At 35.6% G+C, this 60,948-nt stretch overlaps 5 protein-coding genes across 11 annotated transcripts; 2 read left to right on the top strand and 3 right to left on the bottom strand.

Moving 5' to 3' along the window:
* Positions 1–3,614: 3,614 nt before the first annotated feature.
* LOC144561882 (uncharacterized) lies at positions 3,615–7,460 on the bottom strand. Its single transcript, XM_078310981.1, has 5 exons — positions 7,440–7,460; positions 6,542–7,355; positions 6,298–6,459; positions 4,036–4,256; positions 3,615–3,884 (listed from the first exon to the last, which is right to left on the bottom strand). The coding sequence occupies exons 1-5, from the start codon at positions 7,458–7,460 to the stop codon at positions 3,615–3,617; spliced, it is 1,488 nt and encodes a 495-aa protein (XP_078167107.1).
* Positions 7,461–7,517: 57 nt separating this feature from the next.
* On the bottom strand, positions 7,518–8,579 carry LOC144561879 (uncharacterized). The gene has a single exon (XM_078310978.1). The coding sequence runs from the start codon at positions 8,577–8,579 to the stop codon at positions 7,518–7,520; it is 1,062 nt and encodes a 353-aa protein (XP_078167104.1).
* A 1,558-nt stretch (positions 8,580–10,137) lies between these two features.
* On the top strand, positions 10,138–15,921 carry LOC144562267 (homeobox-leucine zipper protein ROC5-like). 5 transcript variants are annotated; one of them, XM_078311458.1, is made up of 11 exons: positions 10,138–10,368; positions 10,471–10,682; positions 10,769–10,886; positions 10,974–11,636; positions 11,791–11,892; positions 11,983–12,198; positions 13,233–13,356; positions 13,541–13,909; positions 14,424–14,822; positions 14,945–15,339; positions 15,520–15,921. In XM_078311458.1, the coding sequence occupies exons 1-8, from the start codon at positions 10,273–10,275 to the stop codon at positions 13,666–13,668; spliced, it is 1,659 nt and encodes a 552-aa protein (XP_078167584.1). In that variant the 5' UTR covers positions 10,138–10,272; the 3' UTR covers positions 13,669–13,909; positions 14,424–14,822; positions 14,945–15,339; positions 15,520–15,921. The 5 variants fall into 5 exon arrangements, with proteins under 5 accessions (XP_078167584.1, XP_078167585.1, XP_078167582.1 ...); XM_078311459.1 differs by lacking the exon at positions 13,233–13,356; XM_078311456.1 differs by having other exon boundaries at positions 10,184–10,368; positions 11,791–12,198; positions 14,570–14,822.
* A 3,801-nt stretch (positions 15,922–19,722) lies between these two features.
* LOC144561824 (protein PHYLLO, chloroplastic-like) lies at positions 19,723–32,651 on the bottom strand. 3 transcript variants are annotated; one of them, XM_078310922.1, is made up of 33 exons: positions 32,358–32,651; positions 31,593–31,673; positions 31,356–31,505; positions 31,053–31,263; positions 30,328–30,452; positions 29,810–29,890; positions 29,138–29,373; positions 28,637–29,055; positions 28,423–28,537; positions 28,080–28,196; positions 27,865–27,966; positions 27,707–27,769; positions 27,467–27,535; positions 27,248–27,352; positions 26,915–27,109; positions 26,622–26,720; positions 25,830–26,381; positions 25,413–25,637; positions 25,032–25,340; positions 24,859–24,926; positions 24,626–24,784; positions 24,298–24,423; positions 24,059–24,184; positions 23,786–23,900; positions 23,342–23,497; positions 22,739–22,993; positions 22,306–22,473; positions 21,873–22,016; positions 21,240–21,704; positions 20,731–21,015; positions 20,495–20,652; positions 20,288–20,395; positions 19,723–20,182 (listed from the first exon to the last, which is right to left on the bottom strand). In XM_078310922.1, the coding sequence occupies exons 7-33, from the start codon at positions 29,300–29,302 to the stop codon at positions 19,966–19,968; spliced, it is 5,085 nt and encodes a 1,694-aa protein (XP_078167048.1). In that variant the 5' UTR covers positions 29,303–29,373; positions 29,810–29,890; positions 30,328–30,452; positions 31,053–31,263; positions 31,356–31,505; positions 31,593–31,673; positions 32,358–32,651; the 3' UTR covers positions 19,723–19,965. The 3 variants fall into 3 exon arrangements, with proteins under 3 accessions (XP_078167048.1, XP_078167050.1, XP_078167049.1); XM_078310924.1 differs by lacking the exons at positions 29,138–29,373; positions 29,810–29,890; positions 30,328–30,452; ... (2 more) ...; positions 31,593–31,673; positions 32,358–32,651 and having other exon boundaries at positions 24,283–24,423; positions 27,690–27,769; positions 28,637–29,028; XM_078310923.1 differs by lacking the exons at positions 29,138–29,373; positions 29,810–29,890; positions 30,328–30,452; ... (2 more) ...; positions 31,593–31,673; positions 32,358–32,651 and having other exon boundaries at positions 24,283–24,423; positions 28,423–28,509; positions 28,637–28,774.
* Positions 32,652–38,248: 5,597 nt separating this feature from the next.
* Positions 38,249–45,842, top strand: LOC144561877 (protein FAR1-RELATED SEQUENCE 5-like). The gene is made up of 5 exons (XM_078310975.1): positions 38,249–40,117; positions 43,823–44,409; positions 44,747–44,913; positions 45,380–45,446; positions 45,534–45,842. The coding sequence occupies exons 1-5, from the start codon at positions 38,437–38,439 to the stop codon at positions 45,573–45,575; spliced, it is 2,544 nt and encodes an 847-aa protein (XP_078167101.1). The 5' UTR covers positions 38,249–38,436; the 3' UTR covers positions 45,576–45,842.
* Positions 45,843–60,948: the final 15,106 nt, after the last annotated feature.

Genomic DNA, 60,948 nt, shown 5'->3' with positions numbered 1-60,948 from the left:
CTTCATAGTTGGTTCTTTTAATTCCTTTGCACATGCTCTATATGCTCGATGATGGAATCTACTATACAAAAATTTTGGAGGCTCGTTTACCTTGTGTTGGTTTTTCTTTGAGCATGATTGGTGAAGCAAACTTTTCTTTTTGAGATGTGAGCTGTCATTAATAGCTATTTTTACCCTTCAAGTTACTTCCCTACCAGTAATGGGAAGAAGAAAACAAAAATGTGAAAAGAATTCAATTCTTTTTTTTTTTTATTCCGATCACCAAAATTCAATTGAAATTCATCTCTATTGAACTCTATTGAATTGAAATGAATTGAACTCTATTGAGTGGGGTTTTCGATCAGACCCTAAAACAATGGCTGGTATATTTAGCTTAATTTAGTATATTGTAGCATGTCTAAATTTTTTTTTAATGTAGGATGGCGGCTAGGGGACGGGGACGGCCTAGGAGAATACCACCACCCGACCCTGATCTTGAGCCAATTCCCGATAACAGCACGGAACATTTCAGTCCTCTATTATGGATGACTCACGCAGAGCACCGAGTTTCACTGGCATCTATTGAGGTACTTGATTACTTTTTTAAGTTAAAATTTTGTAGAGTTGTCGTATTTTCAGTTTTTTATGTTATTTACTTCTTTCAACACAGAGTGAGGAGATTGTAGAGGCTAGGAGTCGGCATCCTAGTATACAGTACTACTCGTTGATGGACCAGTATCTGCAAAATTTGGGACTGCATCATTTGGTCGACATTATGGAGACGGAGACTAAGGCCATTAATGTGTCCCTCTTGGCAGGACTAGTGGAGCGATGGCGCCCTGAGACTCAGACGTTCCACCTACCGTTCGGAGAGATGACAGTGACTCTCCAGGACGTTAGTGTCCTATGGGGTCTGCCCATCCAGGGTGAGCCCGTTGGTGGCATATCTGACCCCCTGAGCAGGATGACGACATGATCAATGACAGACTCGCAGAGCTGTTGGGAGCTGAAGGAGATATACGGGATTATAATGGGAAGTCGAGATACGCTATCAAGAAGACAAAGCTGCGAGCTCTGTTTGCGGGAGGTCTGGATCGGCATGCCACGGAGCTCGAGATTCAGAGGTACTAAAAAAACTATTAGGAAATAAATTTAAATTGTACTATAATTAATGCCGAAAAATGAGTTGCCTTCTAATTTTAATATTACAGATATACACGGGCCTTCCTGATGGACCTATTTGGTTCTATTATGTTCTCTGATTCGGGCGGTGATACTATCCCGCTGATGTATCTGGAGCTGGTGCGGGGCCTTGAGCCGGATAGAAAGTACAACTGGGGTGGGGCAGTCCTGGCACATCGTTACTTCAACTTGTACCAGAGTTGTCAGGTCAGTAAGTGCTTCTTGTCTTATTTTAAATTTTTGAACATCTATGTGATGGCTAATATTCTTCAAATTACAGAAGAAACAGAAGGTTATGTACGGGCCAGTAATTCTACTGCAGCACTGGGCATGGTCACGGCTACCGGTGGGGGTACCTGTGCTAAATGAATCGCCAGAATGGGGAGTTCCCACGAATGAAGACTGTCATGCATTTGGCAAGAAATTTTATGGACATCACCAGTACAAGAACCAGCCTCACGGAAAACCAGTAGGTATCAGGCTGGTCCGAGGACAGATTCAGAGCCTGGGTGACACGCAGGTGACCTGGACTCCATACCAGGAGCTATACAGTGAGGGGAGGCTGCCGCAGACTGTAGCAGATGATTCGGCGATGTGGCTATACATGGGTCCACTGGTGTGCTTCTGGATAGTGGAGTTCCACTATCCGGACCGGGTGCTCCGTCAGTTTGGATATCCTCCACTCATCCCCACAGATCCAGACGTCCCGAGATCTGAGATCAGGAGGCTACACGGGTAAGTTATGTTATTCTATTATTTAGTAGCGGACATTGGTTATTGACTTAAAATTGCAACTAACATATTAATTACAGGATGACGCACGGCAATCACCCCGGCAGAGATTGGAGTACGTTTTACGAAATACACTACGGAATGGCCAGAGATATGATTGCCAACTTGTGGCATATGCCGGAGGATGGGGTGCAGTTCCAGGGAGATCCTCTATTGAGATACGAGGCTTGGTACGTACGTGTCTGCATGGCCTCGGTTTATCTAGAGGGAGATTACGGCAATTTTCTTCGCGGGAAGATATTCTCAGATGATGGTTATACCCCCACTGGCCGGAAAGGTGCTCGTCAGGTAATGCATAATTTTGAGAAATATGAACTTTTTTGCATAATTTTTACTAAATCTAACCTTGTTTTTTTTTTAGCTGCTGGTAGTGCTTAAAGGTGCCGCGCGTTCAATCATCTGTCTTGGAAAAGCAGGCTACAGAGCAGTCGGGCATGCCATGTTGAACTTGGTTGCCCCCTGTATTGAGGACATGGGCCACGAGCCAAAGCTAGTCACTATGCTATGAGACGCGGGAGAGAATATTGATTGGCGCAAAATACGGTCGGACGAGCCTGATGCGCCACCTGTGCTGAATAGTGAGATGCCACCGACCCCCACAGAGCAGCCAGGGTGGGACTATCATCATTTCGTACTTACTATGACCGGTTGGCACGCCTACCGTGACGAGCATGGATGTCCAGTTCTTCCCCCGGTATATGATTCTTTATTTTATTTATTTCTTTATTTTAGGTAAAGATTAAGTAAAAATTTACTATGTTATTGGTATCCTTGTAGGGTCCTGCATACATGCCGCCGCCACCTGAGCAGCACGAGTCTCCAGAGATCCAGCCTGAGCAGGATGATGAGAGGTTCACTTTCATCCTTTCAGATTTACCTCCAGCTGATCAGTGGGATACAGCCACCTCTCCGGGTCAGCCGTATCCACCGATGGCTCATGATTGGGAGGCATCTGGGAGCGGGACTCAGACTGACTGTGCATCTCAGTTTGTAGAGTCTCTGTTCCATACCCCACCGCCACCGCCAGCTACCTACGCGGCCGAGCCCACAGATCCATGGAGTGTAGCACTCACGATGAGCGCACAGGCCGAGCCCAAGGAGGAGGTTACACCAGCTCGTAGAGCGCAAGATGGAGAACTACAGTGGCAAGACTGGCGTCAAAGGAATTTCAGTAGGGAAAATAGGGGTCAACCACCTCACCGGTTTAGCCCTTCAGAGTATATTTGAGATAGATCTTATTTGCAGTTATTGTTTTAGTTTAGATTAGTTTTATTATGTTTTATTATGTTTCGTTATGTTTCGTTATGTTTTATTATGATTTGCAGTTTAGTTTTACTGTTTTGGTATTTACTTTAAAACATAATACAATAATACGACAAGTACACAATAAAATTAAACTTCTAACTTAACAGTACACAATAATACGACAAGTACACAACAAATACAATAATATGACAAGTACACAACAAATACAATAATATGACAAGTACACAATAAAATTAAGTTCATACAAACTTAAGTTCATACAATAATACAACAAGTACACAATAATACGACAAGTACACAACAAATACAATAATACGACAAGTACACAATAATACGACAAGTACACAACAAATAAAATAATACGACAAGTACACAATACTACTATTCCTTGAAGGTTAAATTTTTTTTTCTTTCATCTTTGAAGGTACATGAGTCTTAGTCTTGGTCTGAGCCTTAGGCGGCGTCGCTACATTAATTTCTTCTTTCTTTGATCCATAACCGTAGGGGTTTTCTACAAAATCATCATCAGATATGTCATTCCGGTTAAAAAATTCATCTATCCGCACACATCTCGGACAGTCACTTCTAAGCTTTCCGCAAAAGCAACATGTGGGGTTTTTATTTTCCTCGCTCTTTCCTCGAGTATTGCTGTCCATCCTTCTCGTCTACAATTTACAAAATAATAATTAGAAAAAAACCGTTCATACATATACAAATAAATTTAATACAAACCTCAAAATAAAAATTGTTTACAATACTTTGAAAAAGCACTGAAGTTAATTTCTACGACTTCGAAGAAATTGGAATCCCAGTAACCGTCCAGATCCCCATGATGATGTGCTCCTTCTGGCTGGTTGCACTGCTTCTTCTTGCTGGTATGCTGTACCAGATGGTCCTGCGCCAGATGTGCTCCTTCTTCCAGCTTGAGATGAGCTCCTTCTTCGGTGGGTAGTACCTGAAGGCCATTGCATCCCAACCGCCTCTCCTCCTGACAGTCTTTCTCCCATTGCCTCCATAAACTGTTAGTTTGTAATAATCTAGAAGTCAATAATACGATAAATTATCATAAAGCTTTGTTCATGAATTGAATGTTTATTTATATATCATTTTGTTGCCTTGAGTATTATTGAATTTATGGATCATTTCGAGTTCATGACTGAAATTGTGAAACTCCATAATATAGATGATATATACTCTTAAAAGGTCACTGACCAAGGTAATTAGCAGGAACACTAATTACCGCGATAAGGTTAGTATGTGGATTAAAAGATGGTTATCGTTCCCACTGAGAAATATGTATGTGTGATTGTTATCCACCGCTGTCCGTAAAAAGCAGTCATAACGGTAGCTTTTCCATATGTATAGCTTAGCTGAGGAAGTGATAGTTTACCGAGAATACTATTTGTCCCTCGTATCTCTATACGAGCTATAGCATCACTGGGCCCCTTGGTAGAGTTAGATTATCTGCTAGCGGTATAATTACAAGAGTAATTATATTTGATAATCTGCTCAAGATCAAGAAAAGATTCAGTTAGCAAGGATGACACACATCTACCTTGAAACTGATCTGATAGCTATGAGACAGAAGAACAGACACAAGTAAATTGTTTACTGGATCGTGATATTGTACAGTACAGCATCATCTGTGTAATTGGATGGTCATGATGTGTTGCCAGATGCCACCCATGATTATAGAAGTTAAAACAGTTTTAACTCTATTTACCAACATAACACAGATCCTATTGGGTCACACCATATAGGAGTTAATCGGAGAATCTTATTATGATTGATTATAAATTGGTTATGATCAATAGTAAGATGGTTATAATTAATTATACGTGTTATAATTAAATTATAAATGTTATGTAAAAATAACAAGCAAAAACATTGGTTAATTTATAAACGTGTGTGACACGTTGTATAAAAGTTAACCGGTTAATTTATAAATGTGCAGGACACGTTGTATAAATTACCGAAACAACAAACCGCAAGAAAAATATATATATAATTGTTCAGAATAATTATACGAATATTATTTGTGTTCGGGCCGAGGGCATTCGGGTCTTTTCAGATTCGTCTTATCCGCATGACATGTCATCGATCCTATCCAGATGACACGTCATCGATACCGAAACAAACAACCGCAGAAAAATATATATAATTGTTCAGAATAATTATACAAACATTATTTGTGTTCGGGCCGAGGGCATTCGGGTCTTTTCAGATTCGTGTTTATCCGCATGACATGTCATCGATCCTATCCAGATGACACGTCATCGATCTTATCCACATGACATGTCATCCTTATCCATTCAATGGCATATATTGTAAATAGGCATAAGTTGAGGGGTATTTCGGTCTTTTGCGAACCTCCTCAAAAGCCTATAAATAGAGGGGTGCATGTAGAGAGAAAAATAACTAATTCATTCGTACCGGTTTCGTGTCGAAACGGATCGATATTTTCTCTCTTTCTCGGTTTCTCTCACAAATAGTGTTTCGGTTGAGAAAAGAAAGTTATACGTACTTGACGTATAATCTTGCGGGTTGTTGTGGAGTATATTTACGGGATCGATGAATAGTGTTTTACCGAATTTAGCGGTATGTCAGTTTTGCATATTGATGAAACTGAGCAACCGAAAATTCGTGTTTACGGGTTTTCGTCTTTTTCCCCGTGAATAGTGTTTTTGCAGAATTCCGCGGTTTACGGTATTTCTGACAGAAGAAACAAACCGCTCTCTGGTTAGTCCTGGTGGATAACCGATAGAGGTATCACACGTGTGATACTCCGAGTCGATTCCTTCCCTGGTGAGGCTCTACTCGCTCGGTCTGCATTCCAACTGTGATTTGGAAACAAGGTATAAATATGTTACATTAATATATTTAATTGGTAAGTAGATTAAAGTTTTAGAAATCAATCATGGAGTAGATCTGTAAAAGGATTAAATTGGGTTTTGATGCCAAAGGAATACTGAAGGTGGACCGCCTTGGAAAGTTTCCTGACATACCCCGTTTAATCCTGAGCTTAAGTTGGCCGTAGAAATTTTTGTTCTACGGTCATTCCGCACCTTAAGCCTAAACGGTTTCCGGTTAGCACCGCGTGAAACCCCAACATAAACATCATAGTTGCATTTTCACGGTCAGCTGTACGGCTTCTGGCTGTGCTTCGCCGCGTCCCTCGCGATCCGCTTGACTCTGCCATGACTCGCTCGTTTTCTGCTGCATTTGCTGCGTTGTGAGCATCTGCATCCCACATATGTTACTTACTAACATGTACAATATTGGAATGAAATGTAACCATTTTTCAAGGTTGAATGTTACATACCTCGACTCTGCCTATCAGTAGTGGAACGGCGAGGACGGTGCCCCTGTCGCCTACCTTGCATTTCATCCATGGTCATTACACAACGGATGTGTTTTCTCCTACCACGCCGTATCCAATCTTTGTTTGGCTCAATTTTTGGGGTAGTGGTCGTAGGCCAATCTTCAGGATTGCCATAAGGAACAAATACAGCATTCCAAGTACTCAAAAGGTAGTCCACCCTATACCGGTGGTCAACAAATAGGTCGGGTGACCAGTTTTTTTGGCGACAGACAGCTAACACATGAGCGCACGGAATTCCAGTTAATTGGATACCCCTGCATGTACATTCCACTTTTCTCTCTGGCCCGAATGTCACGATATACTGGAACCTTCTGTGAAGCATGGACATAGTTTCATCCTGCGTTTGGACTACTGGAACATATTCATTTGGGCCCGTGACTTCGTACTTACCTTCGCCGTGCGAGTATGCGATGACATCCATTCCTATAGCTTTCTCCCACCGTTTGGCGAGCTTAACATGTACCCGATCGGAAAAAGGCTTTCCTGCATTGTTTTGCTCCGTCGCTGCCTGTCGCCGCTGAACAAACCAGTTGTTGCACTTATAGAATGTCTCCTCCACAAGTGCAGCCACGGGCAACATTCGGCTATCCTTGAAGACAACGTTCAGGGACTCGGAGCCGTTTGTTGTCATGATACCAAATCGGTATCCTCCATCACATGTCTGGAAGATTTTATCAAAATTTGATTGCTCCATGACATCATTAGGACGTACTTTGCCCACTCTCCTCAAAAAAGCATTACACCTAGGATTTTGCTGCAATAGAACAAAGTAAAATTAGACAAAATGCATCTGAAATAAAAGAAAATGAACAACATAATTAGACAATATTAGACATACCATGGCGAAATCTTCAAACATCTCTTTCAGCCTTCTTGGCTTCTTCTTCTTGGCTCCTTGTTTGAACCTAGTTTCGTACTATTTGTCCTTCCCACAAGCCTGAACCAGATTGTCGGCAACATGCTGGATACAATATATGTGCACAAAATTATCCCGGTCCCATCCGTATTCAGGTTTCAATGCAGCTTTGATACCCTTGTGTTGGTCTGATATAACACATACGAATCTATTAACACCAATCACATTATTTCTAAGCCATTGCAAGAAAAAACCCCAATTATCTTCATTCTCCTTGTGCACAATTGCAAATGCTAGAGGCATCAATTGGTTCCCGGCATCATAGCCACAAGCCATCAAAAGCCTGCCCTCATACCGCCCAGAAAGGAAGGCTGCATCTATACTGATCACCGGTCTCAAGTAATTAAATGCGGTGATGCATGGTCCGTAAGCCCATGCCACGGCCACGAATTCCACAACACCTTGCTTGACCAGTCCTGTATTCTTATCGAAGCTCGGCTTCGTCAGAAAATCATGCCTCGAGCCGGGATTCTTATCACATATCCCGATAAGCAATAGTTTCATAAAGTTGTACGACTCTTCCCAACTCCCAAATTGACGGGCAACTGCTATCTCACGACCTCTCCAAAATTTGTTGTACTTTGGGGTTATACTGCCAAACCTAACCCTCACACAGTGTGCCACACTCCGGATGCTCATAGTGGGGTCTTCCTTAATGTTGCTCTCGATGATATCTGCGATTATTGATGCCGTCAGTTGTGCATGGTCGGTCCTGGTGTACTCAGACGTGCAAGTGTGAGGTGTGTCTTGCTCGGTTATCATCCATGTATCTCCTGCATTTGTTGCTTTTGCCTTCAGTTTGAAACGACAACCCGAAGTGCTGCATCTAATTTCCAGCCGGGATGTGTCACTTCTCTTCGTATATGTCTCCTTGTTCTTGTCAACATGGTACTCTCTGATCTTTTTGGTAAGTTGTTTTTTGTTAGGAAAGTATTGGCCTTTTGCGAGCTCACTCCTGTATTCAATCCGACGACCGTAGTAAGAAACGTCTGCTTCTTGAAAAGCAGATGTGTCATTGAAGTTCACAAACGGGTGAGTCTCAGAACGGCCACTTAACGACATATTCTCTCTATTTTGTCTCACACTGGGCTGTGTGTATTCTTCTTCATCTTCTTCATCTCCTTCATCATTAATGTCCCAGTCTCCTTCCCCCCATTCATCCCCAGTTTGCAGATTTTCCTCCGGTACCTCGTTCATAAATTCAAATTCTGACTCGTTTGGATCTTCATGTACTGGTGCCGGTCTGGGGTCAGGACTTGGTTCAGGCTCAGGTAAGGATGAAGGACCTCCATGCATGGATATAGGTGAGATAAAAGGTGGAGATTGTACTCGTGGTGGGACAAAAGGTGGAGATTGAGGTGAATTATGGTATATTTCTGCTTCCGGTTCTGCTACTGGCATTGAGATAAAAGGAGTGTGTGGTTCATAATTTGGTTGATCATTTTCTGCAACCGAAGCTTGGCCTGAACTCCCAGCCACTGACTCTCCGCGAATTCTGCATGCAAAAACTTCCAATAATCCACCGGACCGCACAACCTGCGCGATCAGGCCTCTCAATGCCCCGTCATCACCCAATGCGATTCTGACATACCTTCCTGCATGGACCATTCGGGCTTGAATCTGTAATTCCCAACGATTCCTATTGTAGCCGCTCACTTCATAAATAAGCGATTGCAACTGCTCAAATGAGAAATTTTCATCAACCCAATACGTATTTACTGGAGGTTTGGAGTAACGTGCCCCATTCTGGTCAAAAATGAATTTCCCTCCAAAATGTATTGAAATTGCAATAGGCATGGCCAATAAACTACATTCGGAGAAGGAAATATTTTGTAAGTTTACTGATTTCAAATGAACAGTAAATACGTATATGCACAGTAATGAATAGTAAATGAACAGTAAATACGTATATGAACAGTAAAAACGTATGTGCACAGGAAATGAACAGTAAATACGTATATGAAAAGTACATGAACAGTAAATACGTATGTGCACGGTATATGAACAGTAAATACGTATATGCACAGTAAATGAACAGTAATGAATAGTAACGAACAGTAAATACGTATGTGCACAGTAAATGAACAGTAAATACGTATATGCACAGTAAATGAATAGTAAATGATTAGTAAACGAACAGTAAATACGTATGTGCACAGTAAATGAACAGTAAATACGTACATCCACAGTAAATAACCAGTAAACAACAATACGTAAAAAAACCTGATTTAGCAGCTGAACAGTTCTTCTCTTCCTCCTCCCTCTTCTTCTCCTTTCCTCTCTTCTTCTCCTCTCTTTCCTCTTTCTCCTTCTGCCTCTTTCTGTCTAAGAGTCTATTTATAACAAAAAAATGCGCCAAAAAAAAAAAAAAAATTTAAAGGTTGGAGCGCAGATAATTTCTGCGCTTCCAAACAATAATTCCGGGCCGCGCATTTGCTTTAAGATCCGTGCAGCGGATCTGTAATTACAAGGTCAGAGCGCAGATATTATCTACGGGCGGGAATAAAAATTCCAGAGCGCAAATATTTTCTGCGGGGGGGGGGTATTTTTAAAATTTCGGTTGAAACCTGGACATTTTTATTTAATTTATTTATTAGTTGGGTATTTTTAAAAAAATCGGCACCTTGGATATATAATGCATGGCGGTAGAGTAGAGGTACTGAGTGAAATTCTATCCTCCATTCATTTTTAAGAGAGGGGAGCCTTTTTTTCTCTCTCTCTCCGCTGCTCCTGCTCCGCTTTGGAGGGGTTCAGGATGAGTACTTTTGGAAGCCTATTCGACGGCGCCATGCTCCCTTACGGTGGCGGTGGCAAACCTCTCTTCACCTCTCCTGCCCTTTCTCTCGCCTTGGTAACTAACTCTAAATCTATTCAATCTATTCAATCTCTTCCCTTCCTTCCGTGCCCTTTTTATTCATTTCTTTATCCTCTTTGTTTTTGTTTTTTGGTTTAGCAAACAAACATGGAGGCGCAGAGAGATGGAAATGGTACTGCTGTTCCCGGAGTAGTAGCAACTAAAGAATTAGATGAGATCGACAGTAGATCCGGAAGTGATCACTTGGACGGCTTGTCTGCTGATGACCTTGAACCCCCTTCTGGAAACCCTCGCAAAAGGAAGAAGAGATACCACCGCCACACTCCCCATCAGATCCAAGAACTTGAAGCGTAACTCTACTTTACTTTACCTCTTCAATCAATCATCCTTTTCCTTCTTATTTATTAATTCCATTCCATTCTCTCACTGAATTCAGATTGTTCAAGGAGTGCCCTCATCCTGACGAGAAGCAGCGTGCCGAACTCAGCAAACGCCTTTGCTTAGAGAACCGTCAGGTCAAGTTCTGGTTCCAGAATCGCCGTACTCAGATGAAGGTAAATCAACCATTACATTTAATCTTCATACATTCACTGATTACTGATTCAATGAATGAATTATTATTAATTAATTTCAACGAACAGACACAGATGGAGCGGCATGAAAATACTCTACTGAGGCAAGACAATGACAAGTTGCGTGCTGAGAACATGTCGATCAGAGAAGCAATGAGAAATCCTTTATGCAATCACTGCGGTGGGCCCGCTATGCTCGGCGAGATCTCTCTAGAAGAGCAACATCTAAGAATGGAGAATGCAAGGTTAAAAGAAGTGCTTACTCGTGTCTGTGCCTTAGCTGGTAAACTACTTGGCAAACCTATTTCTTCAATGTCCGGTGCACCTCTTGCCCTCCCCATGCCAAACTCTTCTTTGGATCTAGCTGTCGGTACAAATGGCTTTGCAACGTCTCTACCAGCTTTGAATGATTACCCGAACAATGCGTCTAGTCCTCTTGGTACTGTTATTACCCCAGCTAGAGGTGGTGTTGATAAGTCATTGGAGAGATCTATGCTTTTGGAACTAGCACTTGCGGCTACTGACGAGTTGGTCAAGATGGCACAAATGGAGGAGCCATTGTGGATCCCTTGCTTGGAAGGCGGCAAGGAAACACTTAACTATGAGGAGTATCTACGCGGTTTCAACAGATGTATTGGAGTTAAACCGGTTGGGTTCATGTCTGAGGCTACAAGGGAGACAGGTGTTGTGATCATTAATAGCATGGCGCTTGTTGAGACGCTCATGGACTCGGTGCGTTAATTGTTCTCTCTCATCACATTATATTATATTCTTAATTTCTAGCTACTTGTATATAAGTTTCAGTGTTGAACTTGTGATTGATCAATGCTTAGATTAATTTTTACTTACAAGTAATTAACATGCATATGATTAATTTGAAGTGTAGGCTCGATGGTCTGAAATGTTCTCTTGCGTGATTGCAAGTGCTACAACTACTGAAGTTCTTTCTAGCGGCATGGGAGGGAGCAGAAATGGTGCATTGCAACTTGCAAGTTATTTACTTGTTTTGAGACACACATATATAGCTACATTTGATCATATTTGTTCACACTTTTGTTTTGCAATTAATTTATGTCAGATGCGTGCTGAATTACAAGTGCTATCTCCATTAGTTCCAATTCGGGATGTAAACTTTCTGCGGTTCTGCAAGCAATTAGCAGAGGGATGCTGGGCTATTGTAGATGCTTCTATTGATGGAATCAGAGAGAATTCATCGGCATTAGCCGACAATATGAAATGCCGTAGGCTTCCTTCTGGCTGTTTGGTGCAAGACTTGCCAAATGGCTATTGCAAGGTATTCATTCACTTACACCACTCTCTTCCCACTAACTAAGACTGTGAAACTCTATTTTATTGGCTAGTTATTTATGTTGTTAATTAGTTTATTATAATGATTACCATGCAACGTAATGGTGCACGTACATAAGTCAAAGGCTAAACCACTGTTTTCTAACAAGTTAATTACGGGTCACGAGGCCACGATCCTGTCAGAATCACATGGTCTCATCTATTCATAGAGAGAAGAGATATGTTATGCATTTTTCTATGATTTGTGTAGATCCATACATATTCCAAAGTGTTTTTTAATTGCTTTGTTTAATTGGAAAATGGGTATTAGATGCTTCTTCTACTCTCCCCTAGGGAGTTAGCTACTTGTCTATACCACTTAATTAATTTGTCTAAAAATTCGTTGAGATCTGCATACCTCACCTTCCCCACTTGCATTTGTTTAGCATTTTTTTTGAAAAACTGATTGAAGTTGTCCCAAATACACATTAACTTGGTCTAATCTTTTGCCTGTTATGCAAAGATAATTTACAATATTTACACTATAGTAAGTACTTGTCCCTTGCATAATCAATAGTCTAACCCACCATGTGGTAAATAATTTTGGCTGGTTGTAACGAATTCGTATCCTCTGAGATATCTCAAACTTTGCGTGACTTTATGGAAAATCCCAACTGTTTAAATACGTTCTGCACGAATTTCAAAGCACACATAATACTGACCCCCCTACATCACTCCTGAATAGGCACCGGACACGTCGGTCACACAAAAGTTGAGATATCTCATAGGATACGCACTCGGTTGTAACTGGTTATGATGTGCTGGGGCACAAGGTATCTACTACAGTGGACCAGCAGGAACTCTGTACAACTTAATGTATGGTATAGTCTATCTAGCCTGTATTGTGTTTGGTACAGCCCTACAGGTTACAGGGGGGGAGAACACTAAAAACACTGGAAAGGAGCAGAGGCATGTGAGTGCATTAATGAGCTAACAGACGACTTGTTTTTTTTTTTTTTTGCATTTGTATTGGTGTAACAGGTCACGTGGGTTGAGCATGCAGAGTATGAGGAAGCGGCTGTGCACCAGCTTTACCGCCCCATACTCCGCTCTGGTCTTGCCCTTGGTGCGCACCGCTGGCTCGCCACACTCCAGCGCCAGTCCAGTATAAAACTGCGTTAAAAATAATTGAATTACCTAAAAGTTAAAGGCAGACAATTTCTTTCATTGCACTTGTATACATATAGCATAAAATGTAATGTTAGTGCAGTTTTGTTCTGAAGAAAAGAGAAGAAAAACTGACTGAAATGAAGAATGTAAATGAAATAATTTAAGTAATGATTTTGTAGCAATCACTGCAAGTGGAAGGAGAAGCATGCTGAAACTGGCGCAGAGAATGACAGACAACTTGTGCGGGAGTGTGTGCATCATCGGCACACAAATGGAGCAAGTTAGTGGGGGCCGGCAACGTGGGTGAGGATGTGAAGGTGATGACACGTCAGAGCATGGATGAGCCTGGGGAGCCACCTGGCGTTGTGCTCAGTGCCGCCACGTCAGTTTGGGTTCCAGTGGCACCGCAACGCCTGTTTGATTTCTTGCGTGATGAGCGTCTGCGTAGCGAGTGGGATATTCTTTCAAATGGTGGGCCAATGCAGGAGATGGCACATATTGCTAAGGGGCAGCATCACGGCAACTCCGTTTCCCTTCTTCGTGCTAGTGTGAGTTGCATTTTTCTCTTCATTTAAAAAAAAATACTTATTTTTACATGCATGTGTTGATTGATTAGTTGTGAATTTCAGAAATTGCTTTTGTGTTTACTTACATGCACACTACAGTTAAGGTAACATTACCACATGACATGATGAGACTAGACTATTTTTGGAGGTGTATATGTATCCAGTATCCACTGTAAAGGAAGAGAGTATTGATTGCGCCTTAATATTAGTTCAGAGGCCATAATGGTGCAATATATAAAAGAGAAGAGTTGTACTCCTTGAATAAAGTGCTCATAATTTCTTTTGTGGGTGTCCAACCCGTGTAGCTGTCCCACGGCACATAGTGACATAGTGACATAGTGACATAGTGTACAGTGTACATAGAGAGATGGATGAGAAATTGATAATAAATAGGACAAAAGGAGACAAAATAGGAATAGTGCAAACGTACTGCATTACCAATTTAAGTTTGCACATTGTACCGTTACCAATTTAAAGTAAATATTGTGATTTGAAGTTCGGAGACTATTCAAGTTCCATCCACAAATGACGAAAATGACCTTGAAGAAGATAAAGCCATTTATGATGACAAAGCCATTACCGAAATCACATGCCCCGACAAAGTGGTTATAAGCGAGAACATAATTAAGGATGTTTGCATAGATGAAGGTGCAAAAGTTTCTCCAATTAAAATTGAAGAAAATGAGATGATTACCTCAAGTATAACAGAAGAAGGCGAGGAGATTGCTTTGAAGACCGTGCAGGATCATAGTTCGGTACCAGATGAAAAGGAGGTTGTAATTGGAGAGATTTTAATGAAAAAACTATAAGCTTGAAAGAACTTTTCTTTTCTGAAGATAAAAAATCAGCTGACCTTCACCTCAAAAAAATCGATGAAAAGAAATCAGCTGTTCAGGTATAATTTTTTTTAAAATAAAAGACAAGTAATAATATAACAACAAATCAATCACTTTCATTTAATTAGTCTGTTTTTTGTTTACTAATTGTTTTGTTTAAAATTCATCATTACAAATACAGAGTATAGAGAAGCATTCCCCTGAAGCAACAGTGACGACCGGGTCTGATGCCAGTGAACCCGTTAAGAGCAGCAAAGTTGATGTCTCTTCTGATGAAATTACTGAAGAACATCCCGCTTCACCGCCTGTGCTGTCAGGCACTGAAATGAATGGTACAGAAGAGATGTTGGACACATCGAGATCCATGCCATCATGCCACGCAGAAGCAGAGAATGGCCATAATTTTGATGGACCAAAGATCACCTCTCGCACGTCATTTTCCCAGCATTGCGGGGAATTGAACATACCGCAAATGGAGTTACCGGGTAATAACTCGGCACGTATAGCTTATTCTGGTAGCCTATCCATTCGTTCTGATAGTAGTACAACAAGTGCTCGGTCTTTTGCCTTCCCCATGTAAGAATTTTATTTCTTTGTACATATAAAATAATATAAGGGCATTTCGGTATATATTCCTGCAAAATATCAACCATGATACCAGTAAGAAAACAAGGAAAATATATACTGATTTCAGTATCTTTTTCAATTGTTGTTTTGATGTTATTATGCTGAATTTGCATGCTAAATAATGCGCAGAATGCAGAATGAGTGGAACAGCAGTCCGATAAAAATGGCAAAGGCCGACCAAAGGAGATACAGGAAGCACCGTGGATGGAGATCAAGTTTATTTTGTTGCAGTTTTTGAAATAAATTCAGCTGCTTATGAGAGATCATATATATTCAATACGTATGTTCAAAATGCTATGTTGAAATATGTCTAGAATTATTTTTTGTTTTTTTGTTCCAATATCCTGCTATGTTATTTGGTGCAAGGGCAGGTTAGAGAGAGAGAGAGGTTATGTTAGCTAAAGGTAAATAGTTGTTTTGCATTTTTATTTGTTTGTGCAAGGGTTGTAGAGAAAAATGATATGGAGCTGTTTCATTTTATGTATAATGGACTGACTGGATTTTGTTTGTTTAATACAAATTGTTCATGTACATTCAAATCAGTGAGATTCCTGTAGTTTAAATGGGCCTAATTTATTGGGCCCAAAATCAAATTAAAAGGACTAAATAAATCCAGCCCACTTGTAATAAGATGAAGCATAACTAATTCCACTAGCTATCCATCTAAACCACATTTACTTACATGAAAAATAAAAATGAACTTGTTAGATCCACTGGCTAGAAGTAGAACTAAAGAAACTTTCAACATTATTTACAAAATATTATAGGATGAGAGAGCAAGTGAGGTCTAACGACTAACAGTTACTAAATTAGGGATCAAAAATTCAAAACTAGGGTTTGTGTTATTATCTCTAATTAATTGTGAATTGGCCGTCGGCGTTGCCCGCTCGGTTTGTAGTCCTTGTTGATTAGAGTGAATATTTCTGTGGCTGAATCTTGTGGTAGTTTTGCGTGAATCGGAAGAACAGTTGGTCGGGAAAAATTCGGGTTTGCACCATGATTTCTTGACAACTTTTCCATGCCTTCATATTTTACATTGCTCATTTCTCTCAACCATCTTCTTCCTGTGATGCTGCCGCCGCCATATGTGATCTCGTACTGAGGTTTCTGTAAAATAAAATAAAATAAAATCATACAATCATATTTTTCTATCTTCTATTGAACTTGGAAATGCATTTTTAAGCAATGTTTGAATCCAGAAAAAGTCTAATTAGAAAGCATTGGAGATGTAACTTACCAATTTGTTGTCAGTATCTTCATTACTGTTGGCTGGAAGATTGACTGCTGCATATAAAAGAAAGAAAATTAATATAACAGAACAGAACAGAACAACTAAAGAGTAATCAATAAATAACTTCAATAAATTAGTAGGGAATTACCAGGATTGAGCAGAGCAAGAGACGAATCCAGAAAAACAAGTAGAGAGAGGGAAAATAGTAAGGTAGTAGAGTAAATTTCCATGACATCAACTTTTGTGAAATAAATAATAAAAAGGAAAGGGGTTCAGTTTAGTTTAGGGTTTAAAGGTTTTAGATACCTCTCCTTTTGCCTTTTAAGGAATGAGAAAGAGAAATTAAGGTGGCTAGAAGGAGAAGGGTTTGGTCTTTATGAGTTGGTTAATTGGTTTGGTACAAAAATAATGAAATAATAAAAAATAAAAGGAACAGAGCTTCTTGTTGTTATTCTGTTACAAATTATTAAATTAATAGTCAGTCAAAGGTCAAAGGTGCAAAAATCAGAAACTAAAAATGGTAATTTTGTTTTGTCTCTGTGTCTCTGTCCCCCTTTCACTGGAATTCGGCTTCTCTAATGTAACCCTATTTTTTAGTATCGATCCGAACCGTCTGATCTGCTCACACAAATGTTAAAGGTTCATTGTACGGTTCGGATGCAAACTCATATTTTGAGTTACTTTAGGGGATCCGAGCCCCCTTCATCGGCTCTCGTTGGGATTGAAGTTATATTATTTTTATTTTACTGGCCAATATTTCCATGCAACTCCTGAATTTCTTTATATAATTAATTAGGTGAGCTCATCACTCGACAGTTCTCATTGAACGCGTAGTACTTCCAGAATATGATTATTTTTTTAAGGAGTGAGGCCATAGTACTACGCATAATGTGGATTAGTAAAGAAAATTCAAATAATATAAATTTTGATCTCCAAACACATTTTAATACTCAGATTATATTTAGTTGTTTGAATGAGTATCTGTATTTTTAAAAATAGAGATAAGGATATAGACACTGGCGGATCCACATATAAATTGGGGTAGGCAAGTATTTACTTCTAAATTTGAATTTTTTATTTCGATCCAATACTAATTGTTCAATGTACCTACTTTGGTTCGATGTAGTGCATACCCCTGATCCAAGTTAGTTCAATTCTTGAACCGATTCCTTTTGAGTTTTGGTCAATTTTGTGTATTTCATTTTTTCGGATCTGCTATACTCTATTTCGTAAATAGAATGAAAGAGAACAATAAATGTCTGACAGTGGGACCTATTATTACAATTCTAAGGAGATGGGTAAGCCGAACTTTTTGTGTCTTTTATTATTTATTACTTATATTTTGGTTAAATTTTTATCTAAGTTTTGTCTTTGATTTGCTAATTGGCTAAGAACAGTCCCACTCTGAATTGTACTAAACAAATTTTTAATTAACATAGGAAAAATATTTCAACGTTGTGTCAATCGATTTTATGATTATAACAGATTTTATAATAAACATAGTTTAGAGATTGAGTTGCAATTGTGTACCCAATAAGGTTTGAACCCGATTAGTGCCCTACCCTGACAGAAATTTTGGATGTAGAGATATGAGTGAGGTATGGCAACAATATTAAGGGTGGATCCAGGATTTTCGTCAGGGGGGCAAAATAATATCAAATCGGGTTTAAATAGCTAATCGAGTTTAAATCTATTAACTAATTGGTTACTCGATAAAAAAATAATGCTTTAACTTATACTTTCCATTATTTTGACTTGTAATTTATGATGCTCTAATTTGTACTTCTAATTACCAATCAAATTTGAACAAATTTATTTGAATTTTAACCCTAAAACCCGAATTACAAATCGAGCATCTAGAGGGGGGCAAAATTGGTTAGGACCGATAGATCTCTACTAAAACTCAAAATCCAGAAGAAGATGATGACAGTTGTAGGTCCAACCCTGAACAATATGACAAGTTGGAGATCAAGCCTCTAACTATTTAATATCCATAAAAAATTCTTTAATCTCAATTTTGAACCTACAACCTTCCTCGCACACCTCCCACACACACAGAGTATTATCTTTGCCAATATATAAAAAGTCACTGCTTTGAATAATTTAGAATTTTTAGATCATACGATTTTCTACACATCTAAATTTTTTTTGTAAAAGATGTGAAATTTTTTCTCTCAAGTTTTAAAAGTGAGATATCAGCGTGCTTTTAGAAACCCGGAGTAGAGGGTAAAATAGAAAAAAAAAATTGCCACTTGGCAGTCAACCACAGGCCCACGTCATTAAAGATTATTTTTTGGATGGAATAGTGGATGCTTTTTGAGAAGTGTGTCCGCTCTCAGTCCGTATAAATCTGCAAGTTTCTAGGAATTATAATATAACATAGGGGGAATTTCATGTATTTCCCTCAAAAATTTCAATATTACGTATTTAACCCTCCAAAATTAATAATTACATATTTATCTTTGAAATTGTACAAACTCACATATTTGTCCAATCTAACTCTATAACATATCAAATATCTCAAAAAATAATTAAATAATATTTTTTAAACTTTAAAATTTATTTTACATTATTAATTAAGAATATGTTGACCATTATACCATTCGTGTTTTTTTTAGTCTGCCTGAGTTCTCTTCTCTTTAAAGCGCCAAATTTCCCGCCTCTCTTCAAATGTGCCAAATCATAGATTTCTCTGTTTTCCCTCGTCGCCTCCTCTCTCATAAATTTCTGTCACCCCTCACTACTTTAATTTTTCCATCTTCGTTTAGAGAAAGAGACAGGAGGTTTGACGTCTTAGAGAGAAGAAAATTCAGATGTAATAAAAAAACGGAAACGAAGGAGCATAATCGTCAATATATTATTAATTAATTTTAAAGTTTAAGAAAAATATTATTTAATTATTTTTGGAGTTCTTTCAAATGTTATAGAGTTAGATTGAACAAATATGTGAGTTTCTACAATTTTTAAAAATAAATATGTAATTATTGATTTTGGAGAGATAAATATGTAATATTGGAACTTTTGAGGAATATAAATAAAACCCCAACTATAAGATAAGATCAAGGCTCATGTGTGAGCACGAAGATACACAACAATCGACCTCGAATAATTCAATGTATCTCCTAACTATAATATATAAATGACAAAATATAAACCAAAATTACAACAGAAGCAATACTTTATACTCTGTCATAGTAAAAAAGAAAACATTCAAATCAACCAGTTTGAGATTCAACTCCTCTAAACAAATTACACTCCTTTATATTTATTTAATTAATTTAATGGGTTCAAAGTACATGAACTTGTTTTCTTTGCAAAGTGCATGAACCCATTTTCAACTCAATTCAATTCAATTTTGCTAAAAAGCTTCTAATTGCGTGTATTAATGGGAGAGGGTTCTCAAAATGTACAGCATGGCCACAATCTGGAACTATAAACACCTCACACAAACGCTCCATTTCATTATGCATCTGGTATGATATATTTACGAATTTTGAATCCTTTTCACCAGCTATGAAAACAAGGGGCTTCTTGCAATCTTTCAAATCATCCCAAAGAGACCTGAATATGTACCAGTTCACATTCACTTAAATACTGGTACTGTAATACAAAAGTCATAAGCTTGCAATAGAAATGGTATATAACGAATCAAATCTGATAGGGTACCTTTGATTTGCTACACTTGAATCGTGTAAAACCTTCGCCAGAGATTCGACATGGTCATGCTGGGTACGACTCTGGAGAAGTCTATCAAAATGTGGGTGCTCTCTTAGGCTGAAATTATATGGAATTAATAAATTATCTCTTCATCAACTCAGAATCACCAAGATACATATTAAGTTAATTTTTAAAAATCTCCAGCTTGAGTGGTACCTTGACCATAACTTGGTTGAATACCAAGTTTCTACAAAATTGTGCAAACCATGTGATATAAGCAACTTAGCCCTTGATTTGTCGATTGCTTGACGTATCTTTCTATTTGATTCTTGTTTCAACCCTGGGCTTCCTGATATTATAACAGCTCCTTTGATCTGCATATGATATTTTAAGGATTTTAAAGGTTGCAAGTCAACTCTTCCTTTTTTTTCAATAAAAAAAAAATGAGATACCTTGTCACTGTTTAGAGCCATGTGCAATGCAATTCTTGCACCCATTGAGTAACCAACAAGAACAACCCTTTGTTCTTCAGTAGAGATTTCATTAATCAATTTTAGTAACAACTCTGAGATTGTTTTGACTGAGATGGTGCATTCTTGTTTTGCATGGACCTGTGATTTGCCGTGCCCAGGTAGGTCAACAGAAATCGTGCGTGCATCATTGGAGAGAGATTTCATTATGGGGGCCCAATCTTCACTCGTACCGAGAAATCCATGAAGAAATATGACTGCGTTTTTCTGCATATGACCAGTACTTAATTACTTGGATAGTTTTAATCAATTTATTAAGAGATTGGGTCTTAAATTTAGGGACAGTTGAACAACATTTTGCAAGTTGGATACATTACTGACCAACTAATCTTAAATTAATGAGGGTATAACAGTAATTAAGTGAATATCTCATGACAGTACAACAGTAATTAAGTGACTTCATAAAAAGAAGGTATAAGAAAATTTCTTACATTTGTATGCAAGCCAGCTTCTTTAACTCTAAAACAGGAAGACAAACCACCTTCATCAATTTTTACAGAATAGCACCCGATCTCTTCATTTTTGCAAAATCTAGATAATAATCTCTTGGAACCCCAAGAAAACCTCTCAATTATATTTTGAGCATCTTTCACTGAAGCCCTCATTTTTCCACCAACTTTTAGTACATTATTTATCAACCCTTGATCTATTATATCTTCCTTGATCCATTTATATGTACCCAGCCCATGAGCAAATCCATCATGAAAGTGTTTATTTCTTGTTTTGCATACATTTTCATATTGTATATGAAGAAAATATGAAAATTGAACATACATAGATAAACTTAAGCTACTTTCGTATGCACTACTAACAATTGCCATTTTGTTGTGTAGGAAAGCCCACTTTGCAATCAGTGCTGTGTTTTCAAAACCACCGACTCGGCTTGGCTTGATAACCTATATACATGCATGCAAATTACATGTATTTAATGAGTAATTCTTGACACCATATACAGTTTGAAATTTTAACTAAAGTCCCCAAGGGTTTTTTACTTCCAATAACAATGAAGTTACTTTTTAGAATTAGAACAAGGAAATGAAAAGTTGAAACAAAAAAATGCTTACTATAGCTGCTATTCCGGGATGTGCATATTTTTGGAGATGATTTACAAAATCTCCTTTAATAGCATCTAGGGCTTCATCTAGTGCAACAGGCAAGCCACTTTCTTCACAAAATTTTATGATATTCTCTTCTGCTTTTATAGGTTCCTGAAATTGTACAAAGAACATTAGGTTAACTCATGTCATGTTTATATGTTTATATGTTTATTTATGTTCAATACTTCAATTAATGTCCTTTTATGAAACTGATATCTACCAGTTTCAGGTCTATGTACTGGTATATTTAACTAATATCTTTTGTAATAAACTTCACAGACATTTATGGCATTGAATTTGATGGAATTAGACACCAACTATTAATCATTAATTAAAAGGAAATGTGAGATAAAAATTCTAAAAGAAAAATTTGGAAGGTGAGATTGACAGTAGGTCACACCTCGACATATTGTAAATTATACTCTTTTACAGCAAAAGAAAATTGCATGGCTTCTGCATAGCTCCACCTCCTATTTGCATCCACACGTATATTTATGCTATATCCAACTGTCTCACGTATTTTCTGAATAACCATGGCATCTTCAATAGGAGTTCTCCTACGTGCTACCTACATTCATATTTCTACTACTATTAATTACTATAAAATTTTAGTCAGATATAATTACTATTAACAAATTTGAAATCTTATTGTTTATCCCAGCAAATCATGTAAGGATTTTTCATTTTCTTTAAAGAATTATTCGGGTGTTTACTGAAAAGTTAAATTTCCATTTAAAAAAACCCTAATAAAAAGAAATAAAGGGACCATGAAGTGTATTTAAAGAAAACCAAAGGTCACACTTACAATACTAATAATGAATATAAATTAGCACCTTGAGTTTTACAGTGGAGAAACCTTCCTCTACTAGCTCCGAAACAACATATGCCACCTCAGATGGAGAACCATCACAATCCACAAGTGCACAAATCTCAATGCTCTTTTCATTCTTGGAATTACCTTCTTTTAGTTCTAGTCTATTGTTAATTCCCAATAAAAGATCAGATAGGTTACTTTTTCGTTGAGCAGCTAGTGCATTTAAAATCGCCATCTCTAAGCCACATCTCACACTTGGGAATATTGAAGACGGCTGTCAGAAGATTTCGAAAAAAAAGAAGTAAAAAGAAAAAAATATATTGTCATACACATTACAGATGAGCACTACTTTCGTTATATTTACCAATTAATAGTTGTATTCTTCTAAACTAAAAAAAAAAATCTCCTGCTATAGTACTGGTCCTTCACAGCCTGCACTGGAATCATGCCAGTACATACCAATCTCCAAAAATATATGGCTACTGAATTTTACCAGTGTTGACTACTACATTTTTATTTTTATAATTTGATGAACTTCATGCAAGTGGAAGTTATTTCAAAGGTTATGTGTACAGATAGAAAAAAGGCACATATTAGAAACATGAATAAGTGTTATACTCACTGGTATACCAAGGTTTCTCCAAATCCAGTGTGAGAAAGAGCCATTCAACAAAGGAAGAAGTGAATCGATCTTACATCCATTCATAAGTTGTATCAAAAACCGAACTTGTAATTCAGCATCTGAAAAACTCTCTTCATGTATTTCAATTGGCATGATCTGCTCAGATAATTCAAAATTTTAGAAGAAAAAACTAATTAATTTCATATATACTGGAAGAAAAAAATATAGGTAAATGTAAGTCATTTAGTAAAATATGATGGCCGGTGCCAAGACTTACTAGTACTGTTACAAGATAGTTGTGTCTCTTAATTTTCTTTCTTTTTGTTGGCATTTCAAATGAAAGAATCTAACAAAACCATTATTTTATTTACCAGTGCCATAGCCAGGACTTAACATATAAATTACTGGTACCAATCTCATAGAAAACAGAAAATTTTAACGAACCTCACCAAATCCTGTAGTGCCATCATCTAGTGTTACTTTCAATATAAGTCCCTCTCTTAATAAATTTTCATCTTCATTTATTTCTCCTGAAGTTGGCATTGTAGATAGTTTCATTCTATAATATCATAAAATAGAAAAAGCAAAGTGAACCAAAAGTTGTGAAAGTACCATCTAATATTGGTGAATAGTATTTTCAATTGTGTGCTTGTGCTTGTGCCTATGCGCATGTTTTGATTTTGGTACTATTTACTTATTAAGATAATAAATGAGTACCTAAATGATGTATATTCTGCCTTCAGGATCCTACAGATAGGCATGCAGTTTCCTTCATATTGAGGGGCCCACAAAATGTATTCCATTGCTTTGTTTGCTACATCAGAAGCAGAGTTCCTCAGTACGCTGCATAAAGATACAAAAAGGAAGAATATTTAATAAGAAAAAAAGAAAATCAGAGAATAAAAACATCAAAGATAATAGAATTTTGGTAATATAAGGACGGGTAGGGTTGAGACCGATGAAACTCGGCGTTTTCAGGAATGGAGCTTGCAATTTCTACTACTGAGTCAGTCGATTCGTACAAGCATCTTTGTAAAGCAATTTGAAGTTCTTGTTTTGTCCTTACCAATACATGCTTCACTCTGAAAAGAAAAAAGAAAAAAAAAAAGAGGGAAATTATTGAAAGCTTCTTTTCTTGATGATAAAAATAGTACACTGTCAAATTTACATATAAGCAATATATTTGTTAAACGAATAAATGCCCTAAATTATTTTTTTGGTAACCATAAAGCAAGACAAAGTGCTCTTATGAAATAACAAAGTTACAAAAAAGACGAGACTTACTTGTGTGCTGAACAGAGATGAGAGAGAGAGATGTCATGGGAAGTATAAAAAAACTTGTTCAAGATATCGGGTCGGGTTTCCTTTGCAACAGGTAGAAGACTAAAAATGGCTCCGCCATGGTTATTCACCACAACTAATGTTATAGGCTTCTTCCTTGCGCTAAAAAAACAATATACAAAGTCAGAAAAACCAATTAAAAATAAGGACCTAGAATCATGAATTGTGAATTTTACCGTTGGTTAAGGAGTGATAATCCATTTGTATCATGAAGAAAAGACACATCACCAACCATGCAAAGTACCTGAAATTAATATAATTGACCATAAGAGGTTTCTATTATTTTGTTTAAAAGTATATTATTTTAAGCAAAGTAAAACCCAATGACCAAAGACAAGAAATAAGGTACCCTCTTTTCAGAGCCAATTGAGAATCCAATGGCTGTACTGAGCAAACCATCAATACCACTTGCACCTCTATTTCCTGCAACTGGAATACCATGAAGACCTTGTTGCAAGTAATTTGTGGTATAAATGCTATCAGTAGTAGAGGTTACTGAGCCCTTGGCATACATGTCCAAGTCCCTTAATACCATGCTGTTACCTACGAACAATGCAGGATGGGCCCCACTAGCAACTACTTCACTAATCACATGAGCTACATATGGCTCAGTCAGTGCACTTTCACACTGGACTTGAAATCTGATCTCTGTTTCTATCTGAAAACAAAAGGTGAGATTAGGTACATTTTGAGGTATTAAATTAAAACTCTTCAGATACCAGTTTCATACCGCTGAATTGATTCCCTTCAATAGACAGCTCCATTCTTTCACCTTGTTTGAAAATTGAAATTCACACATAATAGCCACAAATTGAGACACAGAACTCTGAATTCGATAAGTGACAATGTGAGAAGGATCGTGTCGGTATGGGTGACTGTCTACCAGTATATAAGGAATAGGTGCACATGATTCGAGGAACTGGTTCATTCTTTTGCTAGTCAGACTGCCACCAATCTGTCATCAAGTATACACCAGTATATAAGGAAGTAATCTACAGATATATCTTTAAAGTTCAAATAGCCATCTTTGATAGATATTTCTTAGGTTTTGATTTATCCAGTTTCAAACAAGTAAACTTTAACACGTGCTACCGGCAAAAGAGAAGAACAAAGGAGACCAAACAAAAAAATAATATAAAAAAGCTACCTGTAAAACTACTTCTGGTTTCACCCAGTCCTTGAAAGTGTCTGAAAGCAAGGCATGATCCATACAATCCATAAAAAATATATCTGAATATGACAAAAATGTCCTCCTAACCCTTAAGCCGGACAACACATCGGCCACAACTGGCCATGATAGTTGTCTTGCAAGGAGTATCACAGCCCATATATCAGCCTCACTAACCAGCCTACCAATTACCATAATACCCTTGCTCGTCTCCTTTATTATTTCAATGACCTCCAGTAGGGTATCAGAATTGGTACAAAGGGAGAGGTTTTGGGGATTTATGTATTTGGTATAGGGTTTTTTGTTACTTAACCAATGGTCAAGGCCAGTCAAACAGTGGGTTGACCAGGTCAACAGGGAATCATGAAGGGGTTCCCGAAACTGACAGTTTATGTGAGTTGGGCCCATAGGGTTGTTAGTTGAAAGGTAAACAGATGAGTCAATGGTGGTTAGTACTGTTCTTGCAGAGATTTCATCAGTAGGTGGAGAGAGATTCCAAAATTGCCTTACAAACTTTCCAAAATGGTTGAGCTGAGAAGAAATTCATAAAATTTTGTTAACTTCAAGACCATCATATTATATTTTGTGACTGGTCTGAGGCATTCTGGTACAAACGTGATAATAATTGGCAAATTAAGGTTCTTCAGACCAAATTAAATTGATGCCTAAAAATTGAAAGTACGGGCAACTAACACTAGAATGAAAGTAACAAGCCCAGTGCCTTACTGAACCAATAGGTTCAAAATAAATGTGTTAGATATAATTTTAGACCTGATCAATTGCCTGGTTAGCCCCACATTCAAGCAGCTCTGGCGGTCGATCTGCAGTTAGTATCATAACTGGTATGAAATTCTGACTTGCCTCCACCACCTACACGTTACCCATTTATAATAATCAATCATGACAGCTACCCCAAGTGATGTAACAAATATGATAATAGGTTAACAAAAATGGCTCTTCTAAGGTAAAAAAATATTAATAGCAAGTGTTAAAAAGAAAAACTACTCATGTTTAATAAACAGGTAAAAGTGAAATAATGATAATAACATAAAGAAGAGTATTACTGCAGGAAGGAGATTAGAGACGGCGGTTCCTGACGAAGTGATGACGACAGCTGGCTTCTGGGACCCGCGTGCATAGCCCAGTGCATGAAATGCGAGAGATCTTTCATCATAACACGAAATGCAGTTTGTCAAAGGATGGCGAGCTGCATGAATGGCTAGTGGAGATGACCTTGATCCAGGTGCAATACAAAAGTACTTCAAAATTGCAAACAATGAAGAATAAATACAAAAAAAAAAAACAATCAACACCTTGCAAAAGCACTTCAATACCACTAATTACAGTGCATGACTAGTTCATAATAATACAGTAGAACTTAGAGAGAGAGAGATTACATTAATACCAAGCCTGACAAGCTCCTCCACTATAAGAGATGCCCATACCATGTTTATGTTAGCACACTCTTTTATTGAGAATTCACTTTGATTCAGATGGTGAAACTAGCATAAGAAGAAAGAAAGAAAAAAGAAATAGTGTCATGAAAATTATATTTTCAGTTTTAAAATGATACATGTAACACAAGAATAAACTGGAAGGGATTAAAACAATTTTACCATGTTAAAAGTAAAAGCGCAGGTCGGTGAAATACAAACATAGTACTCATCACAGGTCAGCAGCTCCTCCTGAGTAGAAAAAAAATAAGGAGAGAGAATGAATTATAACTATCTCTTGTATACATTTGTCTTTTACTGCCCTCTCAGGCTATTTATATAGCAAAATAAAGAGATAATATGCAAAAGATAAGATTCAAGATATACGAAGTATTGAGAAACTTACCAAAGTAAAGAAGATACCTTTTGCATACATTTGTCTCTTGTATTATCTATTCCAGCAAGAACTACACCATCCAAGCACACCTACATCCAAATATTCATTTAATTTAACTATTTAGAGAAGCTCAAAATAAATCTTCTTTGGAAATGGACACTTCTAAAGCAGCAAATTTACATACCAGATGTGAAATGACACCCTCTAAGACATTTTCTTTTGCACAATTATAACTCATCCATCTTTCTCTCTCATAAAAATTTGTTTGTGAAATATCATGCCCCATCTGTTAGATATGTCAAAAAAAAAAAAAAATGTTAAATCATCCCTTAAGAAATGTAACATCATAACCTAGACAATACAACAAAACGATACTAAACAAGTGCTACAAGTGCATACCTGGTCAAGAGACAACTCAAAGAAATAAACTGCGCTCTCAAATGATAAAGAAAATGAGTCATCCCAAATTAGAGTAGCAGCCAACACAGAGCACCCATTAAGCTCTCTCAGTTCTATCTGTTTTAAGGTCAAAATATCTTTATTATGTAGCTTATTTGGTGTTCAAATGAACAAGCAAGACTAAATTTGAGCCTAGTTTGGGTTAGATTGGGAACAATTGAAGCTCAATTTGAGTTTGTATTTTGGGAGTTAATCGAGGTCAAACTGGAATAAGGATAAATACATAAAACGAATAAATGAAGAAGAAAGAAAAGCTGTTTCTTAATTATTAATTAATTGTTACCTGGGGAATAAATAAATAAAATGAATTTGGGTCTTCTCCTTGTGGTGAAATATCCTTGGAGAGATTAAGGCCAGTGAAACCATAAGCCTGTGTTAATGCGTCAGGTGAAAGATATCTGGGGAGAAAATATATGTTTTCCAGTAATTTAATGAATAATTCAAGCAAGATTTGAATATCTGGAGAGAGAGAGAGAGAGAGAGAGAGAGAGAGAGACCTTGACAAGAGACGATAACCTTTATGCTTGCCACAAGAGCCATGGATGCAAATGGCATGACCAAAACAGGAGAGTCTTAGGAAATTATTTGGTTGATCAGAGGAGAAATAGAAATGAGGGTAAATAGGTAAATGTCTATGCTGAGACTGAGAGCACAACCAATCAAGGGCTTTAGCAGACGGTGGTACCAGTACCCGGTAATGGATGACACCACTCCCACTGGTATTGGTACCAGTGAAGGGGAGTTTCTGGCTTTGGCGTATGGCTTCTTTTAATTTAGCATAGCCTTCTTTGATGCTGAGACAAGGGCTGAGTTCTCGAGTCAAACACAAATCAACTGACAAACATCTCATTTCCTCTTCCTTTTCATCGTCGGCACAAATTACCAATCCATGATTGTGGGTCCCCATTGCAGTGACCTGAAAAAGAAATTCACAGAAATAATAAAAGATTGGTGTTGGTTGTGTAATTAAGCAATGGGATTGGGAGCAATGTTGGTACCTGGAATTGAGATTGGGAGCAAGTGTAATTGATTTTAGAGGGGAATTTGTCATGGAGGAGATGGAGATGAAGATGGTTTCTTCTCTTAATAATAAATTGAGTGGTAGAGAAGAAGAGAGGATGAGAACAGGCAAAGGGGTGTTGTACTGGTACTGGTACTAGCATTGTAAGATTAGAATCAGGATGCTTCTTCTTGGGTTGGAATCATGAGTGAACTAACTGCAATTGGTGAGTGCCTGAGAGAGGATAATGAGAGAGAAAATGCCTAAATATAGTACAATACAAAATCAAATTAGTTTTGCTTCGTAGTATTAAGAAAAGAACATTCATAATTTTAATCAATTCCATCTAAAAATCATACAAGTTAGCACCGAATTTAATTTTTTCATCAGTAATCCTAGCAATACAAAAATAATTTTCCAATACAGAGACTTTCTTCCCCTCAAATGCCAGTATTTCCATTGGAGACGGATAGCATCATGTCCACCGGTTTAACAAATAATTGTGCATTATGGAAATTTAAAAATTCAAATTTGATTCTATTTGTTGTCATTCAAAAAATTTTAAAATGCAATATTAGCTAGATTCCCATTCAAGTAACATACAATTGGTATCCGTATCTACAAGCAGAACTAAAATTAAAATTATTTAATAATTTTTTTAAGTACTTACAATTGTATGTGAGATGAGGCCAATTATGAAAAATTGAAAACCCAGCACTAAAGATGCGTATCACTGAAGAAGTCAGAGAGCCTGGAGGTCAAACCAAATTTAAGATTCAAACAATAATACAATATACATATTATATCATTTATGCAGATTGAAATAGTAAATTAAGTCTGATCTGCAATGACCCAATATTTGTAGCTGAAAATAATTTCCAAAATGGAATTAGAATTGGATGTAATGCTAGGTCACTAAACATTTTGTTAACTAATTCCAGTTCAGACATGATAAGCTTGCTAGATGCTCAGTAAATTTAAAACCCAGCACTCAAGATGCTTAGTAACAGTAACAGTAAAAGTATATAATGATAGCCATGCATCCCAAAACAGATTGCCGGTACTGAACCAGTTAGGCACCAACTAATATTGCTCCCTGAAGTTAAAAAGAACCAAAAAACCTTTATTCATTAACAAAAATGAAAGTTTGACAGCAATAAAAAATAGATGATGCATATGAATTGATACCTGATTTTTAGTGGATATTGGCTGCCATGTTTCTTTTCTCCAAAGGAAAAAGGAAGGAAGTCGTCTAGTAGCAGATGTAACTCTAAGTACTCAACTCAGCTAAGAACACTCGGATAAAAAATATCCTGTAAAGAAAAAAATATGAGAAAAAAATAAAAACCCTCGGCCGAAAAACGCCAACTAAAGTAGTAAACAAAACAAACAAAAAGATGAGAAGAAAAAAAGAAAAGAAAAGGTAACAACTAAAGGAGACGAGCATGCATACCGAGAAATTCGACAGAATCAACGAGGAAAGCAAAGCAAAGGAACAGTAAGAGAGAGAGAGAGAGAGAGAGAGAGAGAGAGGGAGAGACGGCGGCACCATGTCCCAAAATAATTAAAAAATAAATCAGCTGTTATTCCAACAGGAACCTATTATTTCAGTACCAACTGCTGTAATTTTGCAATATGCAAATTTAAGCTAACCATTTTTTTTTTAATGTGTGACCTGAACAAAACTTAACAATTAAGAGCAAACTAACAACAGATTTATTTTCAATTAGTTTAACAAAGAAATTTGAACTTCATCCAGCGCATTTAGTTGCAATTAATTTAAGAGGGCAATTTTAACTTAATGGGAGGAATAATATGCAATGTTGAAATAAGCAAGAATTATATGCAGTGTTTAATTAGCGGAAAATGAAATCATCTGTTTCGAGTAAGGAGAGTAATACCGTAACTCTTACCAGCGACGGCGACCAATGGCAGTGGAAATTGCGTCCTCTCTGCAGATTAGGATCAGAGAAATGGGTTGGCTATGGAGGACCGATAGGGAGTGGGAGACAACAGAGAACTATAGGCCAATCGAAGAAGGCGGTGGTAGCGGGAACACATAGCAGGTTCGTGCTACGTGTAACGCACGGGAGAGGAATCGATATCCAACCCTACTAAAAAATTCTAACAATTCATAATATGAATCCCATGAATATCAATGTGTTCAACATCATATAACTATTCTAGATCACAGATCAACAGCAATTTGTATTCACCTTCAAATTTTCACACTTCAAAATCTCATCAACTGCTAACATTTGTCTTGTTATGGCTGAAATATTCTCTCTCCCTTTTAGTAAGTATTTCGCTACTAATTCTTCACTTGAGAGGGACCTCAGTTGTCCGTCGTCTAGCCTCCTTTCTGCCTGTTTAAATAATAGATAACAATATGGAGAACTTAGAATATAATCACTTGGTTTCTTTTTCCTTTATATGGTTACAAATTATTTCACCTGCAACTGCAAAAGCTTGTCAGCATATATTTGTCTGCCTTGCTCTTCAAATATAGATTGAGAAATATCGACCTCTACTATCTAGAGAAAGAGGAAAAAAACAAAAAAGCTAAGATTAATCAAGGATATACAACACCATCTATTAGAAACATGGTGCATGAAGACATGCCATATTTTTTTTGATAAAATAAAAGAAAATATTGTCAATAAAGCTATAACATTTCATCAGACAAGTGGTTTGTGACTGGATTGGTAGCTACAGGCAAGAACTATACAATAGCTCTAATTGTGCAATGAACAACAATTGACTCTTAATTAAATCCCAAGCCTAATGTCTTCGACTTACATCGATCTTATAGATAGGATATGCAAGAAAGGTGAAATTGAGAAGGAATTGGATATTCCTAATGACATGATTTGCAAAGGACACATGAGCCTACAACACTCCCACAATTGAGTTGCGTTAGAAAGGTGAACCTTAGAAGGCATTCAATTTTCAACAAATAAGTTAACTGGTTCAGATTTCAACCCAATAACACATGACAATGGGATGAGCCAATTTTCTCCCAAACCAGAAATCTATTTTATGAATGTGAATGAACGAACATTTAAATCAAATTTCTGAGAAACGTACAAATCTAATTTTAGCTCAAACTTACAAATATGATTCAAAGCATACAATCTACAAACCTAGAAAACTAATTACAATGCCAAACGCAGGAATCTAATTTCTGGAAAACCTAAAAATCTTGAAAATCTACCAACCTGATTTTGAACGCACCGCTGGGACTGCTTTCCTCCCTTCTAGCTGGAATATTAGCAAAAAAAAAAACGGAAAGAGAGGCCGTCGTAAGTTGGAGCAACTGGCGACGGGTCGGAGACGGGAGAGAAGAGACGAGACAGAGGAGATGGCGGAAGAGAAGAGAAGGGACAGAGGAGAGGGCAGGAGGAAAAGTTTAGGTTAGGCAAAAGGCGGAGGCGCGGGTTTAGGTCTGGCGGAGGCGCAGATTTAGGTCAGACGGAAGCGGAGGCGAAACGAAGGGCTGAAGAAATGAACGGAGAAGACGAGAATTAACGAAAGAAGAACACATGTGACTCTAACGGATCTGAATCTATCACAATCCGTTGATCAAATTTCAACGATTGAGAAGATGACACCACTTCAATGAACAGTGCCCAATCCTTCCAACTTTATATATACTAGTTAAGTACCCGTGCGTTGCAACGGGATTGAAATATTATTTTGATTACTTTCTATAGATGTGATTAATATTTATTTGATTTTTTTATAATGTATTAATCAATAATGAGAGCAAACAAGAATCTTAGTGTTTGACTCTAAAAGTATCCAAAATGATTACACATTTTTAAAAGAATTATAATGACTTTTTTTGTAGTAGAAAGGAGATTGAAATGAATTAGAAAACACAAAAAATTGCTGAAAAAGGACGCAGCCAATCGGCTCAGCAAATAGAGAAGAAATGAGCAGCCGAATAATAAAAAAGGAGACCCTAAACACAGTTGTCTTGATATTAATAGAAACTAATTCAATCTTTATTTCTTAACCACTGGGTTTTAATTTCTTCGCTTGCGAACCAATCAGAGAAAGAGCAAGTTCTATAAAAACAATTTCTTCACTTTTCCTTATATAAAAATTATGTTCTTTTTTTTTTCTTTCCAATTTCTTAGCTATGAAACTTTTTCATTTATAAGGACACAAGATGTGTCTAAATTACAACTTTTAAGAGTATCTTCAACAGTGATTGCTTATGGATTGTTTATCCTGATGTGTCAATTGTTTTTGTAATTGCTGGGTTGTATGGCTATTGCTTATTTAGCAATTGTTGGAAATAATTGCTTAATAAGAAATCATTTTCTAAAGATGAGTTGGCCAAATGTTTAATTCTTATTGATCAAATGTTTAATTCTCAATTGTTTGGTTGATTGCACCAATGCAGAGTGAATTGCTTAATTTTTAAAATTTTCATAATTACTAATTTAGCAATTAATTTCAATTGCGGGATTGGAGATGCTCTAAGTATAATTATGATACTTTTAGTTAAATTTCTCTATGGAATATCGTTTAGATAAGTTCTTGTGATAGCAATCTTTTATCAAAACAGAATGACCCAAGTCATTTGCCTTGAAGAAAATCATCTGCATGTTTTTTACATTAGTTGACGAATTTATGAACATTAAAAATGCCTGAAATTGCAATTATCTGTAAAAAAAAAAAAAAAAAAAAAAGCAGCATTTGTGGCATCATAAACCATTACAATCTGCTAGATGTTGCTAGATACTTGGTACTGTGTACTTGTGTTATTATTTTTTCGACTGTTTTATTCACGAAATTAATTGAGGTGTCATTGATAGATTTCCCAGCACTCAATATATTTCCTTCTATCTCTAGTTCATCCTACAAGGAAAAAAAATAATACTGTACTGGAAATTTTAAAATAAATGGAGATATGCATGAATAAAAGGTCACACTTCGACTGGGTCAAACATTGAATCTGTACCAATGGTACTGAGACGATGGGTCCGACTGACTCATTGCACTGAGATTTTTAAATTTGCACATCTTGCAAATTTAACAATTATTTCATGCACAACAAAATGTAAACAACAACAATTTCTTGCATGAAATGTCGGATAAATTTCAACATTTACAGCTCAAGCATCTAAAGTACAACTTATAAGATAAACCACACCTACAAGATCATCATCATGAAGCAAAACCCTTTCAATACCCTAACTGTCAATTCAGTAGAAGCTGAGAAACAAAATCAATTACCTGCAAAAAAATCAGATAGAAAAAAGGAATTTATGAAGCTGAAAGGACCTAAACAAAGAATTTCGCAGAAAGTAATTACAGCATAAGTGTGTTACTTCCCATTTTGAGCGTGATTTTTTAACTTAAAATCAGGTTCAACACCGTAGACACCACACATATGTTACCACAACAGATCTTGGACAAATGTGCATTATGTGTCTTCATTTTAAGCTATGTTTCAAGCTAAATAAAAAATATTAATTGTTAATTTACCTTTAATTTTAACCAGATTAGACGATTATGTTTCGCATTTTTATTTTCAAACATCATAGCTACACATTTATAACAAATGCGAGTTGTATTTGTATCCAGCAACCTTAAGGGCAGTGGTACAAATCATTTATGTTGAAAACATTCATATCGTTATTAATGGGGACAAAATAGAAGCCACAAATTATATAAGACGAGTCTTCTGTGGAATCCTCGAAGTCAAACTCTGACCACTTCAAAATGAAAAAACAGAGAGAAAAAAGGAATACCAAAATTGACAAAAACCAGGGATTAAAATGCAAAAATTGCAAAAAATCTTCTTGTCAGTGAAAAGAGAACCACTGATTTGAATTCTGCCTTGATTTTTTATATCTTTTTACACCTTTCTTCTAAGAATTCGATTATCATCCACTGCTGCTCCTCTCTTGGCATACCTCCGTTCCCAAATTCCCGTACCAGTCTCCTAATTCCCGTACCAGTCCTTGTAGCATGAACTTAATCTTGTACCAGTATCCCTACTCTCACACCAGTATCACCAATCTTCACTGTTTTCGACTGATAATTTTTGAAAGTCTCCACTTTTCCCATACCAGTATCTCAATTGTCGTACCAGTATTGCACTGCTGCTCCTGTATCGCCCTGCCTTCCCTGTGCTGGTATCAGTTTTATATGAATGTATGAAATTCCATCTAAACACCTTAATGTTTTGACCTCGCACTTTCCTCTTTTTCATTTTATTCATAGAGATGGTTATGGTTTCATTTCTTTTTTCTAACTCTCCTATAGTCATACCGAACAAAAGGTTATCAGAAACGAAAGAAACTCTTATTTATATGAAAAGGTCATCACTTTATGTTTATTTACAAATCTGTTGAGTGTATTTATATTCTTTGATGAAAAGGTCATCACTGAAAACAGTAAAACTTTGTGCATCGACGTTAAATGCATCTTTCAAGGTGAGATCAACAGAGAAGAGATCAATATGCAGAGAAAAATTTCAAAAATCAAAAAATTGTGAAAAAATAGGTATCTTCCATGTGGAAAAACAATAAAACCAATCCGAGAGGTATGAACTCACGGTATTCTCATAAACTCTTTTTTAAACCGAGTTGAGCATGAAATAGACAGAAATAGAAGAGTTATATGACATGTCATATGAATTGACAGAAGAGTTGTATGACATGTCATATGAATTGAGAGAAATAGAAAGCTAAAGGAAAAAGTACCTCACAATAGATGAAGAACCCTTGTGTACTCACAATATTCGAGCTCGGAGATTGCACAAAAAGACCACGGTCGATATCGCTGAAATGAATAAAATGAGAGATATATAGGTGTGATATATAGAGAGAAGAAACATGTCAATTTTAAAACCAATGTAACACAGTTTATTTATAGGTACTATCCTAGTCACAGATACAAAAGAGGAGCAAGATACAAAAGATCATCAAAATTCTAAAGGAGAGTTGGTACTATCCTAGTCAGTTTATGGTATGCTAATTATGCATCTTAATCCTTGCATTTTTTTTACCATTATAACAGTGAACTTATGGTGATGGAATCAGGTCCGTCCATGATATTTATTGTTTTTTCAAATAATTTTATGCACAAGTGACCTCATATTCATCATTATTCACAAGCTGTAATTTCAAAAGTGATGGAATCAAGGAATGCTGTAATTTCAAGGTGATGGAATCAAGTCTATACAAGTGACCGCATATATTTCAAAAGTGATGGAATCATTATGCACAAGTGACCTCATATTTATCATTATGCACAAGTGATGGAATCAAGTCTGTAATTTCAAAAGCTGTAATTTCAAGCTGGAAATCCAAAAGCTGTAATTTCAAGATGAAATAATAATGTTCGCCTGCAAGTTGTGACGAAGTTGTTTGAAGCTGTCACTCAAGTCTGCAGGTCCTAGAACAACTACTTTATGTGAGCTATCTTGAACAAATAACAGATAATGATAAAGAAAAAAAATTCAAAATAATACACTTCAAACTTGCTAGTGCAAGTAAGGTGAAGACCTACATCATTGTTATAGATGTTCTGTGCAAGGTGATATTGAGAAATCAATGGATTTTCTTGTTGACATGCTTTCTAAAAGGTGTCATCCTAAGACGCAAAATTGATGTTCTAATCTATAAAATGGATGTTCTAATCAATAGCATTTCTTATTGATGTTCTAATCAATAGCAAATATGTTTCTCAATTCTATAATTAAAATAGTAATTCTATAATCAAAACAGGTGCTATGTAGTTTACTCTCTCTAGGTATGTATTCCATTGATGTGCTGGATTGTAATACGAATTATGCGATTCAATGAAAACCTCTCTAACAGCATATGTCAGATTTCTCAAAAAAAGACAGGTTCAAGTTGGTCAAACATGCACTATACAAGATCTGACCTAAATAGAAGTACAGCATGGTTTGGTTAACCTTGTTTATACATAGCTCCTACCTAAGCATATACTTAGTTCAAATTATAACCATAAAAATAACTCACAACATATATTGCAATATTGCTCTTTACGATTTCCTCGAAGTGCAACTATGCCTTTCCGCCCTCTGTGCCGGCTTCCTGTACATAAAATTTGACAACGTGTGAAAAATTATACATTTGAGAGTATAATTTTAAAGTGGTACTGGTACAGTGGCATTGGTATAATTTTTGCTAGATTGCAAGGTATTGATACTGGTACAGTGACGGTACCAGGATCTATTGGAGAATGAAGATACCAAGTATTTATTGTATTGGTATTAGGCATTATGGCAGAGGCATGTGGCTTTGGTAAACACTGGTAGCCAAACGATCTTTTTTTTTCCATTGATGGGCTGTATTTGTATGGAGTAGGTACAGGAAAGATTATGCTCATGGACTTATTCCATGTCATGATAGTAATTAATGTACTGGTTGAGCTGGTTTATAAACAAAAAAAAAATATATATATAAATATATATGAGGAGGGTTCAAATGCACCAATTTTTTATGCTCCAAATTTATTCCAAATCCTCAACCGCTTGTTTCATTTGAGATGAACGCCTCAGATTTTCTCTGCCTCAAATTCTTTGTTTCCTTAAATGCGCGGTAAAGTTTTTCCATTTCTCTCCAGTGAACAAAATAGGCAAGAAATCATAATCTATTGTTCTCTCCATTTCAAAGAGATCCTTTTGATTTCTTCCCGTGGACCCAAGTTGCCATGGTTTCTCCTTCTCCTCTTTCTCCAGTAAACGAAATTGCTACTACAGTTGCTCCCTCCGCCATGCCCACCACCGAACCAGTCATGCTTCCGATCTCCGTCGAGTCTTCATCGCCACCATCTTCATTCTCTTACGTAATCTACTTTTTTTTTTTTTAAAAATTTCAATTAAATTTCTTCAAAATGCAAGATAACGAAATTTAAATATCAATCAAGATGGTTAATTTTATCAACAAATGGAATTTCCAATGAGAGCACTTGAAAATTTTCTTTCAATTTACTTTCTGTGTGCAACGTGCACATGAAAATTTTGAAATATAATTGTCTCTGAGAACCTAGGCAGCACCAATAAATGAAATTTCAATTTATTTTTTTGCTAATCGAAATCTAGTCAAGTCAATTTGGGTTCAACCAAAAACCAAATTATGTACTCTTTATGTATGTAGATTGGAAGCATTGTATTTATACAAAATAATTAATATAACTATGCAAAATAATGTTCAAGAATTTGCATACTTATTATAATAAAATTTGAATTCAGAAATGTATTTATACAAATTCTCATTAAACATTGTTTTATAATAGGATGATGCTTATATGGGTGATGAGATGGAAATGGAGACAGATTTTATTCGCGAAGATGATACAAATAAGAAGAGTGCTAATGATCATGCCCCATGGAAAGGCATGGCGTTTGCGTCACTTGAAGAGTTTGAGAATTTTTATTACAATTATGCTATTTCAGAGGGATATACAGTACGGGTAAGGAGGACCACCAAATTTGCACATACAGATAAAATTTGTTACCGACAGTATGTGTGCTCTTGTGCTGGATTTTGTGAAGAGAAATCAAATGATGTTGTTGTTTTGGATCAAGAAAAAAAGAGTAGAAAAACCTTAACCCGTAGAAGTGGTTGCCCAGTATATATAAGTGTGTCAAATAAGAATGGAATATGGAAGGTAGGAAAGAGTAGAAAGGAACACAACCATCTTTTGGTGAGTCCCAATAGTCGGATATACTTAAAACAACCGGGAGGGATGCCGTCTGTGGCAAAAAGTCTAGTGGAGAAGTTTAGCGAAACAGATCTTCCTATTGGCAGAGTGCCGGATATTGTTAATTGTGATGCAAGTATGAATGTTTCACAAAGAGATTGTTGGAATCATAGAAGAGACCTTAGGAGGAAGAATTTGGACAACGGAGATGCACATGCTGTGGTGCAATATTGTATTGAGAAGAAATCACAAGATCCAAATTTCTTTTATGAAATCCAAACCGATGAAGAGGATAGGATGATAAATTTCTTTTGGATAGATTCGACCGCTCGTCAATACTATGAGCGGTTTGGCGATGTGTTGGTCTTTGATACAACTTATAAAACTAATAAGTATAGCTTGCCTTTGGGAAACTTTGTTGGAGTCAATAACCATACCCAATCCATCATGTTTGGTTTCGTCTTGTTGCAAAATGAGCAAGAAGAAACATTTGTGTGGTTATTTGAGACTTGGCTTAATGCGATGGGTGGTAAGTTACCGATATCAATTCTCACGGATCAAGACCGTGCAATTGAAAATGCAATAAGAAAGGTTTTTCCGACTGTTTCTCACAGATTTTGCCTTTGGCACATCATGAATAAATTTTCAGAAAAATATGGTTCCCTTTACAAGGATAACTCACCATTTTCTCGAGAAATGAAGAACTGTTTGTATCATTCAATCACTACTGAGCAATTTGATAATGAATGGAAGAGGATTATGAAAGACTATAAGCTTATGGAGGATGAGTGGTTGAATAATTTATTTGATATTCGGCAATCATGGATTCCCATTTACAACCGCACCATATTTTACGCTGGTATGAATACCACACAAAGATGTGAGAGCATACACTCTTTTTTTGATTCATTTCTTAACAAAGGCACCACTTTGAGAGAATTTGTGGTTAAGTACGAGCATGCTCTTGAGCATCGATATAGGGCGGAGCATGCAGAGCGGTTTACTTCAATATACAAAACTCCAATTTTGAAGTTGAAATCTCCTCTTGAAGAACAAGCTGCTGATGTGTACACACGAAAGATCTTCAGTTCATTTCAAGATGAGCTCATGGAATGCCCAAAGTTGAAGAAAAAGAAGTTGGAGAAAAGTGGATCCTCAAGCAAGTATAAGGTATCAAGTTTTCATAATACTAAGGATGCATTTATTGTAACTTTGGATGTTGAGGCGTGGGAGCATGTTGAGACGTGGGAGGTCTCTTGTGAGTGTCACTTGTTTGAATTCAAAGGTATATTGTGCCGTCATGTTGAGACGTGGGAGGTCTCGTAGGGGGTAGGGACCGTAGGGTACAGCGGAAGGACATCTGGAGAAAGGTGTAGGTCCGATGTCCATCGGATCTAGTTTGGTTTCGATGGGCAGATATACCGTCTAATTTGCTTCAGGATTTGTGCACACGAATATTAAACTAGACGCGAAAGTTCTGGCGCGAATCCTAAAGCCAATTCGACGGTGAATGAACCCGTTAGAACCAAAGTAGGTCCAGTGCCCATCGGACCTACTCTGTTTCCGGACTCAACTCTATCGGTTGAGTTGTTAATTGGTTAATTCTGTTTAAAGTAAACTATGAGAAGTCAAAACAAAATGTTTTGTTGGGTTTTTACTTTTTACAGATGAAAACCGAATAACCAATCTACAAATACCAGATTCTACTTTAGTTTGTTTGATTTAACTGAATTAGTATGGGAAACGCAACTTATAAGCAATAATATGATTACTAACTAGCTAATTTATGTATTAATATTATTAATTTAATTTTGCAATACTGATACAGTAATTACTACTATTTAAACTGTGGAGGTTTGTCACCATTAGGCATTGGATAATTAAATTTAAACTGGTATGTCATGGCGGTCTAGCTAGATCTAAAAGCGATCATGGTACTGTTGAAGAATTAATGCATTAGTCACGCGCGCAGTTGCTTGCTTGCCTGCCTCGAGTAATCTATATTAATTAAGGATCGATGCTCATTAAGCTAGCGGTAGGTGGTGTTTAGTCATTTAATACATGACGGCACAATATACCTTTGAATTCAAACAAGTGACACTCACAAGAGACCTCCCACGTCTCAACATCCTCCCACGCCATCCAAAGTCACAATATATATGGATATGATAACCTTAAAAGTTAGGGGAAATTTCATGTCTAAACAACAGATATATAATATATCTACTATTTAGATATGATAACCTTAAAAGTTAGGGGAAATTTCATGTATACTCCTCAAAAATTTCAAAATTAGGTATTTTCTCCTCTAAATTTTGAAATATCATATTCTCCTCTCTAAATTTCAAAAACTCACAAATTAATACATTTTATTGTTTTTTATGTTAAAACACATTCTAAATTTATAAAATATCCATTTTATCGTTTCATTAAAAGCATAAAACGCCCATTTGACACAAATTTGAATCTAAAGGGTTCCTTTGTCTGAACTGCTTTAAGATCCGTACTCGTTAGATCAGCACGGATCTTGAGCGAACACGCACATATATTAAAGCAACATGCACAGATTTAATGTGTTGCGCGTGGATCAGGATTGCTTTAATATTCGTGCGTGCTGGATCAACGCAGATCTTGAGCGAACATGTACATATATTGAAGCGATGTGCGCGGATCGGACGGTATAGGAACTCTTCAAAATCAAATTTGAGTCTGATGGAGCTTATTATGTTTTTAATAAAGGATAAAATGGATATTTTCAAGCTTCTAAATAGCGTTTATAGCGGTGTAGCGGGGAGACAAAAAAAAAAGCTTTAGCGAATAGCGGAGCTATAGCGAAAGCTATTATAAATAGCGTTTTTTTATTTCAAAAATTATATTTTATATTTCTACTAATAGTAAAAAGAGTGATGCTTCTATGGACATAAGGGCCTATTTGTAAAATGAATATATTTTTATTTTCAAAGTTCAAACAGCCGATCCGAACCGTTCATCTTGTTCTCCATATTAATATATCTTTGGAGACCAAATTTTACATTTTTCTGAATTTATTTACTATTTATTAAGATGGGTATAAAAAATATCAAATTCAGACCATTGAATTTTGTACCCATCTTAATAAATAGTAAAAAAAATCAGAAAAATGTAAAATTTGGTCTCCAAGCACATATTAATATGGAGAACAAGATGAATGGTTCGGATCGACTGTTTGAACTTTAAAAATAAAAATATGTTCATTTTACAAATAGGTCCTTATGTCCATAGAAGGCTTTGCCTAGTAAAAATGTCTCATCAAGAAAAAAATATCAAATTAATTAAGAAGTTCTAATATTATTCATATTAAACCAATACAAAGTTCAAATTGTCATTCAAAATATCCCTAATTCAAAAACTATCGATATATTTTATATTCAAAATATACCACTACCATATATTAATGCATGATACAAAATTTAATTGATATAGTGGTATAGCCCGCACATGTTCCATTGTATTGATATAGCTTAATAAAGTAAAAAAAAAAAACCAATCTAGATATTAAGGTCCATTAAAATTGCAAAATCATGTTTTCAGAAAAAAAAAATTGCAAAATCATAACCCATGTAGCATAGCGGACCGCTATTGCCGCTATTGCCGCTACGCGCTATAGCGGACCGCTATTACCGCTATAGCGGTCGTAGCTTGATTAGCGCAGTTTTAGCCCGTAGCTTAGCTTTCTGGGTCTAAAACCGCTATAGCGGCGCTATAGCTTCGCTATAGCTAGCTATTTAGAAGCTTGGATATTTTATAAATTTCGAATGAGTTTTAATATAAAAATATAATAAAATGTATAAATTTGTGAGTTTTTAAAGTTTAGAAGGAATATGTAATTTCAAAATTTAGAAGGAAAAAATACTTAATTTTTAAGTTTTTGAATTGTATACATGAAATTCCCTCTAATTAAAATTAAAATTAAAAATTATATTCGTATCCGTATCCGTATCATATCACATATTAAATTTTTCTGAGAGTCAAGAGGACCCGGACTCGGAAGCGGGGGCGTTCGAAAGCCCATCGGACCAGAGCTTGTTCGATGGGCATTTCTACCGTTCGATTATGCATCAAGATTCGTGTCATCAGATGGATCTCCACTTGACAGAGCGCTTCGTCAAGTTACCGTCGCATCATCTGCTCTCTCACTCCCCGTTCCACTCGCAAGAAGCAAATTCGCTCTCACGCTCGCTCCCTCCCTCCCTCCCTTCTCTCTCTCAATCGCGGAAGAAAATTCATTTCCGATTCTTTCAATCAACTGAGCGGACCGCCTCCTCTCCTCCGAATTGCTTAGCATCGCCCCTTCTCTCTTCTTCAGCTCAACAAAATAGGTATCTTTTTAATCTCCCTTCTTAAGAAATCAGAGACAGAGATACTCGTAGAAATCAAATGCGTAATCCTAAATCAGTACATTTTGTATCCCCGCCAACTTAAGAACCCATCTTTCTTGATTTAGATCTGAATTCTACCCAATCTGATAATTTTGAAAAATCAAATGACTTGATGTTATCTGAATATGAGTAATGAACTCACAAGTCATGCATTTTTTTTTTGTTAATCACAATATGTATAATTACTTGTTATGTGTTATTTTATACAAATTAGGTCATCTATTGGCATTTTTTTTGTGATTTCTTCTAGTTTAGTATGCTGGTACGCATAATTGGGTATGAAGTGGATACTAGAGATATCATATTCTTACCTCACAAATTTCTATGGTTTTTTTTAATCAGTCCTAGTCGCCTCTTTCTTCTCACAACCTTGTCAGATCAATGGACCAACCATTCTCACCACCTACACAACAATGTTCGTTATTTTCTGCCGTCTCTTCTCATGACACCTAACATAAATACAAGCCTTTTGGAGCCAGAATTACAATAGCTACCTCAACCACAGCTTGATTCATCAATCCCTTATCGACTTGTTTAGGAACTTATTTGTTTGATTGTACAATTTCTGACAGAGAAGCAAAAGGTGGCAAGTGTGGCACCGAGCAAAAAGTCTGACGAAGGAGCAACTCAGAAAGAAACTGAAGCAATTCAGAGAGAAACATCTCCAATCGAAACTGGCAATAAACAAGTCGACGATACCTTTACCCCAAGTAGAAGGTCGGACAGAGTAGTAACCCAAAATTCAACTCGAGGAAATGAAAGAGAAACATTGGCGACCAAGCCTGGTGCTAAACAAGTAGACGGTGACTTTACACCAAGTAAAAAGTCTGACAAAGGAGCAAACCAAGCAGAAACATCTCCAGCCAAAAAGGGTGCTAGACAAGCTGATGGCACCTGTACCAGTGCCAGTAAAAATGGTATTGCTGGTGTCAAACGAAACCATATTTGCGAGGAAAATCAGCAGAGCCCGACAAAGGCCTGTGGGAATCATGAAAGAAAACAAGTTAGGAGTAAAGAGAATGGCAAAGGGACTCTAAGAAATGCAAATGATGCTTCTACATCGCATGCAAACAACACAAATGTCAAAATGAATAATCGATTTAGTCATGTGCCAGTACATAAATTTATGGATCGAAATTCAAGTGCCCATACATTTGAGGTTTGTGGACTTTACTGTAGCAGTACTATATTGAACGTGTTGTGGTCTTGCCTGGTGCTGGACTGCTGGTTGAGCTAATGACCGACCTTCTATTTCTTTTATTTTTTTTCTCATAGAATTATTTTTGCGTGAGATCTGAATTCGGCAGTGTAAACGGGACAAACAACAATATCATCCAAAAATGCATTTTGCCTACTAATTTAAAAAACAAACAAACAAAGAAACTTCAAAATTGAAAATCTTTCCCGTGAAATGCTTTTCAGTTTGACTATGTTATAACCAGGAGATTTGAGCTTATAGTGTAATAGTCTTTTTCCTTCCTTTTTGTGATTTGAAGTGGAATGACTCAATAGATGATGCACCCAAAATGGAGAATGCTCAGACTGTTATGCAGAGTAAAAGAACCCAGCAAATACAAAATCAAAAAGGTCAAATACCTAAAAGAAGACGGGTGCTCAGATGGCAGCCTCACGAGGAAGAGGCCTTGAGAAAAGCCGTAAAGGAGTATGAACATTTTTTATCCTTTTTTGAGAAAAGAATTCTTTTAATGCTTGCTTGTCTGATCGTCTGACCTTAAGTATGGCTGTTATTATTTACATGGTAATACTTCCTATCCTCCTATGTTTCAGACAAGATAATTTCATTGTTCCTATAAAACCTCATGACGAGTCACTCATCTATGAAACACGGGATTATTACGCAGGCTGTATAAAAGAGTTGTATACCTTGTATATCGATAATAGTTGATAACCCCAGTTTTCTTCTTATTGTTAGTAGATACCCGATTGTTTCCTTCTTTCTTCTTGCTCCTCTCTGTATTAGTGAGTGAAAGAATAATTTCAGATTATATTTTTTTAATGTAAGGTGCTTGGTACATTCCTTATCCTATATGGTCAAATAAGCCCCTCTTGTTTTGTTGTGGTGGTATAATTAGTAATTTCTAACATAATTTTTGTATTTCGCAATCAAGGATTGGGAAAGGCAACTGGAAGGAAATTTTGGATACTTACCCGGATGAATTTACTGGTCGAACTGCAGTATGATATTTTTTTTTCTCAAACTAAAGTCAAATTTTCTATCATGAAGGATGAAATATTTTTAATATAACAAATATATTAACGCAGGTTGACTTGAAGGACAAGTGGAGGAACATGACCCGTTATTGAGGTATATGCATGGTTGCTGGTCTTTCTGTTTTTGTGTGTGTAAGAATATCATAGGAGTAGATAGGGTGTTAGGCCTGTTGATGTTTCTAAAGCTTTTGTTGTAGACGTTGTTCATGGGCTCTTTTTGTTCTCTTCCGCCTGTTCCATATTGCTCAAGTTATTTACCATTCCTCCAGTAATACTGCCTCCAAGTTTTCTTTGCAAATAGATAGGGTTTGTATTAGTATATAACTTTATTACAAAAATTAAAGGGAGATGCGTTTTGAATTCTGCTTGCCACTCAGATGTCCGAGAGAATTTTTACCGATGGTGCCTCTGAATAAGGGTAGTACCATGTTTTTGTTTTTCCTTCTTTGATGGATGCATTGATTTTCTAGGGAATGTTTACAGGCAGAAAGAAGATTTCATTAGATTGGTCTACTATGTGCTTTGGTTTTGTTATTACTTATTAATATAGAACCTGTAAATTCAAGTTTTTGTACATGTTTGACTATGCCTCATTAACGGGTGAGGCTGAGCCGAAATTGTCCGGGACGAAAAAAAATTCTCTTGGGAAAATTGCAACTGAGAACCAAATCGTCTCGGTTTTTTTTTTTTCTATTCCATAGCTATGTTCGCTGTGACCCCACTACATGTGAATGTTAGATTATATTCGTCACAGATCCACTCCTAACTTAGTTGGGAGTGTAAACGGATCAAATTTTATCCGAAAAATTCGGATCTGTATCTGGATTTTTGCGGATTCGGATGTTTGAATGTATAGATAGTTTGCGGATATGGATATGGATACGGATACGGATACAGTTTTAATTTCGGAGATGGATACGGATAATTACTCGTATCCATAAATTTAATAAAACGGATATCTGTTAGCAGTTTAGCATTGGTAAAAGTTTGCCACCCGTTAGTTTCCTCCTCTTGAATCCAATTTCCGTTGTTTCAAACCTCTTCTCTCGCAAAGTTTCATGAAATTTCCATCGAATAAATTAGTCATCATTCGCATTGCTTGGCCAAATTCTCTCACCACCCTTCCTTTATTCAACTATTCCTTTTCTTCTTCATCAATTAGATAGGTTTTTTCTTTGTGTAAACCAAATCGCGGTTTGGAATGCGATTTAGTCGTTGACAGGGTTGCTCTTTTTCTCTCAAAAAAGCTTCTGGTAGCTTGACGTTCTTTCTTGATGTTGATTTTTCTCTCTCTTTTGGTTTGGTAACTTGTAAAGGACCAAGTAAGCAAGTCAATTTTTGTGTAAATGATGATTGAGCAAGCTGATTGATTGAAATTTCGCTTCTTTTGACATTTGGTTTCTTGTGAGCTAAGCTTAGGACCTCTAGGTTGATTTAATTTTTGGTTTTGGTTGAAAACATAAAACCCTAGGATTTTCCTGATACCGAGTTCAAGTTCTTGCTATACCAATGGATAGCTGTCTGTTGCTCTGTTGATACCTTTGTGTGATTATGTAAAAACGGTATTGAATTTCTGTAACCCTCTCAAATGCTATTTACTGATATGATATATTGGTTGGTTGTTCCAGGAACTTGTGTAGAACAAAAAGGAATATAAAGGGTGAGAGATGCAAATTTATCTTAATCAATGTCCATAAACAGTAGTGTTCCTAGAGGTTTGTAGTTGGTTGGATCTTAATCAGGCCGCCACATATTGCTTTTAGCAGTACAAGGAGGGGACAAGTAATTAAATTTCACATCTTGTGCCATTGCAATAAAACACCGGATTTTAGATATGGTAATCTGTACTTGCTCAAACATATATAGATACAACTTATCTCAGTACTTGCTCTCAAAAGTGTTTGGATATATCACATATATATCATCAGCACATTGATCCCAGAAAGCACATGTTCAAGTCATAAGATGAGATCCAGTGATGCTAATTGATATCTAGTGACCCCCAAAGAAGTTCCCCCTGTTTTTTTCTTCTTTTGTATTATTTGGACATGGGGAGCTGAATTAGGTTTTTTTTTTTTTATTTGTTGTTGTTCTTGCAAAAGCTGAATTTTGTTTTTGGCTCGATTCAACTCGGCTCACGAGCTGACTCATATTTTAACTTATTAATTTCTATAAGTCTTGTAATAACTCCCCTCCCAAGATGCTGTAGTTTAAAAAAGGGGCTCATTGACAAAATTATCTTCTTGATTTTCTTCTTTGATAAAGAGAGGCGCTGATTTGACCAATGTTGACCCAAGAGAAGGCAAAGACTCGAGAAATTTTTTATTAACCTTCTCAAATTCTAGATCCAAATTAGGAGCTGTGATGCTCTCGCCTTAATTCCAAGTAAAAAGTGATTCTGGTGATCTGGCCCGATCACCGATGGCACCTCAGCTAGGAAACAGGTCACCAGTCACAACTCACAACTCACAAGTTCACAAACCAGTAATAACGACGGAGGAAATTTGGTTTGTCTTATCCGAAGCTGGTCCAGTAGATGTTGGTGAGCACTTTCCACCCAAATCAGGTTGAGAAAATGGGAGCAAACAGTAAAAGAGGCTCATGCCCTTAGGAAATCACGTCATAAGGAAAATTCAATTCCTTCTCTGTTTCCACTTGCGCATCGTCCCACCTAAATTAAAAGAGTCATATATAGGCGATGACATTAGACTTACACCCCTTAAGATTATCGGATATTAGAGAAATGGTAGAAATTGATTGTTTTCTCCGGACTTGCTTAAATTAATCCCAAATCGTGTTGTACAAGTCAATTGCATGGAGTTTTTAGTAAAATTGACTGAGTAATAAACAGTCTGATTAACAATTCAACTTGTATTTTAATTTGTTTTCTTTGGTCCACACCCTAACCCTCCTCTCACTAATAAATCACAAGCACAACATTTATAGTTTTCACTTTTCAAACAGATCTAATTTTTTAAAAGTAACTTATAACAAATTGTTGCTAAAGCTATCAGTAAATGTTTAGCAAACTTTTTAATTACTAGTGCAAACTTATTTTATTACTAGAATTAATTATAGTTCCGCGAAGGTTCCTATAAATTGTTAAGATTTTAGTTTACCACTAAAACAATTAATTCTGATTATAACAAAATTAGCAAAACAATTATAGTACAATGTATTATATAGTACACATAAAAAAAAATACGGTGTTGATCAAAATAAGACGTGGTCTCTAAATTAATGTAGTTATATAATTTTTCAATTGATAGCTAGTTGCATTAAATATTATTTTTCATACTTTTTCTCCCCTCTTTCTTTCTCTTAGTCCTTTTGAAATTATTCAAGAACTTAATTGATCAATCATTGGGAAGGTTCAGAATTCTAGTAGCGAGAGACTATATATATATTTAAATATTGAGTTACGTTGAAGATTATTTTATTTATAAAAGATAGAAGACTTTATATATCCCTATCTTTATTTCATTAAAAAGAATTTCGAATTTTTAGCCTTTAGATGTAGATGGCGATCTTCTCCTGTAATAACTGTCACGTGTCCAGCGCACGTTAAGGGCTTGTTCTTCTGTGTCAATTTAGTTGGAGCAACTCGTAAAGCGACATAGTAACGATATACGCAAATAGTTGGAGCAACACGTTAAGGGCTTGTTCTTCTTGTGCTCAGGACTGAGAAACATAGTAACGATATACGCGAATTATTCGAATCGAACTTTGAATAAAACGCAAAAAAAAATATAATACGTTTTATTCATGAATATAATGCGAGTCACAAATTATTCGCAAAAAAAAAAAAAAAAAAAAAAAAACCAAATTTTATTTTTGGGGTTTTTTTGCTTCTTTATTGTACCGAATTATTCTCAAATTATTACCCGAACCACAAACTTTTGACGCCAAACCGATCCAAACTATTCATTTGTTGCTATGCTTAGGAGTTAGGATGTGCAAAACTTCAGCTCACCAAGAATATGAATGTAAATGTTAACTTGGGGTTTTTTTTACTTTATTATTGTACCGAATTATTCTCGAATTATAGCCAAATTATTACCCGAATCACAAATTTTTGGCGTCAAACCAACCCGAGCTATTCATTTGTTGTTATGCTCACGAGTCAGGATTTGCAGAGCTTCATGGGAAAACTTTAAACTTTCGAATTAATTTAGTATAAAGTCAATCAGTCAAAATTAGAAGGTTTATAAATAATTTTAATGCATTCATTTTTTGAATTTTTTTTACCATTTGACTCTATACAAAATTAATTTGAAAATTTAAAATTTTTGTATGTTGACACATTACTCGTAAAGTAGATAGATTTCAACAATTTGGATTCATTTTTTGAAGTTAATCATATAGATTTTAGAATTGTGTTTACGAAAAAAATTTAGTGAACTTAGAAACACCCTAGTTTTACCCTTAACGTTTAACATAGTTTGAACATCGATGAGATAATAATATTAACAGAGCAATTTTTCCTTTTTACAGCGCATAAACAATAGATTATAAACAGAACTGCTGATGACTAATGCTCTGCATGAAGCAAACACTACTTTGTCAATATTTTTACCCAGTAAAAGATTCAAGTCTCCTCATTTTTTATTTTATTTAAATGTTCATGTCGGATATCTCTCTCTCATTCTGTCTCTCCCGGCCTTCTTCAACTATATTTTGTAATGTTTTGAGAGACTAATCATTTATATTTTGTTGTGATCCTTTCTTTGGATTTTCTTAAATTAATCATCTATATTTTTTTACTTGACATGTCTTGATTCAATGCTTCAAATAATTAAAATTTATTATTACAAACAAATTAGCTTACAAAAATTATGTGCCACGTAAAAAAAGGATGCATTTAACAATGTGAATCAGAGCAAATTTTAAGAATCCAAAACCTGAAAACCCGAAACCCCAAAAACTTTATGATTGAGGTGGCATCTACGCTACGCCTACGCATATATGGTGTGAAGGCCGGACCGGACCGGACTGGACCCCAAAAACTTTATGATAATGGTTATATTATATATAGGTTTTTCGGGGGGTCCATTTTGTAAAAGAACATAACACATTAATTGATTGATTAATTGTACAAGCCTCATATAATTGATGACGTGGCATCTGGTGGGCTTGAATTCCTTGCCCCAATTCAGATGCAAAGGTTAATTTTTCTTCTCAGTAAACTAGGAATTAGTTTATAATTCTAATAAATAAAAGCAATGATTATTATGTTGCATTATAAAATTATCAAAGTTTACTATGAATTAGATGATAAAAGTTATCAAATTTAAATTGTGATTGGTAGCATAGAAATTTGAATTATTGTCAGATTAATTTAATTCATATATATTTTTGTATTAAGTTACCTATATTTGCACCTCCTTATTAATTATGTAATGTATTAATTAATATGTAAAATACCCCAAAATGAGAAAAAGAGGAAATTTAATAGTGGATTTTTGTAGGTAATTAACTAGCTAGCATGGTAGCATAGAGCAATAATGGCGGAAGGCGTGAAATTGAAATGATGAAGTCAATAAATTAATTGGCAATCATTTTCCTTGATTTTATAGGTTATCATATCGTATACGAAAAATACCGATTTTTTTATATATATATTCAAAACTTCAATCAAATTACAAAAAATAACCGAAGTACCGTTGAAATTCGATTTTTACCCAATCCGGTTATCCAATAACCGGAATTTATAGAAATGTCCGGTTAACCACTCCCCGGACTCAAAATGCACAAATCCGGTTAATGGTTAACCGGATTTGTGCATTTTGCCTTCTTTTTTTTTTTTTTTTTTTTTTTTTTGAAAACAGAAATTTTTTTATTTTTTGTATTAAAATATTAGAAATATTGAATATATTTCTTTGAAAACAGATATAATACAATATAATTTGATTTATTAGAAAGACTGCAACAAATAACCCGGATCAATATTTTTCAGATCCGATTTTTCGCGGCTGTAAGAAAAATTAATATATTTCTTTATGTGTTATTGGAAAAAAATAAAAATAATTAGATTCTGAGTTATTGATCCCGGTTCAAAAGTCACTTCTAGGTAATCCAGAAAATATTGTGACCTTTCTAGTACATTTAATTAATAAAAAGTTGTATCTATTTTGAGAATTCTTTTTGAAAAACAATAATTAAATAAATTAAAGTTTTTGATTTTTTTCAAAAATAGATACAACTTTTTATTAATTAAATGTACTAGAAAGATCACAATATTTTCTGGATTACCTAGAAGTGACTTTTGAACCGGGATCAATAACTCAGAATTTAATTATTTTTATTTTTTTCCAATAACACATAAAGAAATATATTAATTTTTCTTACAGCCGCGAAAAATCGGATCTGAAAAATATTGATCCGGGTTATTTGTTGCAGTCTTTCTAATAAATCAAATTATATTGTATTATATCTGTTTTCAAAGAAATATATTCAATATTTCTAATATTTTAATACAAAAAAAATAAAAATAAAAAAATTTCTGTTTTCAAAAAAAAAAAAAAAAAAAAAAAAGGCAAAATGCACAAATCCGGTTAATGGTTAACCGGATTTGTGCATTTTGAGTCCGGGGAGTGGTTAACCGGACATTTCTATAAATTCCGGTTATTGGATAACCGGATTGGGTAAAAATCGAATTTCAACGGTACTTCGGTTATTTTTTGTAATTTGATTGAAGTTTTGGATATATATAAAAAAATCGGCGAAAAATAAGTAGTAAAATATATATATATATAATGTACCGTACGTCTACATTACTCAAATGAAATACAGAAGAACATGTGGATCGCTCCATTAATTCTTTTCCCGTCCTGACGATGTGGGACCTGCGCTGCAGGCTGCAGCGATTCGTCTCTCTAACGGGCAAGTGGTAACGGATGGATGAAGTCAGCAATTTAATTAAATGGGGGCCGGGCCTCATGCCCAATTAATCGATCCTTGCATATATTAATTGTTGACGGCACGGCATGGATGCATGCATCAATTTCATCTTTGACTTTGAGCTCCTTAATTGGCATGGGTCTTAATTAATTAATTTGTTGCTTTATTGTTCCAGTTGCTATATCGGTTCCTCCATTTTCGCCTCTAGCTATATATATATATATATATTTCATGACACCTAGCTAGCTAGCTTGTATCGCTTCATTGAGCTGAGCATGCGCTGTACATACATCCAACAAGCTGTTAATCTAACTAATTAAGCTGGACATCCAACTTAATTAGTTATATTTATTAGCATTTAGGGGCATTACAGTACGTACATCCAACAAGTTATACATATTGCTAATTTAAATGACACATTCGCTACATTTGGGAACATTTGCTACACCTTGTTTCTAATGGATACATGCCTCAATTTGTATCATAAAAAAAAAAAAAAAAACAACTGTGAGTTTGTGTAGATTTCATTCATAATTCGATGTCACATGTGTTTTGGTATAGTAAAATATCATAACTTTACTATTTTATTTAAATTTCAAATTTAAAAATTAAAGTACTGAATCCAATTTGTGATATTGTTATTTTATTCTATATCAAGCAGCTAAAGAATTGAATTTAATTAATTAACAATGATAGATTAATTTCAATGCCTTTATTTTTATTTTTACATTTTAATCTAACATAATTTTACTATATATACATGTCACTCGTTAAAAAAAAAAAAAATACTAATGTAATGCTTTATATTTGATATTTAAATTTTAAATTTGAAATATAAATAAAAAGATAAAAACATTAAAATATATAGTATTTTCAAATAAAATGCTCCACCTAACTAACGATTTGGAGGACCCTCTGGTTGAATTTTTTTGTAGCACCTAGTTAGATCCACGGAACCGTTGTTCTATGCAATGGATAAATTTGTTTTCTATCTCTACCGAACATTTGTTTCAGTGAACCTGTTTTTTGTAAATAACATTTCTCCTTTCATCTGAAGAATTTTGTTTAATTATAGTTAAAAAAATTCAGAAGATGCATATAAACATGTTGTAAATATTTATTATTTTCATTGACTGCAAAATTGACATGAAAACTCGTGCAATTTGATCAAACTTTTAATTAAATTTATGCATTTCTTAGTATAAAAAAATAAATGTATTCCCAAAGACATCAATAATAAATTAATAATAGCAGAATACATGACTGTTATGTTATTATTACTTTATGACTTGAAATATGATCCGTATAAATTAAACACCGATTTGCCCTCGCAACACAATATAGATGTACACTGGAAGTATGTATAAATTTTTAATAATTAATATATCATTTTGAATTGTCTTAAATAAGTTAATATAAGTTACGTACCATATATATGACTCAAAATGTATATGAAATTGATTAAAATCATGAAATACTATACACAACATGTCGTAAATTCAATTTTTGATATTTGTTGAATTTGAATATTATTTGTCAATTTTTTTTAACATTAGAATTCAAAATACAACTGAAATTAATTTATGAAGACAAACATGCTCCAACATGCATGCTTTTGAGACATTCTAGTATCATTGTTTGCATAAATATTTGATGAATTATTTGATTAGAACAAATAAAATTATGAGCAAGTAATTGATACATTGTTGATGAGGAGCACATGTTGCTTTTGACGATTGTATAAGTTGGAACATAAATATTAATAAAAATAATCGAATAGTAGTACGTAACTTGTTCCATAGCATGATCACTCTCGCAGTATATATATATTGTGATGTACTTTTTTCGCAATTAATTAATAATATTTGGTGGATATGTACTTGTTCGTGCCGTAAACAAATATTTAAAGATTTTTCTAAAAAAGAATTTTATATAAACATAATATTGTTTGAAAATAATGTATTATCTCTCCTCATTTTTAACAACTATATATTTTACTTCTCACCTCTATCATCTAAGTAATTTAAATTAATGTTGTAAATAACGGTTTGCGGTCGTCGGACAGACATGCATAATACCGCGAAGCGATTAATCATAAATAATCGAGAATAATCGGCCGGTTAGTCGGAAAAATCCATGATGGTTTGGTCACCGCCAATGACTAATATGTATTGCATTGTATTGTCATATCCATACCCGTACATGTATCGTGTTGAACCTAAAGCAATTAATTGTTCTTTAAGAAACCTAAAGCTTCATTTGCTAGTAATAAATCCAAAATGAACCTAACGCACTTGTTCATTATTGTCCAAAGTAGAAAATAAACAACGATTGTTTAGTGCATTTCATTTGATTTTTGAAGGTTTTTCCTAATATTCTTTTGAAACAAAATTTTCGGTCCTCAATTTTAATTTTATTAAAAACAAAAGATGTAAAAAAAATTCAGGGTAGTAGTGAGGTTGGATTTTGCGAAAATAAGATGTACTTGTTTATTTATTATTTTTGAAAAAATTCAGTCAAATAAGATGTAAAAAATAAAATTGAACACAGGAGAGGAGAAGAGGAATATTATTTTCATGACAAAAATTACAAACCCATCATTTATTAGATATATTTACAAGTATATTTGATGACAATCATTAATAATAAAAATGTATATAACTTTGTTATTTGCATAAAATCATTAATTTAGTAGCAGTGCATTATTTGATGACAATCATTAATAGTAAAATTTTATCTAATTTAATACATTATTTGTGAAAATTTTTACTGAAATTAAAAAAAATCTTAACCAAATTTATAAAAGTTGTAAGGTTAGTGAAATAAAAGTAAGCTGAAGTATATGGCTTGCTCTGCACGCAAAGGACTATTGCTAAAACTGTCGAATCAATCAAGTAAAAAATGATTCATGCGGAATGCACCGGTAATTTCTAAACTCAAAATTTATATTACCTCAGGTGCTATCATCATCTTTCCTAAAACCCCAAACGAATAAGTTTGAGCGACTCTCTGTCTCAGCTCCTCCATTCCAAATCTGTTTGGTATCTTAGCAAATCTGTTTGCTATCATCATCTTTCCTAAAATCCCAAACTAAAAACTCAGGTGGTCCATTCCAAATTTGTTTGTTTGATATCTTAGGAAATCCTCTTTCCATTTTCGTTCGATCACAAGTTCACAACGGCTATTTGCCCCGCTCCTCCTATTCTTCTATTCAGTGGCATTTAGTTCCGCGAGGTAGAGAGAGATCGGGAGAGCGTGCCTCTATCTTACGCCTCTCCTCTCGCTCCAAGCCTCCGCTTCTACTCTCCTCCCGCGCGTGTGAGACTATTTCTATAAAACCTCCGATCTCGTCGCATAAGAAGCGATCGTCACCGAACCACCGCAGTAGCCCTCGCTGAGCTGAGCTGGATCAAGTCTTTCAGGCGGTAGGAGTTGGAGGAGGAGGGGAGAGGGAGAGGGGAAGAGGAGAAAGGGAGATCAGGGATAGAAGGGGTGAGAACTGAGAAGGAGAGGAGGGTGGGAAGGGAGAAGTGAGGGGGAGAGAGATCCGGGAGAGAGCGCTTCCATGGAGCTCTGACAAGCGTCTTCTCCCTCTTAGGTACTTTTCTCTAAATTTCCTCTCTAAATTTCACACTACAATGTTGAAATTCTGTCAATTGGTCTAGTATTTTGCATTTTTGACCTTAATTTTGACAAATTTTTTGTTTCTTTTACAATTGTGAAAAATTTCGATTTCGTTTAGTTTCTGCTTCAGTATCGTTTTTTTACCATAATTTCTTGATAAAGGGGTTTCAAGGGCTTTTATGCATGATTATCAATTCACGCTTCATTTTTTTTTTCAATTTCAGTGAGAAATCGTGTATCTCAGGGTTTAAGATCCAGAAACAAGGATTTTCTGGGGTTTAAGATGCAGAACCACTTCAAATCTCTAGTCAATCAGGATCTGGTGCTGTTAGAGCAGGTTACACTTCTAACACAAAGCTATCATTTGAATCAAACTCGTATGAAAATATTGCTAAGATCAAACTCACAGCAGGTAGATTTTTTCCCTCAAATTGAGAAAAACTAACTTCATTTCTTATAATATGCTAGAGGATCTAAGTGAATGTTGGAATTTTGATGAGATAATTTGGCAGTGAACCTTGGATTCTAGATATCATGTTTCGTTTTGCTAAGTGCAGTGTTAAACAGAACATTTATTATGAAACTGCTGGGTCGTTAATGATTTTTTTACATGTTTCAGTCGATAATTTAATATAATATATTATATTGCTGTTAACAGATAGAGAATCACCATCAAGGCTGGTGAGGTTATTCTCGTCATTATAGAATGGAGAGACAGAGGAGAGAAGATGAGGTAAAGTACCCTTCATTGAAGAAGGGTCAAGAAGCTGAGCATTCCCTCTTCATCAGGATTGGTTTTGTGTTTAATTTATTTCTTCGGGCATAATTTAATTTCACTCCGTGCATAATCATCTATCACACACGGGTAAAAAAAAAAGACGTCTATTTCATAATTATTAATGAATATACTATCAGATAGTTAGCACTTAACTCTACTTAATTTTTTAGCAAAATGAAGGCACCAACAGGCTAAGTTTTAGTCTATAATTTACACTTAAGTTTTGTTCCCATGGAAAACAAACACAAAGTAACAGTATTTAGAACATATCCAAATGATCAAAGCTGGTATTTTTGGCTCATCTCAATTGCCATTGCTGTTATAAGGTATATTATACTACAAGTAACAAGTCTGTGGCACCTTACTTCATCCAACCCTATTGACCGGTTTCCCAATCATAGTGCTGCTTTGAAGGCGCTTGCTTGGTGTCCCTTCCAGAGCAATCAACTAGCATGAGGAAGAGGTAGTAAGTGAATTATTCTTCTAATTAATCTTGTGTTACGATAATCTATTGTCGGTTTGATTTGCTGCTGGTTTGGGCCGTAGTCTGGTTCCTGGGGTACACCTAAGCTGTTTGTATTTTCAATTCTGTAGGAGCAGGAAGTTGGCACATGCACTAGCTACTGATTTTCCTTGACTTGTGCTCGAATAGACAACTCAGCAGGAGAAAGAGAGGCTGTTGGTTAGTGTTACCTTTTCAGTTTCTTTTTTGGTTATATTTATTCCATTTCTCTTGACATTATAAAAATGTTTGAAATATTGTAACAATAAACCAAGCAGGTACTGTTTTTTAATAATGTGCAATTGAAATTCCATAAAAGCTGATCTCACATGGTTGCTATTGTCTTTGGAATTAAGCGGTGAGTGTCGAGTCAAGAACAGTAGATCCAAGCAGCAATGATGGGTTTTCAATTGGTTATATTTATTTCATTTCTTCCATTACCGTTCTTCCAAATTGTCAATTTATTTCCTTCCTATTTAATTTTTTGGTTGTTTTGTGAACAAGGTTCCAGATTTATCTACCCGTCTCTTCTGAGCTAAGTTTTTCTGGTATCTCTTCCTATCTCTTCCTGCACATAGGTAAAGTACTGTCTTTCCATCTTCTTTGCTTTTTCTCTTTATCAATGGAATCAGTTGAGAAATATATACATATTCAAGCTTGTCACCATCTTTCTGCTCCCTTCACAAGTTTGTAAACAATTTATAACAACCTTAACAACAATGATTAGAATGATAAAGATGCAATAGAAGCATATTACAACTGAGGTAAAAAAAAAAAAAAAAGAAATGTTGCAAGTGCATTCAAGAGACATGTCATAAGTTAGTACAAATTGAGATGATATACTATTAGATCCGCACAATCTCTTACAACCTCTATCAAAAGGAATTGAACTAATCCCATCAATCAGTCAAAACAGAAGTATAAACCAGCTGGCCCCTAACGGTGTCGAAGAACTGTTCAATTCATTATGTAACAAATAATTAATGTTACCCCTGTTAAAACAATCTATGCTGACAGGTAAAGGCACTGCAATAGTCAATAGAACTGCAGGAGTGAGATGTGAACTGCATATGAAGAACGCAGACATCATTAGGTGTATTATCCAATATACTGGTTAGTGGATAAAACTATTGTGAATTTTTTTGCCAAAATACGTAGGATAATTCGATGTTTATGTCCAGCTGCATATACAAGTGCAAATTGCTTGCTACTGCCATGATCTCAGAAAGTAACCATAGATAAGGGAATTTTTTTTTACAATCAGTTAGATCTTTTATATAATACCTACCAGGTGCCATGCCTTTATTGACAATACAAGTGTTCTGTCCAAGCAACTTATAGTACTGGTGCTTACAAGGCAACGTGTAAAAAAACATGCCAGCATGGAAGGTTCAATACTTATTGACTAACACATGGGAAAGAAAAAAACAAAGCAAGAAGTAGAACCATAATACCAGTGAACAATAATCTGTATTATGACCTTAAGCTTTGTCAAACATTTTTTCATCAGAACTGAGCCTTCTCAAAATAAAACAAATTGTACCATTTCTTGACATCAGCTTTGAGCCTTGTCGAAGTAAAGGATATTATACCATTTTTCTCTTTAAAAAAATTCATAATTTTTACAACTATTATATAAAATGTGGGTTGAGGAACAAGAACCAGCAATGTGAATACTAGAGCAACTATATAGAGTTTCATATTTTAATTGATTCTCCCAGTTAAGCCAGCATTAAATTGATCTGGTACAGTAATCTCCAACCTTTCTTAATTCCAGGCTCCTTTTCTTTTCTTTGTATTGACATTAATTAGTGTTTATCCTCTGCGCCTTCCATTGTGTTGGGTTCATCTTCCAATTTAGGTCTCAAATTTGTTAGAATTGCCAACTGGTTTTCAAATTGCAAATGCATGGTATAATAAAACCATTCATGCTTGCAAATTGCCAACTGGTTTTCACCTTAATTAAATGTTTTCTCACATGATCAGATTCTTCAACCTTTTCTTCCTTGAGAAAAATGATCATGCTTGTAACTTAGGAAAATCAGATGCATATGTATAACTTGTCGGTCTTCTCTTTTTGGTTCTTGATGCACTTCTTCTTTCTTCAGATTTGTTTGAAATCAAAACATGACTTACTGGTATGTAATGTACACTGGTAGACTGGTATGCTTGTGTTGATTGGGTCTTTCTTATTTGTATAAGATTATGCCTTAACAATAACCAGATTTTATCTGTGATTTTTTATGTGTAGGTGCTAGACATGGCACGGACCATTATTATGGAAGCGAGTTAATATCGAGCTATCTCTAAAGGTGGAAACCTAATATCAGGTCGACAGATCAGGTCAGCACTGCTTCTCGAGCCCAATTTGTTAAAGCCTCTTCGCCAAGACCAGCCTCATTGTGAACATACTTCCAAAACCATCTCATTTTTTCCCAAATATATTAATTAGTGCATCACTTGATTGATGATATCCCATGCATATATTTCCTCAATGTGATCTTCAACATCCTTAACAAGAAGTTCACAATTACTTCTTGTACCCATAGTACATGGTTATTTGGCTTTGCTTACTATCCTTTCTTTTTTTGTGTAAAAAGTGTGGGGCCCAGTGTCGGGCTGTTGAACTTATAGTAAGCTGACGTCTATCCTTCTTTTTAGCAGTTTTGTGTAAGCAATTCATCTAACCGTGGGAGTAGTGTATTTCCTTGTCAGCTGGGGCATGGGTCTACTAGAACGTGCAGTAAGTTAAATAGAAAACTTTGTTAACATTTTAATTTTCAGTAAGGCTATGGTACAATGCATAGCGCAGATTGATCCGTACTACGGATCAATATTTTTGTTTTCGATGTCCAAGTAGTTAATCTGAACCGTTCAATGTGAAATAATATAAAAAATATACTTGCAGACTAAATTTTACATTTTTTAGGATATTTTACTATTTTTTAGATAGGTAGAAAATCACTACTTTTGAAGGTCTAGAATCTTTAGATGAAGTGATTTTCAACCTTTTTAAAAAAATAGTAAAAAAATTCTAAAAAAAATGTAAAATTGATCTGCAATTACATTTTCATACGAAAATCTTATTGAACATTTTAGATCGATTGTTTAAACTTTGAAAATGAAGAAATTGATCCATAACACGAACCAATATGCACTATGCATAGTACTGTAGCTGTGACTTTTATTCTTTCTTTTGTCTCTACGCCGACATTTTTTATTTTTTTGTGTGTTTCTTCAGCCCTCGAACCAGTTGCATTCTTTGGAAAGAAAGAATACTAATGAAATATAACAATACCTTGTTTGTTTTTGTAGCCTATTAACTCGGATCTGGTCAAGCTACTTATTCCAGTTGCAGTTTGCCATGGGGTCACGTCACTAGCAATATATCCTTCGCTGCTGTTGCTGTCTCATTCACGCACACTATCAAAGGTATCAATCATTTATTGTTGTTCTTTATTTTGTAATTGTGTTTTGACATTTTAACTTATATTTAATTTGACACAGCTTTGGAACCACCTTAAATGTGTCCGCTTAATTCTGTAATTTTTGTGCCATAATACCTTCAAATTTTGTTTTTCTGTTCTGAATTGATTCCTGATTTTCAGTCTCATTTTTTACATGGTCATTGATTATTCATAAGTTGAACTTGTTTCCTATAT

Source organism: Carex rostrata, chromosome 11, assembly GCF_964058835.1.
Source record: "Carex rostrata chromosome 11, lpCarRost1.2, whole genome shotgun sequence".
NCBI classification, from domain to species: Eukaryota; Viridiplantae; Streptophyta; class Magnoliopsida; order Poales; family Cyperaceae; genus Carex; species Carex rostrata.
The sequence above is the reverse complement of the archived record's forward strand: the minus strand, read 5'-3'. Positions and strand labels throughout refer to the sequence as shown.

Bases quoted from the DNA above. Each gene is read 5' to 3' on its own strand.
- LOC144561882 (XM_078310981.1), bottom strand. From the start codon at position 7,460: ATGTTTGAAGATTTCGCCATG. The intron at 6,460-6,541 runs GTATGTAACATT...TGTGGGATGCAG, and splicing joins TACTGATAGGCAGAGTCGAG to ATGCTCACAACGCAGCAAAT. The intron at 3,885-4,035 runs GTTACTGGGATT...TGTAAATTGTAG, and splicing joins TCATCATGGGGATCTGGACG to ACGAGAAGGATGGACAGCAA.
- LOC144561879 (XM_078310978.1), bottom strand. From the start codon at position 8,579: ATGTCGTTAAGTGGCCGTTCTGAGACTCACCCGTTTGTGAACTTCAAT.
- LOC144562267 (XM_078311456.1), top strand. From the start codon at position 10,273: ATGAGTACTTTTGGAAGCCTATTCGACGGCGCCATGCTCCCTTACGGT. The intron at 10,683-10,768 runs GTAACTCTACTT...CACTGAATTCAG, and splicing joins CAGATCCAAGAACTTGAAGC to ATTGTTCAAGGAGTGCCCTC. The intron at 10,887-10,973 runs GTAAATCAACCA...TTCAACGAACAG, and splicing joins ATCGCCGTACTCAGATGAAG to ACACAGATGGAGCGGCATGA.
- LOC144561824 (XM_078310922.1), bottom strand. From the start codon at position 29,302: ATGCTAGTACCAGTACCAGTACAACACCCCTTTGCCTGTTCTCATCCT. The intron at 27,536-27,706 runs GTATCTTCTTTA...TTTTCTACTCAG, and splicing joins GAGACAAATGTATGCAAAAG to GAGGAGCTGCTGACCTGTGA. The intron at 27,110-27,247 runs GTAATCTCTCTC...GCAATTTTGAAG, and splicing joins TTGTCAGGCTTGGTATTAAT to TACTTTTGTATTGCACCTGG.
- LOC144561877 (XM_078310975.1), top strand. From the start codon at position 38,437: ATGGGTGATGAGATGGAAATGGAGACAGATTTTATTCGCGAAGATGAT. The intron at 44,410-44,746 runs GTTTGTGGACTT...TGTGATTTGAAG, and splicing joins CAAGTGCCCATACATTTGAG to TGGAATGACTCAATAGATGA. The intron at 45,447-45,533 runs GTATGATATTTT...ATATTAACGCAG, and splicing joins AATTTACTGGTCGAACTGCA to GTTGACTTGAAGGACAAGTG.